Source organism: Budorcas taxicolor, chromosome 19, assembly GCF_023091745.1.
Source record: "Budorcas taxicolor isolate Tak-1 chromosome 19, Takin1.1, whole genome shotgun sequence".
Lineage (NCBI taxonomy): Eukaryota > Metazoa > Chordata > Mammalia > Artiodactyla > Bovidae > Budorcas > Budorcas taxicolor.
This window is the reverse complement of record NC_068928.1, coordinates 29443383-29514567: the sequence shown is the minus strand read 5'-3', so window position 1 is coordinate 29514567 and position 71185 is coordinate 29443383. Positions and strand designations below refer to the sequence as shown.

The 71185-nt window shown below is 44.9% G+C and overlaps 3 protein-coding genes across 3 annotated transcripts; 2 read left to right on the top strand and 1 right to left on the bottom strand.

Moving 5' to 3' along the window:
• Window positions 1-25699: 25699 nt before the first annotated feature.
• TMEM220 (transmembrane protein 220) lies at window positions 25700-41051 on the top strand. The gene is made up of 6 exons (XM_052658400.1): window positions 25700-25792; window positions 26458-26487; window positions 30624-30684; window positions 32771-32894; window positions 34223-34282; window positions 40682-41051. The coding sequence occupies exons 1-6, from the start codon at window positions 25700-25702 to the stop codon at window positions 40815-40817; spliced, it is 504 nt and encodes a 167-aa protein (XP_052514360.1). The 3' UTR covers window positions 40818-41051.
• A 2357-nt stretch (window positions 41052-43408) lies between these two features.
• On the bottom strand, window positions 43409-48663 carry ADPRM (ADP-ribose/CDP-alcohol diphosphatase, manganese dependent). The gene is made up of 3 exons (XM_052658585.1): window positions 48063-48663; window positions 47090-47206; window positions 43409-44058 (listed from the first exon to the last, which is right to left on the bottom strand). Exons 1-3 carry the CDS (start codon window positions 48661-48663, stop codon window positions 43766-43768), a joined length of 1011 nt encoding a protein of 336 aa, XP_052514545.1. The 3' UTR covers window positions 43409-43765.
• A 2121-nt stretch (window positions 48664-50784) lies between these two features.
• Window positions 50785-69003, top strand: LOC128064736 (protein SCO1 homolog, mitochondrial). Its single transcript, XM_052657659.1, has 6 exons — window positions 50785-51069; window positions 52288-52378; window positions 54941-55138; window positions 55845-55937; window positions 60885-61000; window positions 65853-69003. The coding sequence occupies exons 1-6, from the start codon at window positions 50785-50787 to the stop codon at window positions 65985-65987; spliced, it is 918 nt and encodes a 305-aa protein (XP_052513619.1). The 3' UTR covers window positions 65988-69003.
• The last annotated feature ends 2182 nt before the right edge of the window (window positions 69004-71185 follow it).

Genomic DNA, 71185 nt, shown 5'->3' with positions numbered 1-71185 from the left:
AATGGTAGGGACCTAACAGAAGTGAAAATATTAAGAAGAGGTGGCAAGAATACACAGAAGAACTGTACAAAAAAGATCTTCACAACCCAGATAATCACGATGGTGTGATCACTCACCTAGAGCCAGATATCCTGGAATGTGAAGTCAAGTGGGCCTTAGGAAGCATCATTATGAACAAACCTAGTGGAGGTGATGGAATATCAGTTGAGCTATTTCAAATCCTGAAAGATGACGCTGTGAAAGTGCTGCACTCAATATGCCAGCAAATTTGGAAAACTCAGCGGTGGCCGCAGGACTGGAAAATGTCAGTTTTCATTCCAATGCCAAAGAAAGGCAATGCCAAAGAAAGGCAATGCCAAAGAATGCTAAAACTACCACACAATTGCACTCATCTCACATGCTAGTAAAGTAATGCTGGAAATTCTCCAAGTTAGGCTTCAGCAATACGTGAACTCCCTGATGTTCAAGCTGGTTTTCGAAAAGGCAGAGAAACCAGAGATCAAATTGCCAACATCTGCTGGATCGTGGAAAAAGCAAGAGAGTTCCAGAAAAACATCTATTTCTGCTTTATTGACTATGCCAAAGCCTTTGACTGTGTGGATCACAATAAACTGTGGAAAATTCTGAAAGGGATGGGAATACCAGACCACCTGACCTGCCTCTTGAGAAACCTGTATGCAGGTCAGGAAGCAACAGTTAGAACTGGACATGGAACAACAGATTGGTTCCAAATAGGAAAAGGAGTGCGTCAAGGCTGTATATTGTCACCCTGCTTATCTAACTTCTATGCAGAGTACATCATGAGAAACACTGGGCTGGAAGAAGCACATGCTGGAATCAAGATTGCCGGGAGAAATATCAATAACCTCAGATATGCAGATGATATGACCCTTACGGCAGAAAGTGAAGAACTAAAGAGCCTCTTGATGAAAGTGAAAGTGGAGAGTGAAAAAGTTGGCTTAAAGCTTAACATTCAGAAAAGTAAGATAATGGCATCTGGTCCCATCACTCCATGGGAAATAGATGGGGAAACAGTGGAAACAGTGTCAGACTTTATTTTTCTGGGCTCCAAAACCACTGCAGATGGTGATTGCAGCCATGAAATTAAAAGACGCTTACCCCTTGGAAGGAAAGTTATGACCAACCTAGACAGCATATTCAAAAGCAGAGACATTATTTTGCCAACAAAGGTCTGTCTAGTCAAGGCTATGGTTTTTCCTGTGGTCATGTATGGATGTGAGAGTTGGACTGTGAAGAAAGCTGAGTGCTGAAGAATTGATGCTTTTGAGCTGTGGTGTTGGAGAAGACTCTTGAGAGTCAGGAGATCCAACCAGTCCATCCTAAAGGAGATCAGTCCTGGGTATTCATTGGAAGGACTGATGTTGAAGCTGAAACTCCAATACTTTGGCCACCTGATGTGAAGACTTGACTCATTTGAAAAGAACCTGATGCTGGGAAAGATTGAGGGCACGAGGAGAAGGGGACGACAGAGGATGAGATGGTTGGATGGCGTCACCAACTTGATGGACGTGAGTTTGGGTGAACTCCGGGAGTTGGTTATGGACAGGGAGGCCTGGTGTGCTGCAGTTCATGGGGTCACAAAGAGTCGGACACAACTGAGCGACTGAACTGAACTGAGGCCACATTATCTGACAGCCATCAAAAGGGCAATGAAATGGCCTAAAATTTTTCAAATCAGTGTGACCCTTGTCATGTCTGCCCTAGGAATACATAGCTACTGAGAGGAGTGTGTGTATGTGTGTTGCAAGGGATTAGGTGGTTGAAAGGGTCTGGGTCACAGTGTCCAGGGCTTTGCCGAGCTCTCCAGCCAAACTTTCTGAGAGGATGCATGTGTTTCCCATCTGTGCTGTCCAATGTGGTAACTACTGGCCACATGTGGGTAGTGAGTCTTTGAAATGTGGCTTATGGTACTTTGTGAATTTTTCATGTTATTTGAGTTCAACTAATTTGTATTTAAACAGCCGTGTGTAGCTACTGGCCACCTCACTGGACAACTCAATGTGGTGGTGAAGAATACAGAAGCCTGTTCAGATGGCCTGGGTTTGAGTTGCAGCTACTCCCACACTGACTTTGGCTAAATTATTTAGCCTCATTCTACTTATCTGTAAAATGGCGTGACCCTAGAATTTCTGAGAATTTCACGAGTTGCGTACAGGCAACATGAATTGCTGTGTATACTGTGTGCTCATAATGCTCATAGTAAGTGACATTGAAGTTCCCATGCTGGATTTCCTCCATCGGCTCCTCCTGACCCACTCTCCACTCTTTCTGCCCCACTCTGTCCTCCAGGAGTTTAGCCTTCGTGGACCACATCAATGGCTCCCTTGTCCTCAGGCTTCCAGTTCGCTTCAACCAATGAGAAGTGCTGACATGGAGCTGAAGGGTGGGAGCAGAGAGAGGGCAGGGTGTTTGGTGATCCCCCTCCATCATGCGTGGCCACCAAGCTGAGTACCCTCCACGTAAGGCCACAGCCCCTGTAGGCCTCTCCCACAATGCCCCTCTCCATCAATGCCCCTCTCCCACAATGCCCCTCTCCCACAATGCCCCTCTCCCACAATGCCCCTCTCCATCAATGTCCCTCTCCCACAATGCCCCTCTCCAGTTTCTCAGGCCCGGGGGTGGTAGGGATGTGCTCCTGGGTGCTTCACTGACTCTCCCCACTGACTTCTCTTAATGCTGCCCACACCGTGGGAACTAGTCCCTGTAACAAGCCCCGCAGGTGACGTAATCATTTCCAGTCAGACCTGCAGCTACCGTCTTGTTACTCCCATTGTCACCGTCGTCTCACTGTCCCCCCACCACTACCTCGGGGAGTCTTTCTCGACTGTTGGGCTCTCTCTCTCTGTTGGACCCCTAAGCGTTATTCACTGCTCTCAGCTGGTTGGGTTGTGATCTCTGCAAGTGGGAAGATGATCATCAGTGAGGAGAAAATGTGTTTTCTCTGCAAGAATCCCTGCCCCCAGAGGATAATCAGATCCACTTGGCTCACAAGCCAGAGCCAGAAAACACTCTAATTGCTGCTTTTCTGTGCTTTGCATGGGAATCTGAAAGCCGGAATCCATTATCCCCGTTCCAGGGGGAGGAGCACTCTCCCCACCCCACCAGCCTGCCGGCTTGTCACACCCTTAACCACAGCCATCACTGAGGACAGGCTGGGATGAGTCCTGTCTCCCCAGGAAAGACACACAAGCTCTGTCTCTGCCGACCTCAGGGCTCATTGGCTGGAAAGATGGCCAAGGTCAAGGGTTGGTCACTGAGTGCTCAGGGTGAGGACCAAGTATGGCCTTGAAAGAGACAAGGATTAAAGCTGGCATTAATCAGCAAATGTTTACTATTTGAGAGGCACTGGTGTGTCTGTGAGGATTTGTATACACAAGTGGCAAAAGAAGTCAATTCTGGTTGATTTAAGGAGAAAAGTAATTATTAAGGGGACATTGAGTGAGATGGCCATGAGCCCTGGAAACCAGGTTCTGGGAATGGGCAGCTGAGAGGGAGGCTGAAGCCAAAATCATGCCAAAGAGCAGGTCACGTGACTTCTGTCCCTGGAAGCCCGGGCTCCCCAGCTCACTCTGCTTCACTGCTGCCTCTACAGGTGCCACCACACAAATGCATCCCCCACTCCGGCCCCCATCCCTGCTTCTTCGGGTCACGGGCTTCCGATTCCAATTACCAGGAGTGTGACACTGCTTGGCTGAGTCCGCGTGCCCATGCCCCTGTGCCAGGGGGCTGGGAGGGCAGGACTTGGATCTTTCAAATTCTCTGGGGAAGTGGGCTTTGTCTTCTATCAGGACAAGATGGCCAGGAGTCCTCCAAACATAGGGAGGGGGAGGTGCTGGACGGCCATTTCCACAGGGTGAGCCGCAGAGCCTGCAGCCTGGAGGAACTGACAGTCCCCAGACCAGAAAGTGTTGTCAAACATTAACGCCAATATGCACAAGAATCAACCCGGGTAATTAGGAAACAGTGCAGACAGGCCACGCTGCTCTGATCCAATCAGCCTTTGACGGGGAACACGTGTGATGCTGAGGCAGGTGGTTCCCATGCGGGCACCATGACCTTGTACTCTGCAGGCGCAGAGCAGGTTCTGACTTAACAAACACACAGGGATGAGCTGAGGCTTGAATTACAAGGGCCGAGGGTAGGTGACGACAGGGAGGATGACGATACAGGCAGAGGGAATCGGGTGAGAAAAAGCCTCACTAGAGTGAGGTCTAGCATGGGATGGACAAAAGAACTCAAAGAAATGGAGACCGGAGACTGACAAGAACCTGCAGCAGGAGTGGGGAGAGGTGAGGCCCGGGAGTTGGGCAGGACCTGGGGCACTGCGGGGCCTTCTGGGCCATTCCCAGGGAGCTCCGCTTGTTTCTTCCAGCCCGTGAATTTCGAACAGATCACGACTCACTAGTGGGTGGTGAAATCAGTTCAGTGGGTCTTGGCCAGAAGTTTTAAAAGTGATATAGGATGGCAACTCAGGTAAGTAATGACTCTTGAAAACATTGCCTCAGTTATACAAATAAGTGCATTGTAAAATCAGTTGCATGTAAAATAAATGTCTTCCTGTAGTTCAAGGTCATGGAACTTTGAAAGCTGTGCTTATGGGCAGAAAGGCACTATGTGAAGCTTTATGAAGGAGAGGGTCTTCCCTGGTGGCTCATCAGTAAAGAATCCACCTGCAATACAGATGAGGGTCCGATCCGTGAGCTGGAAAGATTCTCTGGAGGAGGGAATGGCAACCCACTCCAGTATTCTTGCCTGGAGAATCCCATGGTGACCAACAGTCAGACACGAGTGAAACGACTGAGCACAGCATGGCAAGGACGGGGGTGATAGGATCAGATCTGCGATATACAAAGATGCCTCTGCTGCCGGCTGCATGTGGGAAAGACCTGAGGGCCGAGCCTGCGGGAGAAGGAAACACGCTGCGGGCCTGAACTTCAGCAGTGCTCGTAGGAATGGAGAGGAGGGTCATGGGCAAACGAGCTGAAGTTGGCACCCTGCTGGAGGCCTGGAGGAGAAGAGGGAGGGCTCCCCACTCCCAGTGTGAGCAGCCAGGAGGACAGAGGTACCAATACCTGGACTGGGGAAAGGCCGGGGGAAGATGCAGACCTGGCAAACTGGGGAAGCAGAGCAGGTGGAGAGAATGAGCCGAGGGCTGGACACTGTGAGTCAGCCATGCCTGTGGGCCTCATGGGGCCCTTTGTCCAGCACACGGCCTGAGACGTGGGGCACTTGCCCTCACTCAGCCCATCAGACACCATCCCTGGAGTTGGAGCCTTGAGTAGAGGACACAGGGCTGTTCAATCTATAGGGCTGCCCTCGAGAGAGCCCTGCTCCTGCTCCGAAGGGTCCTTCTGGAGGGCTGGTCCTTCAGTTTTCCACTAAGTCAGTGAGCTCCCCTATCCTGTCCTTTCTGAGTAAATGAGCCGACGCCCTTTTCCACTGCTTGAAGGCGAAGTGAAAGCAGCTCAGTCGTGTCTGACTCTATGCAACCCCATGGACTGTAGCCTATTAGGCTCCTCTGTCCACAGAATTCTCCAGGCAAGCATACTGGAGTGGGTTTCCATCTCCTACTCCAGGGGATCTTCCCAGCCCAGGGATAGAACCCAGGTCTCCTGCATTGCAGGCAGATTCTTTATCATCTGAGCCACTAGGAAAGGCCTCGCATTGCTTACCACCAAAGAATTCTGAGAAATAACACCCACTCTGCTGACCTCACAACATCTGGGGGATTAAAGAGGTAAGGTTTCAAAGTGCACTGCAAACTGTAAGGTGCCAGTCAGCTGTAAAGAACAAGAACTGGACAACACCTGCTTCCTCAGGCCCTTCACATCCATCGTGTTAGGAGCCCACTCATTCCTTCACTTCTGAGACTTGCTGAGAACCTCAGGGGAGGCACTGTGCAGGTGAGCCTGTAAAGAGTCCAGAGATGAAGGCTGCATGGTCCTGAAACTGCCCCCACATCAAACAGCCAACCAAAACTACTCCCAACCCATACTACCGACACCCTTTACAGGTGAGGAAGCGTTTGTGATGGCCTTGGGAAAGCTGATCTAGACTGAGGTGGGCCAGGAGAAAGGGAAGGAGGATCAGCCAGCAGGGGGCCTGGCATAGGTGACATCACAGAATCTGCAACCCTGCACCCACCCGACTCAGTCACTGCAAGCAGCCTCATGGTTTGTGCAACAGAAACAGAGGGAAGGCTGTGGGGACGTTACCAAACCAAACTTGGGTCCACTTGCTGGAAACGCGGCAAAACCAATGTACTGATACTGGGTTGCAATGAAGGAAAATGCAGCGTGTATTGCAAGGTGCCGAGCAGGGAGTACAGGCAGTCTGTGCTCAAAGATGGAACTACCCTGAGCGTTTTCAGGAAAGGGTTTCTCAAGGCAAGGTGAAGGAGAGGGTTGAGGGTGCCTGATCACTCATGGACATTCTCCTAAGTGACTGGTGGTGAGGTCACCACGGTGTATTTCAGGAGTCAACATGACCAACCTGGTTCCAACCATCCTGGGGTCTACATGCTGGTGGTCAGCTTGCAGTTAACTTCTTCTACCTGGTGTGGGTTTTAGTAGCTACAGAATAATTCAAGGGTATTAAGGTCCTTGGTTTTGTGTTTCAGCTAAACTATATGGTTTGGTTTGGTTTGACTGTTTCCCTTTGTTTCTGCATTTTCTCACTTCTCTGATTAAATTTGCTCTTTGGAACTTGGGGAAGGCCTAAGAGGCTAAAACTTTTCTACAAGAGGCAGGGGACACAGAGGGTGGTCTGTCTCGAGGAAGGCCCCACAGGTTCCTGATCAGTTTCAGGAGCAGAGGGCTTGGCTCATGGAGATATGAAGATCAGAGCATAGACTTGATGCCAGAGCATTTAGGGATGGATCTAAAGGTTTAAAGCACTTCTGTTAAAAGGAGAGGAACAGAGTAGATTCATGGTTTATGAACAGGGCTTAGTGTCTTTTATCTGACCCACCCCAGGACAGGTTAAGTGCCTCTTCCAGGTTCAAATCACCCCTATGCTTCCCCAGGGTGATCACTCCTTCCTTGAAAGTCACCCCAAAACTTGTCAGACTCAAGAGGGGAGGACAGTACCTTTACTGTGTCCTTTACGTGGGGCCAAGCACCCAGCAGGCACTCCACAAGTAAAGAATGCATGAATGAATGAGTGGGTGAATGAATGAATGAGGGGTCCTTCCTCCTGCCAAGTAGCTACAATGCCTCCCTTTCTACAGAAATATCAGAACTGAATGCTGTGTACACATGGCACTGTGTGACTTGCCAACCCCAGAACTGGCTATCTCAGCTCCTTCTTTAGGGGCTGTGTGCAGGGCTCTTATTTACCCGGGTAGATAAGCAGAGGCCACGGCTGGTCAAAAAGAGCTGAACACAGCTGGGTCATGAAAGAGGCAGCGGTGGAAAATACCCAGCCCCCCAGCCTGGATGCCCCAGTGGGCTTGGGAACTCGGATCTCATGCTCCTTGTGCAACAATATCCTGAGGGTGCTGGGTGGCAGGCAGTCCTCACCCAGGAACCCCTCTTTGCTCCCACTCCTCTTCTTTAATATGTGGTGATGGTGTGGAGGACACAGGTCTGGGACAGGCATAGGACAGTCCTTCATCACTGTCGACCAGAACCCTTCAGGCTCTGAAGAAGGGTTGGCAAAGCTTTTCTGTAAAGACGTGCTAAGTTGCTGCAGTCATGTTTGACTCTTTGTGATCCTACGGACCATAGCCTGCCAGGCTCTTCCATCCATGGACCAGATAGTAAATATTTAGACATCGCAAACTGGACAGTCTCTGGAAAAGGAAATGGCTCCAGTATTCTTGCCTGGGAAATCCCATGAACAGAGGAGCCTGGCGATCCCATAGGGTCACAGAAGAGCTGGACACGACTACAGAAAAACAACAATCCATCTTCTCCACAACCTCCCAAGCCTTGTTGCCTTTCTTCCTTCTGATAACAGCCATACTGACAGGTATGAGGTTCTGATTGGCATTTCTCTGATGATCAGTGAAAAATGTAGAGGAAAACAACAGAATAGGAAAGACTAGATATCTCCTCAAGAAAATTAGAGATCCCAAGGGAACATTTCATGCAAAGATGGGCACAGAAAGGACACAAATGGTATGAACCTAACAGAAGCAGAAGATATTAAGAAGAGGTGGCAAGAATACACAGAAGAACTATACAAAAAAGACCTTGATGACCCAGATAACCATGGTGGTGTAATCATTCACCTAGAGCCAGACATCCTGGAATGCGAAGTCAGGTGCGCCTTAAGCAGCATCACTATGAACAAAGCTAGTGGAGGTGATGGAATTCCAGTTGAGCTATTTCAAAGCTTAAAAGGTGATGCTGTGAAAGTGCTGCACTCAATATGCCAGCAAACTTGGAAAACTTAGCAGCAGCCACAGGACTGAAAAAGGTCAGTTTTCATTCCAATCCTAAAGAAAGGCAATGCCAAAGAATGTTCAAACTACTGCAAAATTGCGTTCATCTCACACGCTAGCAAAGTCATGTTCAAAATTCTCCAAGCGAAGCTTCAACAGTTACATGAATTGTGAAATTCCAGATGTTTAAGCTGGATTTAGAAAAGGCAGAGGAACCAGAAATCAAATTGCCAACATTTGTTGGATCATCGAAAAAGCAAGAGAGTTCCAGAAAAACATCTATTTCTGCTTTACTGACTATGCCCAAGCCTTTGACTGTGTGGATCACAACAAACTGGAAAATTCTGAAAGAGATGGGAATACCAGATCACCTGACCTGCCTCCTGAGAAATCTGTATGCAGGTCAAGAAGCAACAGTTGGAACTGGACATGGAACAACAGACTGGTTCCAAACAGGAAAAGGAGTACGTCAAGGCTGTATATTGTCACCCTGCATATTTAACTTATATGCAGAGTACATCATGAGAATCGCTGGGCTGGATGGAGCACAAGCTAGAATCAAGATTGCCAGGAAAAATATCAGTAACCTCAGATACGCAGATGACACCACCCTTATGGCAGAAAGCAAAGAAGAACTAAAAAGCCTCTTGATGAACATGAAAGAGGAGAGTAAAAAAGCTGGCTTAAAACTCAACATTCAGAAAAGTAAGATCATGGCATCCGGTCCCATCACTTCATGGCAAATAGATGGGGAAACAATGGAAACAGTGATAGACTTTATTTTTCTGGGCTCCAAAATCACTGCACATGGTGACTGCAGCCATGAAATTAAAAGATGCTTGCTCCTTAGAAGGAAAGTTATGACCAATCTAGAGAGCATATTAAGAAGCAGAGATATTACTTTGCCAACAAAGGTCCATCCAATCAAAGCTATGGTTTTTGTATGGATGGGAGAGTTGAACTTATTAAAGAAAGCTGAGTGCCAAAGAATTGATGCTTTTGAAGTGTGGTGTTGGAGAAGACTCTTGAGAGTCCCTTGGACTACAAGAAGATCCAACCAGTCCTTCCTAAAGGAAATCAGTCCTGAATATTCATTGGAAGGAATGATGCTGAAGTTGAAGCTCCAATACTTTGGCCACCTGATGCAAAGGACTGACTCACTGAAAAAGACCCTGATGCTGGAAAATATTGAAGGCAGGAGGAGAAGGGGACGACAGAGGATGAGATGGTTGGATGGCATCACCGACTTGATGGACATGAGTTTGAGCAAGCTCTGGGAGTTGGTGATGGACAGGGAAGCATGGCGTGCTGCAGTCCATGGGGTTACTAAGAGTCAGACATGACTGAGTGACTGAACTGAACTGATGATAAGTGAAGCTGAGCATGTTTTCATGTACCTGCTGACCATCTGTGTGTCTTGTTTGGAGGAATGTCTATTCAGGTCCTTCAGTTCAGTTCAGTTCAGTTCAGTTGCTCAGCCGTGTCCGACTCTTTGCGACCCCATGAATCGCAGCACGCCAGGCTTCCCTGTCCATCACCAACTCCCGGAGTTCACTCAGACTCACGTCCATCGAGTCAGTGATGCCATCCAGCCATCTCATCCTCTGTCGTCCCCTTCTCCTCCTGCCCCCATTCCCTCCCACCATCAAAGTCTTTTCCAATGAGTCAACTCTTCGCATGAGGTGGACAAAGTACTGGAGTTTCAGCTTTAGCATCCTTGGTCCATTTTAAAATCATGTTGTTTGCTGTCTTTGCTGTTGAAGTGTATGAGTTCCTTGTCTATTGTGGATGTCAACCCCTTAGCAATTCTGGAAAGCTAATATATAACATTGTGACTATAGTTAACAAAACTGCACTGTATGCTGGAAATTTGATAAGAGGGTGCATGGATGCTCAGTTGCTTCAGTAGTGTCTGACTCTTTGGGACCACAGGGACTTTACCTGCCAGGCTCCTGTGTTCCTGAGATTTGCAAGGATACTGGAGTGGATTGCCATTTCTTTCTCCAGGGGATCTTCCCAACCCAGGGATCAAACCTATGTCTCCATTGTCTCCTGCATTGCAGCCAGATTCTTTTCCCACTGAAGCTACCTGGGAAGCCCAATAAGAGGGTAGACCTTAAGTTTATTTTCACTACCAAAAGAACAAAGAAAAGGATGTGACTATATGAGGTGATGGGTAAATTTACTAGCTTGACTGTGTTGACTGAGGGTAATTTCACAATGTATACATATACCAAATCAGTAAATCATATACCTTTAAATGTATGCAATTTTTAATTGTCAGTTATATCCCAATAGAGCTCGTGAGGGAAACAACAGCAGACAGCTTTCCAGATGATTCTGACACACACGAAAATCTGAGAACCGCTGGGGGAAGGAGATCAAGAGAGGCTGGAGGAAAGGGAGGTGAGGAAGGGCAGGGTGGGCAGAGCTGGGAGCAGGGACATGCCAGGCTCTGTGCCGGGAGGGGTCTCAATGTGATGAGACAGAGGTCACATGACCCACAGAGACAAGGATCAAGATGGGAGCCCATGGAGGTGGGGGTGGCGGCATTGAGGATGCCAGTCCCGGAAGGAGGTGTGAGAGACAGGAACGTAGAGAAATCAACACTTTGAGCCAAGGATGGAGCAAGGCATAACCGAAGGGCATGGACAGACGAGGGAGGGGAGCAGAGTTCACCCATTCCCAGAAGCTGCTAGAGGAAGAGCAGAGCCCCTGATGGAAGAAGAGGATGAAGGGGAAGGGGGACATCGTGGACAGTCTTATTGCCTTCTCACAGCAACTCTGAAAGGTGCAGCTGATTATCGGCTCTGTTTAGTGGATGAGGCTCAGCAAGGTTCAGTAACCTACTCAAGGTCACACAGCAGGGACATGGCAAAGTTGAGACTCCACGTCCTCAGGAAGGAGCCCAGGCCCTCAGAGCACAGAAGTTTCTGGAAATCAGGAGGGGACTCAGAGACGGGCTCTCTCCACAGGGCTCTGCAGTGGAAGAGCTGACAGCCACCTACTTATCGCAGCAATAGTAAGATCTCCAGCACCCCCCTTCATTCAGGGCTTCCTCACCCCCTCCCCATCTTAATTCCTATAATTTCTCCTCCAGAGGAGGATCAGCCAACTGAGACAAACAGCTATTCAAAATTTCAAATAAACATAACCCTGGGAGGTGAGAATTCTTTTCTAGGCCATTTTTTGGTGAGAGGCTTGGCTGGGGCCGCAAAGATAACCACTCCCGTGCTTCTCCCCCACCTGCCCCTGCTGATGTTCTCAACCGCAAAACACGCCCCCCCTGGGATATTCTCCTTCCATAAAGTTCTTCCAGCCTATTTTCTGGTGGATTTCAAGAGTGAACCTGAGATTTTTATCTTTGTGATTTAATTAAAATGTGTTTGCTTGATGGTGAGGGAAGACAAGCTTCACCACTGCAGACACCTCTTCGAAAATGCCCTTTTCCAGCCCTTTGGTGGCTCCCCTGATGCTTGGGGCTGCCCCACCCAAGAGGGTAGGGGATGTGGGCTCTTTCAAAAAGGTACCCACCAGGGCACCCCCCCCACACACAGCCTGATTACGCATGCCCACCTTCCCCCTGGGGCAGCCTACGTGAATCAGAAGGGAGAACGCGCTGGGTGTATTAGACGAGCAAACCAGGCAAATGCCATTTGCCCTTTGGGTGTTAGGAAATTGGCTGAGTAGCAATGACCTCCTTAATTGTTGACTTTGAGCTCACGGGAGATGAAACGAGTGGGAAGAGTGAGCAGCCACTGCCTCCAGGGCCAGCCTCAAGGGAGACAAACTCAAACTCCTAGAAACAGGAGATGAGGGAGACAGGCGGTTGCTGAAAGAGAATCAGAAAGCTTACCAGGCAGTGTCCAAAATAGATAGCTCCTGGATTAATCTCTTTGTCCAGGGTGACTCACACATCCTCACTGAGCCCCACCCAGCCCCACCCAGCCCCACCCAGCCCCACCCGGCCACAGACCAGCTGGTCCCAGAGGTGGGGAGACACAGTGCAGCAACTGGCCTGAATGGTCATGGCCCAGCAAGTCCCAAGTCCTGGCTTCAGACATGACACTCGGGACAGCACATTGTCTGCAAAAGCCAAGGAGGGATTTCAAGGAGGTGCTGAGACCAGCAACTCAGACATGAGTCTCAGAGCACTTCAAGGCAGCCAACTGGGCTGTGATAGTAAAAGGGGACCAACTCTCAACCCATCAAAGCCCTCTTTGCCTTTAGCAGTAGAGATACACTTGGACACCTTCTTCGCTTTCCTGAGCCCCACTTTGAACATCCGAGCTCTTCACTGGACTGACCTGTGCTCAGGGTCTCCCACTCAGAAGCTCCCAACAGTAATGGTCCCCATACCCCACCCCCTCCATCACTCAGTAGCTCACCGTAAAGGTCCCCATACACCACCCCTCCATTGCTGACTGCCTGGCAACTCCTCCTGCCTGCTTATATTTTATGGGATATTTATATTGTTCTATAGCTTTCCTGGAAGTGTATGGTTTTTCCAAGCAGATAAAAAATCTCCTGGAGATCAAGGTCCATATCTTAAACTCCACACTGTGGCACAGCATATTAGACCCATGTCTCAACCAACTTAATACTTTCAGAGATGTAGACAGATTAGTAGCTCAATTGATATACATAGTAGAAGCAAAAAAAAAAAAAAATACATGTATTGAGTGAGTGAATGAATTTAGCCTCCATGCAGCTCTTCCTAAGAAGGCCCAGGACATCTTCTCCCCAAGTCCTTTCTCAGGGCCTGCGTGGCTCAGAGCTCTGATTAATGGCCCTGCTGAGGAGGGCAGAGGCCAGTCTGCTGTTCCCCAGCAAGCAGAGCCCACAGGCGGCCAGGAGCTCCCAGAGCAGATGCTTACACAATGCCCCACAACCCCACAATGAGCACACAAGACCCTTTGTGTCCCATGCTCTGTGTCCACACCCTGTGCTCCCCTGGGCTGCCAGGCCTGTGCCGTTGCTAGGCAACCACCTCACTGAGCTTCCAGGTGATGGAGGACCTGCGGGTTGTTGGGATGAGAAGCCCCTGCCTGCTCCCAGGTCCAGACACTTGTGATGGGAGCAGATTGTCCTCATCTGGACCATCACCTGTGCAGAGGGCTTCCTCCAGGGCCTGTCAAGGTATGGATCAGGTCCTCCTGGAAAGACACAGTAGATGATGGGCCCTCCCCTGTGAGGACAGCAGGCAGCCACCATTCTGTCCTGTCTAGCAAGGAAAGATAACGGTGGAGGGGTGAGGATGAGACCACATCTTGGGGATGCTGGGAGGTATTGGGTGGTGTCTGTTCCTTGGTGTGAAATCCCCAAGAAAGTGAAAGTGAAGTGAAGTGAATTCGCTCAGTCATGTCCGACTCTTTGCGACCCCATGGACTGTAGCCTATCAGGCTCCTCCATCCATGGGATTTTTCCAGGCAAGAGTGCTGGAGTGGATTGCCATTTCCTTCTCCAGAGGATCTTCCCGACCCAGGAATCAAACCCAAGTCTCCCGCATTGCAGGCAGACACTTTCCTGTCTGAACCACTTTGCTTTTCCCTCTCTACTTTCAGAATCATGGAAATCACTGGACCCCAACCCAGAATAATTTTGTCTCTCTGCCCCCTGCAGAAACATTTGGCCGAATCTGGAGATCTTTAGACTGTGCTGACTGGGGTCTCTGTGAGCTCCTGTTCATTCTTCAGATCTCTCCTCCCCTGCAAGGTTTTCTGACCCCGCTGCCCTGGCCAGGTCATTTCCCACCTCATTCTCTTTTACCCTCTCAAAGCACCTTGTGCTCACACATCATAAAAGCACTCTTGTAGCTAAAGCAGTCGATGTGCAATTGCTGATTCAAGGTCCCTCTCATTAGAATATAAGCTCCTCACAGCAGAACCGGAGCTTTCCCATCCACAGTGCATCCCCCAACACCAGGATCAGGATAGAAAACTGAACCAGGAGTACCGTTGCTACCCTACTGAGCCCTTCTCCAACTCGTTCATTTCCTAGCACAGCTGAACTCACCTTAGACAAATGCCTAACGACTCAAAGGCACTTAGTGAGATTTAATAAACATCGGTCCCTCCTCCACCTTGTTCCCATCCCCTCCCGTTCTCACCCTTCAGCCCCCAATCTGAAGTCAAGCACAAGAGGGGAACCTCAACAACCAGTCTGCTGATTGACTGATGCCTGCCGGCACCTGAGCCCCCAAAATTCCCCTTCCAGGCAGAGGGGTGAAAGATGCTCATGCTTCCGCAGAGACTGAAGGCAGGAGCCGGGACATCTCTGGACTGGGCCCCCAGGCAGCAGGGAGGGAATTAGCTCAAATCACATTAACATGCTTCTCAGGAAACACTGCTGAATTAGAGGTTACAGTCACAGCCACTGCCTCTTTTTAATAGGATGCTAATGCTCATTCTGAGCAATTACTCTATTTGCAATGGTTTCTTAATGTTCAGCTTCTGGAGCTCTGAGAGGAAAGGGCCTTGTGTTTCCAGTAACCCCGCCCGCGCCCCCCACCCAGCCCCCCCCCCCCCCCCCCCCCCCCCCGTCCTGGCAATGCAGAAGGATGAGCTGCTGAAATGCACCTCATGGCCAGACCAGGGACCTGCTCCAGTGAGCCTGGGGAAGGGGCCGGCAGCTGGCTCCCCTGACTGGGAACCAGGCCAAGGGTGAGCCCCTACAGGCTGAGGCAGGACGGTCTCCCTGAACCTCCTTCTCAGTTTCTTGAACAGCTGTGCAGCTGCTGAGCACTCTTAAAGCATCCTGTCCTTCTCCCAGCATAACACTTACCATGCTTATTTTGATTTTAACATTTCCCCCTTTTGGTTATTAGAAAAATGGAGGTTCATTGCAAAAATAAAGCAAACTGTAAGAGAAGAAAACAGATCACACTGCATGGTGCCCAGAGATCAGAGCATGCTACCAGATTTTATTCTACATACAGGCACACATAAAAATCTGTAAATACCTTAAAAAAAAAATGGGCCCATTGTACTCTCCACCCTGCTTTTTAACAGTAGGATGAACATATTTCATTGTCATCGCTTATGCAATTGTCTGTCTTTCCCAGTGAGTTTTCCCCACAGTGTGGGCGGCTCCCAAAACTTCACTAGGTTCTCTGTGCCTGCTGGGCACAGACCCTAGCACATGGCAGTCATCCCTTAAATGTTAACTAGAGATGACATGTCAGTCAGGATTCTTTGGGGCTACAAGTCGCCCAGTTAAGTACCCAATTAAAGCTAGCTAAAGCAAAACAGGAGTGTATTGGCTAAAAATATCTGGGATGTTCAGAAATAGTTCTAGCTTCAAATGAAACTTGATCAGTAATTCAAACCATGGCATCCAGGACCTAATCAATCTCTGCTCAGCGTCTCTGTCTTGTCTCTGTCTCTCTCATCTTGTGTGGTGTGTCATCGTTAGGCTCCTCCTGGTGGCCCAGATCTCCCAGACCATGTCCTCACACCACAAGGTCCAGGAGAAGAGAGCAGGTCACTTTCGATAACAGCAGCATGTGTTCTAGGAGTGGTGGTGGGGTGGAAAGGAGGGGTCACCCTCTCTTTAGCCTAAATTGGGGCACAGGCCTTTCTCTGAACCCATCCCTGTGGCCAAGGGGATGCTAGAGCTGGGGGTGGGGTCAACCCCAGCCAAGTCCCAAGCGTGAAGATAGAGAGTAGATGGATTCACAGAGGAAGACAACAAGCACCCACTAGAAATGAATGATCACCCAGGCAGGTAGGAGAATGAGTCGAGTATTGAGGAAGGTGGGCAAATTATCTTCTGCCCAGATAGTTTAGAATCTAAGAAAGGAAAATGCAAGGAAGGAAGGAGCATGGCTCACTCGGCCCCGAGTCCCCAGCTCACCAACAAGGTGCAGAAGCAAAAACAGTGACACCCACATCAGTCACGAACCCTTGGGCTTGTGCTCATCAGGTGTGAAGGGTTTCCTTCTGCTTCTCTCTCGCCTCTATCCTCCTCCCTCCCTTTCTCTGTCGGCATGCAGGTGTGTTTTTCCCCATCTCCTTCTCTCTGTTTTGCTGCTATCAGGTATTTGAACTTGATCAAACAGTTACTATATTATCAACCAAGTAGGCACTCAATATTTGTAGTATGATTCTGGAACTTCAAATCTCCTTTCTGATAAGTGAATCCTGTTTATTTCCATAGACTATGAAGCCTTAAAACACACTTAGAATGTAATTTGATTTTTAAGAGCCATGACATGGGTCTCCTCACAGAGATCAAAAGGCCCCACTTCCTGCAGGTGGTACAATGGGCCGTACCTGTATGCTGGCAGAGATAAGAAGGGCAGTGCCCAAGCTGAACTAATTTCAGAGCACGCCTGGCAGACTTCTGGTCAGACTTTTAACCGGCTCTGCTGAAATGTCCAACAGCACTGCCTTGCAGCGACCGGAAAGCTCTGGGCTCTGACTGGTGGTATGTTAGGGTCATTTCAAAGAAATGCTTCCCACGTAGAATCAGGCAATCAAATGAAGGGCTTTAGGCAGGAGGGCAGACTACTGACCAGGAAGTGGTGGCAGCCATTTCTGGATCATGTGACATTCTAGCTTCCACTTCACCAAAGCAATGTCTGATCCACACCCATAATGAACATGACCAAGGGACTAAGGATATTTTCCACTCAGCTCCCAACTTTGGGACCACAGTTGAGACCTCCCCCACAAATTTTGTCCTTTTTCTCCATAAAGGACCATCATTATGGTAATGAAAAATCATTCTGTGGGTGCACTTTCCAGGCCAGCGCCGAGCTAGGCAACTCTTCACCTCTTCATTCATCCTATACTTCTTCATTGACCAACTACTGAGTGCCAGGCTGTTTTGGGTGTTGGGGCGACCGTGAGGGATAAAATACACGAAGCCTGGGTTCTCAGTGGGAAGAGACAGGTCATTTAAAACGAGTATATAAATACAGAATATCGAGCAATGAGAAGTGCTCAGAAGAAACCCAGAGCTGAGTCAAGGGATAGCACATGAAGAGGAATGCCATTTCTGACAGAGTAGCACAGTCTTTAGGACGGGGTGCCATTTGAGAGAGCCGTAAAGGAAGTGAGAGATCAAGCCACAGGAGAGGGAAGGATGGTCTGAGTGGAGGAAATCGTGTCTGGAAAGGCGACAGACTGCTTGGTTTGCTGGAGGAAGAGCTGGGAAGTCATCAGAAACGGTGCAGAATGAGCAAAGGGGAGACAGTAAGACGCAGGACCAGGGAGGTCATGGGCCATGTGGGAAGGATCCAGATTTGGGACTTTATTCCAGTGCCATTGGAGAGTTGTGAGATGGGGAGAATCTTGTTTTTTTTGTTGTTTTTTAAAAATGGCTCTGGCTTCTGAGGGGAAAGGAGGGTCTGGGACAAGAGTGGAAGTGGAGGCACAGTGAGGCAGCAAATGCAATCGTCGAGGTGAGAGATTTTAGGGTGGGGAGGAGGGGCTGCTGTGCATGGATTTTAGAAGCAGAAGCAACAGGTTTTGTCGCTGAATTAAGTACAGAGGAGAAGCATACGTGGAGGATAACTGCAAGGATTTTAGCTTGAATACCTGGGAGAACCAGTGGTGCCATTGACACACTAAAGACTCAAGGGCGGAGCTCATGAGGGGGTGGGGGCGGACCCAGGATTTGACTTCAGGTGGGTTATCACTGTTGGGGCTGGGCGCAGGGAGACCAAAAGGCTGAGGAATTAACCCCAGGGGAGTCCATTGTGTGATTGAGAAAGTGAGGATGGGGCAAAGGAGGCTGAGAAAGAGTGGCAGGGAGGCTGGGAGGGACCCAGGAGAGACAGGTGACCCCTGCCTGAGGGCAGCAAGTATTCCATGGAGAACCAGATCAGCCGTGTCAAAAGTTGCTGGTAAATGGAGCAACGGAAAACCAGGGATTGACCTTGGAACTGAGCAGACAGGCCAGGGAGGCTCAGTGGTGCCCCCGAGGCCACGTCAGCAGTGAGAGGGTTGCAGTGTGGGTGTATCTGTGCCCCCATCAAGGTCATCACACCCCAGCCATCCAGGCTCCTCACTCCTGTGGCCTCTGAGAAGACAGACCTGACTTTACTGCTAAGGGGTTGGTGTCAGCAGGCAGTCCTTTTAGAAAGCAGCTTGACATGGTTCAAAACACGAGCCTGACATTTTGTTTTCATTGTTTTGACTCCTAAAACTTACTAGGTTTTTTCTCGGCCTGGCTTTGAGATGATATCTTAAAAACGTTATCGTTTGTAACTGGACAATTTTTGGCGAGCTAGTTTTGAGGGCTAACTCTGCCCACTTGATGACCAGGGGAGCGGGTGGCCGCTGTCTCCCTTCTCTGTGCCTATCACCTCCTTGAAACTAACGCGAAACGACAATGAGTGATTTTCTTTTCCTGTATCTTTGGACTGTCTTATGGATTACAGCGAACATTAGATACCTTTGAAATACAATTTTTTTCAGATTATGTCATTTTTATTAAACAGCTCGTGACGGAAATTTTCAAACACAAAGTTGAAAGTATTGTGCTGTGACTGCCTATATACCGCCACCTAGCGTCTACATGTAACATTTTTTTCTACTTGCCTTACCCCATCTACCTATTCATCCTGCTGTCTGTTATCCATTGATTTTACTTTTTGAGGCATTTTGAAATAAGAGGTAGATGTTAGCACACTTCACCTCTGAACACTTTGGCGTATATATCATTAACTAGAGTTCAATATTTACTTAAGAAGGTTTTTTTTTAGATAAATTTTGCAAAAACAGAGAAATCAACACCTATCATGCATACATATGCTAAACTTGGACAAACACATTCACACCTGGGTAACTGAAACCTCTGTTGAGATGCAGAGGTTTCCTTATCACCCCGGAAAGTTCCCTCACACTCTTGCCCAGTGCGTTCCCACCTCCACCCCAGAGACAACTGCTGATCTGATGTTTTTCACTGTAGATGCCTTTGCCTTTGCCAGGGTTTTGCATAAATAGAATCCTAGAGTGTGTACACCCTGTGTCTGCCTTGTTTAGCTCAGCATAATGTTTCTGCAGTTGGTGCTTGCAATAGCGGGTTACGGGTAGTCCATTTCCCTTCCCTGCTACTCGTGTCCACTAAGGACTGTATCACAGGTGGTTCATCCATCCTGCTGCTGATCGCAGTGATTATCTTAATAAAAGAAATTACTCTTTGATGAACTTCTGGTTAAGATGCTTCTGCCTTCCTGTTAAGCATCTGCTCATTGTCTGAAGCAAACCGGACCTGAGTTGTGGCTGCGAATCTGAGCTGTGGCTGTGCGTTGTCTGTGATATCAGAAAGCTCTGGATTCCGAGTCCAGCTCCAGCTGTGATAACCAGGAGCCCTTGGGCCAGTTACAGACATGCATGTGCCCAGCGTCTCACATCTGAACATTGGAAGCAGAAGAATCTAAATGATGTGAGATGCGTACTAGGATCAGAGCCATGTATTCGATCCCAGGCTCACTCACGAACTACAGTTAACAAGTGTCTGCTATTCTAACTTCCCTAAGCACTGGGAAAACGATGGGAAACAAAAGTGGGCCCAGACCTCATGGGCTTTTAGTCCAGTGGGCAACATGAACACCAAACAACTGACTGCACAATTAATTAATTGCCACTGATCTCGGTGCTGCTTGGGGAGCTGTGACAGCTGCTGAGGGCATCAGACAGAGGTGCTCAAGGTGCTGAGAGTGTCGTATGGGCCAGAGTGAGGCAGGCCCCGGGGAGCCTTCCAGGCGGGAGCCATCCATTGGAGGAGCCGATGAGCGCTGTGTACAGACGGTCCTGCACATGGCCAGTGGTGGGGAGGGAGGGGGACGGGGCATACGTGGAGGCTGACGGGCCAGGCTCCGTGGACAGTGTTCAAAATGTGGGAGTTTATCCGCAGAGCCACGGGCAGCCAGGGCAGCATCACACAAGACTGTCCTGTTTCATCCTTTCTGCTCAGAGCTGTACCTGCATTGATTTCAGGAGGGGCGAGGGGGCCAGAGGCCAGCAAGCAGAGGTTTGAGATGCATATCTTTCATGGAGCCTTGGTGTGGGGGACGCGGGGGGAAGCTCAGAGATGCTGGGGCTGCTCGGGCTGCTGTGCCAAAACACCACAGGCTGGGGCTGGAGTGGCACAAACGCCATCTTCTCAGGGCCCTGGAGATGGGAGCCCAAGATGGAGGTGCCACCAGGTCTCCCTTCCCAGCTCACAGACGGCCAGCCTTACGGTGGCGTCTCACAGCCTTTTCACGGTGCATGTGTGGACAGAGGGATCACTTGTGTCTCTTCCTCTTCTTAAAGGGACCACAGTCCCCTCAGACTAGGGCCCCAACCTTACAACCTCTTTTAACTTTAATTAGGGCTTCTCAGGTGGTTCAGTGGTAAAGAATCCACCTGCCAATGCAGGAGAAGCAGGTTCAACCCTGGGTCAGGAAGATCCCCTGGAGGTCTGGCAACTCACTCCAGTAGTCTTGCGTGGAGAATCCCATGGACAGAGGAGCCTGGCAGGCTACAGTCCACAGGGTCGCAGAGAGTCAGACACGACTGAGTGATTAAACAGCAGTATCTCCTTAAAGTCCCTTTGCCCAATGCAGTCATGGTGGGGGTTAGAGCTTCAACACACGGATGGGGGCAGCAGGAGCACAGTTCAGTCCACAGCAGGGTGGGCGTGTGGATTCCAGTCAGGAGATTAGGGCGGAAGTGCCGACAGCGTGGGCTAGGTATTGGCAGTGATGGTGAAGGGACACTGGGCAGAAGAATCTACCGGAATCAGTGGAGGACATCACGAGGCGGGAGGGGAAAGGAGGCGTCAATTCCTAGGTTTGTTGTCAAGGGCAAATCCTAGGTTCCTAAAGTACAGTGAGCTGAATGATGGCCCCTGAAAAGGCACGTGCATGTCCCAACTTCTGGAATCTGTGAATGTGACCTTACTTAAAAAGAGGGTCCTGCAGACACAACTGAGATGACACGATCCTGTGTTACCCCTGGAGAAGGCACTGGCACCCACGCCAGTGCTCTTGCCTGGAAAATCCCATGGGTGGAGGAGCCTGGTGGGCTGCAGTCCATGGGGTCGCGAAGAGTCGGACATGACTGAGTGACTTCACTTTCACGTTTCACTTTCATGCATTGGAGAAGGAAATGGCAACCCACTCCAGTGTTCTTGCCTGGAGAATCCCAGGGACGGGGGAGCCTGGTGGGCTGCCGTCTATGGGGTCACACAGGGTCGGACACGACTGAAGCGACTTAGCAGCAGTAGCAGCAGCAGGGTGTTACCCGGGTGGACCCACACTAAAGGACAAGCTTCCTTATAAGAGACAGAGGGGAGAAGACACAGACACCCCAAAGGCGGAGACTGGCCTGGTGTGGCCACAAGGTCCCCAAAGCTGGAAGAGACAGAAAGGACACGCTCCCCGCTGACACCTTGAATTTGAGTTCCTGGTCTCCAGAACTCTGAGGGAGTACGTGTCTGTGGTTTGCAGCCACTGGTTTGGCGATCTATCCTTTGCTAAGGCAGCCCCAGGCAACCAACGCAAAGAGTCCCAGAGTGGGGGGGGGGGGGGGGGGGGGTGGATCACTAGGGGGCAGGTCCTGTGGGATGGGAGGAAGAATTTAGGTTTAGAAATATAGAATTTGTGACTCTAAGATGCCAAGGAGCTGAAAGGATAGCAGCCGGGCTCACAGAAAATACTCAATAAATGATAGCTATTCTCCTTATTATTTAGTTTTGGAATGCTCCGATATTAGAAGGAATGGCTCCCCTTAAGCACATTTGGTTTTGCTGGAATCTTGGGAGGGCAAACAGTTTGAAGCTCTGCCAGGACACAGGGCAAAGTGCAGCTCTGTGTCAGCAACACCCCAGAGGGGACCAGCACTTCCTGGTACAAAGTTCTGTTTGTCCCTCTTCACCTCAGGCTGATACCAACCTCATACCCACCTGGAAAGGCTACATCACAGCCACATAGGACAGGTAGCCCAGGGGAGCACCGCCGGCCCTATGCCCTCCCTTCCCTCCTCCCGGCAGGGCTGTTGGCGGCAGAAGCTCGCCACCTTGTGGACACCCACAGTTCTCGGCCTGGTCTGAAATCAGAATCAGGATTGGAGAGAAGGGGCTGCAAAGACCTACCTACCTACCTCCATATAAAGCCTCATTTAATCAGGCTCTGCAAGTCAAGGTCTGGGCAGAAAATCTCTCTGATCTTGAAAATATCTAAGAAATAAGGAAGATGGCTCCAAGCAGGCCCTGAGGGACGGCCCCTTCTGCCTGTGTCTCAAGGTCTCCTCCCCAGGCTATTCGGCAGGAGCAGCTACTTCTCTCTCATGGGTGGGAGAGCCTTGGGCCCACCCAGACCACGGCTTCCACAAACCCAGAGGAAGCCTCCCCACTGACTTGGAGACATCACTTGGCTTTATGACTCAAAGCGCAGAGAGCTGGGGTCTTTCTCAACCAGTGTATTCAAAAGCTAGTCTATGCCTCAGTTTCTTCATCCATTCAATGGGGGTAATAACAGTGTCTATGTAATTGATCTGTTGTGGACATGAAATGAGTTAACCTAAATAAGGTGCTCAGATGACTGCTTGAGCAAGCTGGCCCAATACCTGTTAACCAGTATGTGCCCCTCTCCCCACCCACCCCGAACCACCATCATCAAACCCAGCTTTCAGCAATATCCTTACATCTCAAGGCATCCCCACTCACTGTCGGATACCAGTGGTATCCAGGTATGCCAGGTACTGTGGGAGGAGAATAAAAATAGGTAAGTTATAGTCCTTTCCTCCAGCAGTTGCGGGACAGTCCAGGAGCAAGGACGACACACGTACACACCAGTGCCCCGCCTGCTCTCAGATGCCCTCACTGACCTGGTAGACTGAGGCAGCCCAGCGGTGTGAAGGCCCGCTGCCAGCCTTTCTGCAGAGGGAAGCCAGCACTGACAGGCCGCTGCTCCCTTCCAAACCTCGTCCTCCCCGTGGTAGGTAACACCGCTGATGAGAAGGGGAAAAATGGAGTGACTTCTCAAGCAGAGCTCTCTGGGAAACTGGAGTCACTTAAACTTATTTCTCATGACTTCTCAGGCTAAGCTTTCTCTTCCCTGTGTTTGCAAAAGTTGGACAAACATACAGCAGGAGGATTTAGAGGATTTCAAGCATTGGCATAACTGTCGAATTGTGATTTTAAAGTCATCATTCTGTGCTGTGAGTGGTAAAAAAAGAAAAAAAAAACCCCACCCACACAGGCTTACATAGAAGAAGGGACTGTGTTGACTCACAAAGCTGAAGGGTGGTGAGATGTTCCCAGTGGGGCTCGACCCAGAGCCTTACGTGATGTTACCAGGTACCTGCCTTCTTTATCACTGAGCTCTGCTTCCCCCACCTGGACTCAACCTCAGAAAAGCTTTCTCCCAGCAGCTCCACCTTACACAGTACCAGCTTAACCCACTTCTTTTTAATGCTCCAGCTAGGGTTACTGGATTTAGCAAATATTTGGGACACACTTAAAAAAAAAACTATTTCTTGTTGATCTGAAATTCAAATGCAACTAAACATCCTGTATGCTATCTGGCAATCCCTCCTCCAGTACAGGCCCGAGGACTGCATCTGGGCTATCTGAATCACACACCACCTCAGACCCAGTTGCTATGGTCAGGAGGATGGGCTGTGCCAGCTGGCAGACAAGGGTCACCTGCCTGTCTCATGTCAGCCCTCCTAGTACACGTGCCCTGATGTTAGGAGGCAGGGTCCCTCCCCAATAACTGGGATGCTGACCCTAGAGGCAGGGTGATAAACCCTGCACCAGCAAAAACAACAGATGTCCACACAATGGCCATGAATGTCCTGGTCAACACTGAGAATAGAAAACTCTGGGTGGTTGTACAGCACACGACGGTTTATAAGGCCTTTGCCACCACTCTTTCTTGCCTCCCTTACCTCTGTTTGGCTGGCAGTGATCACTTCCTGTATTTCTTTGTAAGACCATCACAACAAAGTGCCACAGACTGGGGCGGTGAAGCAGCAAACACCTATCATCTAACTATAATTCTGGAGGCTGGGAGGGCAAGATCAGGGTATCAACAGGCTTGTTTTCTCCCGAGGCCTCTCTCCTTGGTCTGCAGATGGCTGTCTTATCGGTATGTCCTCAGTATATGTCTGTGTATATATCTCTTCCTGGCTACTGGTCATACTGGATAAGGGTTCACCCATGTGACCTCATTTGACCGTAATTTTCTCTTTGAAGACCCAATCTTCGAACCTTCCTGGAATGCGCACAGCAAGCCCCCTTTGTGGTCCCTACACCAAATAAGGGGGCCAGCCAGCCAGTGTTTCTGAAATAAGCATTCTTTGAAAGGAATGAAACAGAGAAAGAAAGAAAAAAAAAAAACCTAAAAGAGTTTTAGGAGATTTAGCAGAAAGGAGAGGAGCACAGGAGTACACGCTCATGATTTGAAGGGATTAAGACTTTTTAGAACAGCAAAAATGATGAGGCCTATGGATGTGTAAATGAGCCCCACGAAGAACTAAATCAGGAAGAAAAAAAAAAAAAACACAGAAAAAGGCCCGTAAAACAAGCGAGGGGAGAACAGTGAATATTTCAAGTGTCCTTAGTTCATAAGAAATTCATGAGCAAAACGTGTGGAGATCTTGTTGGTTTTGGTGGTGGGAAAGAATTGTAAATATGTATAATATGTAAATACCTCTGATAATAAAAGTCCATGAAGATAAACGAGGCTGTCTTCAGAAAAGCTGTGAGCTGTATGAGATGCTAATATCACTGTCGTCACTCTAAGAAATTACCATAATGCTTACAGCGCTTTGAAAGTTTCCGAGCTTTGAAAAGAAATGCATAAATACTAACCAGAAGGCGTGCACTCACACGCATACGCACACACACACCTTTTTTCCTCGTTCCTTCGCTCCTCTCTCCTTCCCTTCTAATCTCCTCTAATTTTTTTAAATATGAGGAAGACAGCCTTAGTGAAAACTGATGTTGGAGTTGCACCTTTCTGGGTTCAAGGGCAAATTCCTATCCCCACGGACCAGCTGTGAGATGCTGGGACGGCCACGCGGACGCCCTGGGACTCACTCTCCGCGTCTGTGAAATGGGCAGACCCCCGCACCTCCCCAAGTTTGGGGAGGAGCGAATGGGGGCACACAAGGAAGCCCGCTCGGCGCCCCACCCGCCCCGGCGCGCGCCGGCCCGCGGCCCCGGACCTTCCGGCGAGCGAGCAAGCGGGCGGGGCGGGAGGAGGGGCCAGAGGTGGACCGCACTGCCCGGTGGACCTGCGCTCCGCCCGGGCCGGTCTGTCCTGGCCCGTCCCGTCCCGACCGCCCGACCATGGCGCCGGCGGCGGGGCGCAGGGTGCGGGGCCTGTGGCGCGCCTGCAACTGGCTTATGGGCGCCTTCTTCGCGCTGGCGGCCTTTGTGCAGGTTAGCGCCCCGGGCCGGGCGGGGGCGGCGGGAGGGGAGCCCGGGCTCGGACTCCAGGCCGGTTGCGGTGTAGACCGACCGACCAGCGGGGTCGCAGAAGCCGGCCCGGTAGGGTAGGGCGGGAGTTAGGGTTGATGCTTGGGGAACCCCCACCCAGTCTGGGCTGAGACACAGATGCGGTCACATGACCCCGTTTGCTCACTGGCTGGAAGGAGCTGGTTTGGCGCGTGTCACTTTGCGGGGGACCTTTATAAAAAGGCAGCCCAGGGGCAAGGCTGTGCACAGCTCGGAGAGCAAGCAGAACAAAACCCCTCACAGCTACTTATCCTTTCAAGTAAGATCTGGGGCCCCCTCGCGATAGCTTTCCTCATTTCTTGAGACTGGAGGGCCGTTTAAACACCCATTCTGGCCTTGGCCCACACTTTGCAGAGCTTCTGTGCACTTCTTTACAAATAAGTGTGGCTGTGTGTTCAAACCAGGTGCTGGGGTCAGCCAGAAACACCCCCTACACACCTACACACACAACCCCATCAACTAGACTGTCTTACTCCTATTTGTATCCTCCTGTTGGGCTTAGCAAATGGCTGACATGAATGAAGACCAGACCTAATACTGGAATAGAACTGTGACAGCCTGGGGCTAACGCTGCCGTTCTGGCCTTCCAGGTGAACGATCCGGATGCAGAGCTGTGGGTGGTGAGTATGGACTGCTCTCCCATACCTAAAAGAATCAGGGCACTGCAGGAAGCATGCAGTGTGGCTGTTTGCCTTCCTCCCTGCTTCATGTACTTAAGAGCTTAGAAATCCAATCCTTAGTAAACGCCTTTTCCTAAAATATTAGGAGGAAAAGTGAAAGTATTTGTTACTCAAGCATATCTCTTTGCCACCCTATAGACTGTAGGCCGCCAGTCTGGAATGGGTAGCCAGTGCCTTCTCCAGGGGATCTTCCTGACCCAGGGATCGAACCTGGGTCTCCTGCATTGAAGGCAGATTCTTTACCATCTGAGCCACCAGGGAAATGTGAAAACATTAGGAGGAGAAGGATCAAATTGAGAATTTTACAGAGATACATGGGCCTTTCAGCTGTATTCCCTTTGAATAAAACAGGCCAACTGAGAACACTTTTCTGAAGACAGAGTAGACCTCTCAAGGCCATGTGAACCAATCCTCATGAATTTCTACCCAGAAACTCCAACAAACGTTGGACCAGAAAATGGCAGGCTTAAGGTTTGTGGTTCTGCTAATTCAGTGAGTTATATTCACAAAAAGTAATTAAAGCCCATTAAAACCTACAGTATATACTGAACTGATGCTCTGACTAAACCATTTAGAGGAGGGGGGATTTGTTCCACACATTTTCTGAAATATCTGGATTTTTTTTCTTTTAATAGAGGCACCTAAGACTATACAATATCACAGATGAGATGATCTTAAGCTTTGGAATAATGTTGACTTTGTACAAGTAGCAACAAGTGAAAGCATTTGGAATGACAGTACATACAATATCACGTATAAATATAACCACATTCTTATATTCTTATTGTCCAGATTCTCAGGCCCCTGCATCAAATCAAACTGCCTCTTCCTCAGCACTCTGGTCCATGTCCTTAATTCCAAATGTTATTTCTCCCGCAGTTCCAACTATCCAGCTTAATGGTGAATTTCCAAAAGACTCCTATATCCGTCCACCAGTACGTCACACTGGCTCCTCTAATACGCACAAGGTCCTTTTCAGCATCTTTCCTTCCAAAACCCACTCTTCCTCCTGACTCACCATTTCTGTTATCTGCAGAGTCATTCTGAGTCATCCTTGCTCAAAACCTCAGCTATCTCTAATATCTCTTGTTTTCTTACCACTGTCTTTGAGATCCCCTCAAAAAACAAAATGAAGAACAATCCACCAAAAAGCAGTGTAGGTCTAATTGCTTATCTGTACAGTATCTGTACATTTTACCCTTTACATCATGCTTGGATGATGAAATATAAGCATCAACACCAGACCCCCACAGACATCCTCACTCACCTCCAGTTTTACCCCCCATTACCTCCCATGTGGACCCTTATGGGTCCTTTCTAATTCTTTGAGCTGCCTCTAATCTCTTCCATTCCTATAATTTCCCATATATTGCTTCCTGATTCAGAAACTTTTGTCATTTCCCAAGGTGTCTCAGTTGGCCCTCCACAGTATGGCCCTAACCTACCTTCCCAACTTGGTTTTGGAAGCCTAGTCCACCTATACTACTTCTGGGACTTGCCCTGAGAATTCCTGTGTCAGACTCTTATTCAGGTGTCCAGGTCTATCTCAAATGCCATCTCACCACAAAATCTCTCCACCTCTTTCCCATAAGTTCCAAGCATCCTTCCTTTGAACCTTCACCGTAGCACTGACTCATTCTGCTTTGCATTAGAGTTGGCTCTGTATATGCCATCTCCCAGGGGTTAGGGGCCAGTTCCCTCTTCTTCCTTGGCAACCTAGCATAGAGCTTTCCTATGGCAGTCCTTCCAAGACTGACTCTTAGAGTGAAGAATGAACACACAAATGAACTGATACTAGGTTACTGGGTCCTGGGGGCTTGTACTGTACCTGACTGTGATGTCCATGTTCCCTACCACAAATTGTTCATGGAGTATACTTGTATCAGGATGCATACAGGAGCAAATAACTGAATATCTGACTAGCATCAGGTTATAAACATACAGACCATCTCATGAGAAGAAGTCTAGAGGCAGCTGCTTAATGGTCAAGATTCATCAAGGACCTGGGCTTGCTTTCTTGTTTCTCTGCCAATCCTCAATGGGTAGGTGATATATCCTCTCATGTTTACAAAATGGCTGCTGCAGCTCCAGACATCTCATCCCTAGACAAAAGCATCACAAGTAGGAAGAAACAAGGCAGGAGGCAAAACCAGTTTTCCTCCTGTGCTTTTTGTTCCTTTCATCAAGGAGCAAATGTTTCCCAAGAAGCTCCCCAGACAGGCTGCTATCCAGTTAGTACATATTACTACTGATAAGCTTATGGTCTAGGATCCATCCTGCTTGGTCAGTACCCATGAATATTGAGTGTTAAGGGCTCTGCATATCAGCCTTGTCTCCAGAAGACTTTTCCATACATTTCATTGCTGGGACGTGATGGCCCCTCACTGCTAAAAAGGGTAAGAAAACCAATTGGCTTTTTTAGTTTTTATAGTGGCAGGGAGACAGGGAGAGCGTTGTTAGAAATGACTGTCGTGGGTCTCAGTGGCTATATGTTCAATTAAACTAAATACAGTAAATAAATATTATAAAACCCTTTAGTTTAAAAAATCCACCAACAAAAAGATAAAAGACCATTATATTTGGATTCTACTGAGTTCATTACTGAGTGCTTATACTATGCATTGTTTTTACTTGTGTACTAAAAACAATTACTTTCAGTCTCTCTGCATGTAAAAAAAAAATCCTTAATCTCCTTCAAAACAGAGATAAGCATTTAAATAAGGATTAACATGGCACAGCTACCATGGGAAACTATTACTTAAAGATTTGTCCTGTTCCTGTATTTACAATACACTGAAATAAGAAGATCTTAGACCCTTTAATCACAGATATCTGTTATACTTAAATGCACATTTAAAAATCTCTGCCAAACACTTCTTATGGAGAGCACAGTTAAATATTGAATGATGTGTATGTGTTTAATTTCTGTCTGCCTGTCTGTCTCTGTCTCTCCCTCAGTTGCTAAGTCATGTAGTTTTTTACTGGGGAAACTAACTAATCCCTTACTGCTCTAAGTGTGGTCCTTGGAACAACAGCAGCAGTGTCCCCTGGGTGCTTATTAGAAAAGCAGAATCTTGGGCCCTACCCTAGACCTCTGGAATCAGATCTGCATTTTAATCAGACCTCCAGATAATTCATATGCGCACTAATGTCTGGTCTAACCCTCAGCAGCATGGCTGTCCTTGCAAATGTTGGTACCGGCTGATATTCCAGTCATCACTGGGGACCCTTTGGGAAGGATGAGCATGGTTAGTAATACAGATACCATCTCTCCCCACGGTCAAGACAGGTGTTTTCACAGTGACAGCAAATAACTTAAAATGTTGAGCCCCAACAATGTCCAGATAAACTAATGGTTTCTAACTAGGCATCACGATTGATGTGACTCACAGCTATGTTTCTGGGGAGGCCCCCATGCTTCTTATAAACCTCCCACCTCTGCTTGGCCTCTGCCCACGACACACAAGCAATAGGTTTTTCTAGAATCTGCCTGCTTGCTGTGAATGAGGCCTCTTCAGGGCCAGTCTTCATAACTCCAAACCAAGTTATCAGTTTCAGAAATGAAGAACCTGATCTTATTGGGCACATGTGATCCATACACGGTTAGTAAACTTTCTGTGGTCTCACTTGCAGAGATGGAGTATGGGGCTGGATGGCCCATGGGTCTAGACCCAGCAGGGCCACGTAGCTAATTATGGCTTCTCAAGCCCTACTTTTCATAGAGCAATTTTTGAAAAGTAGGGGAAGGCCATTTAGGCATGGATGTCGCTTGGGAGAGATTAGGAGGTCACTGTGTCTTGAGATCAAAGCTCTGCTCACTGCTAGAGCTTGAAAATGAATAAGTCTTTCCTGGAAAAGCCTATGGTCTAGGAAGAAGGCAGGTAAAATGACACCCTGACACGGTAAGTGCTGTAAAAGCAGAGGTTACCACTTCCTTGGTTGTTACTAAAAGCTTGAGGTAAATCATGGCACATGGAACCACCACTGGGGTCGTCTTTCTTTACTCCCTAAACGTCTTGGAACATCTCCTATATTGGGCATCCTTCTTACCCCTGTAATTTCCTTTCTGCTTACAGGTTGTGTATACGATTCCTGCCACTCTGACACTGCTTGTTGGACTTAACCCTCTCGTCACAGGTTTGAACCTTGAATTCTCAATGGTGATAGGGAACATCAGATTTCCTTTTAATAACGAGTCTGTCTGCCCAACCCCCACTAAAAAAACTGGAGCCCTCCATGTCTTTCTTCTCCCTTCTGATCCTAAGAGGAGGCGAATTCCAATCTAGATCATCCCCTTCCATCTTCAGGAAAACTTGATGTGGACGTGCCATATTAAGACAGGCTTTATGCAGTCGGTCCCAGCATCTCTGATGCTGATGTGGAACAGCAGTTAGGCCGTGTAGCCGGAGAGAGAGGGGCTTCAGTCACTGCGCTTATTTCTTAAGCCACTAAGCTAATGGAAAATCAGCAACAATCAAACTGCTAACTTTGTTTCCATATTCAGTGGGGATCAATGTCTCTTATGTATCTACTCTATACAAATCATTCTCGCAGTACTACTCTGGTTCATCATTTTCTGATTTTCAATTCATCCAAAATGAGTGAACTGCTATGTGTCAGATACCTGTGTATCTGAATTGCTACTGTTATATAGAAACTGTCTATAATGTCTGTAGCAAATCTCTGGATTTCTCATTAATACATATTGCCCTTTCTAGTCTCCCCGTGTACCTTCAGTGAAAGTGAAAATGAAGTCGCTCAGTAGTGTCCAGCTCTTTGTGACCCCATGGAATGTAGCCTGCCAGGCTCCTCCCTTTATGGGATTTTCTAGGCAAGAATACTGGAGTGGGTGGCCATTTCCTTCTCCAGGGGATCTTCCCAACCCAGGGATCGAACCTGGGTCTTCTGCATTGCAGGTAGATTCTTTACCGTCTGAGCTACCAGGGAATCCATCACAGTAACTCCCGCAATTTCCTGCACACTTTTATATATGTTTACTCTATCTAGACTATAGGCCCCTTAAAAGCAGAATCATGTCTAACTCATGCACCCAACACTTGTTGAGTCAGTGAATGGCTGTATAACACAGAGGCTTTATCATGTATTTGTTTCATAACTTATTCCTTGGATTCCTTACACATATATATCCCAAGTGAGAATACATATAAAACATTCACTTAAAATAGCTGGCTTGTATGGGCCACAGGTCACCAACCTCAGGCAGGGGCAAAACATAGCTGCTTCACCTTTTATGGCCCTAAAAATTCATTAAACCTAAGTTGGACAGTTTTATTCTATAAAAGTGTCTTATAGCAGAAAAAAATAATTTTTTTTTTACACTGTTTACTAACATTTTCTTATTAGTGGGGAATATCAGTCCTGCAGGTTATTCTTCACTTTCTTTAAATCAGCTTCTGCTAGTGGGGCTGGAAATTTCTCAGGGCCTTAGAATAAAGACGAATGATTCCCGCCCGGGTGGGGAAAACTCCGTCGTCCAGATGTACAGGCTCCTTGTACAGGCCCGTAGAACTCTGTTTACATCTTTAAGGTGTATCCATTAGGGCTCCGTTAGTTCCAAGCAAGGAAAAAATACTCAACTCAAACGGCCTATAAGCTGAAGCGAGATGTACTGGGGTCCTTTACTGAAAAGACTGGAGCGGTGCTGGCTTCAGGCGCCGGTGGTGGCTCAGAACTTAAACTTCTCTGCAATCTTAGTTGCACACCAGCGGCACTTCAGCCCTGGGCTCCACGTGGTGGCCCTGCCGCTCAAAGGTCACAGCTTCACCGTGCTAGGTCCAACAGAATCTAGAATCCACTTCCCTGATCGCAAAAGCTCAGGATGGAGCTGCTGCTCCTGATTGGTTATCTGTTCATCCTGAAACAAATCACTGTCACCAAAGGGATGGAATACATTGACCTTGTTAGTGTCCAGTCGTCTGGGACACCGGGACATGTGTGGGAGCATGTGGGAAGGGTGGTTCCCCAGAGAAAAGACGGGTCGTCAGCATCCGAATGGGAGACAACCAAAATAATACATGTCCACTTAAGTTTATAAATATCGTTTTCACTTGTTTTAACCTTCTAAGGACAAATCAACAACAGAAAAAACACCCAGCCTTTGCTGTATGCTTTCCCTGAAGGCAGATGAAAAGCCAATACAAAGAAATCTTGTTTCTCTGGGGCGTGGTTCCATGATTAACAGCACCAGGATATCTGTTTTTAGGTAACTTTATTTGGAAGAGTGTGTCTGCAGTTCACATATGCCTTTGTGTCCTGTGGGCTATCAGCTTGGCATACAACCTCTTGCTTCATAAAAAACAGAACCTCTTGCATGAGGAGGAAGGCAGGTGAGTGGGTGAGGAAGAACTGAGAAATCTGTGTCTTCACAACACCTTATCTTGGTGATTTAACTCCCCCAATACCTCGAGGGGCAGGGAAGATATCTCCTTTACAAGCTAAAGAAACTGAGGCAGTGATGGAGCTGGAGCCAGGATTTAAACCCAGCACTGCCTACCACACTCTGTGATCATTGCTACACATCACCTTATATTACCATCAGGCACTTGGACCTTGGCCCCCCTTGTGATGAGCAGTGATGCCATAGAGTGATGTTCAGTCCAGTCTAATGAGGTGAAAACTCCATCAGCATCCGGGTTCAGTCCTGGTGCAAGACAAACTCTTTACTTACAAGTGTGATTGGCCTCCTCCGGGGGACCTCTGCCAGCCTTGCCCTTGTACATCTCCTGTCCTCTGCACCCTGTCCCCATCACTGGCTCTTGTTTTATCACCTCTCCCACTGCTTCCCACCCCTCGCCCCCCCACCACCGGCTTTTATCACCTTTTCCTCTGCTTCCCCCCACCCTTGATTCCCTGGCCTCACAAAGAGGCCTTTCCTTTCCTTTCTGTCCCACTGCTAACATCTGCCAACACCCAGATTGAGAGTCCTGTAGATTAAGTCCCACTGGTTTTGTGCTGCTGTTACAGGCCCTAATCTTTGGAAACTAGATCAGGTTGGGGATGGGAATGCAGACCAGATGGTTTGAATCAACCTCCACCTACTTGAAGCCCACAAGATTCAGTGAAATCAAAGAGGGGTTTCCAAGTGGTGCTTGGCCAAATACGATTATCTTCTACTCTGTGTAGAAGATATGACCTTTTAACAAATATTTCTAGAAGCATATACCCACCCCCAAATCATTAGACTGACTCATTCGACAAATCATTCTTCTCCTCTAAGACATGACCTGATCTCCTACAGTGTGTACTTGAATTACTGATTTGAGCTCAACCTGCCTAACACTGACCCCTCTAAAACAATATGAAGAGAGTGCCTGATCAAATCTGGGATTATGATCTTGACTGTAGTATTCTTCCCCATGAAGTAAGTGATTTATCTGTGGTTTTGTTTTGGTGGTTTCTCTATTCATCTATAAATTGGGAAACAATCATGAAGTTCACATCTGCCTCATAAGATGAAATTTATTTTCATATAGGGCTTTAAAGGGTCTGACAAAAGTAATTTATGACTCATGGCCAGACTTGAAAGTATTTTGTAGATGCTTGTATCTTGGAGCAAGTCATCAGACAATCAGCAGAATCAAGTGTCAGGGAGAAAATGGAATGATATGCATCTAACAGCCTCTTCAGAAAAAATGAAATCTCTGCTATTTTTTAGGGAGCTGTTTGGTCTCGTGATCATCACAGCATGGCTGGGCCTGTGCCACAGCTCTTCAAAGTAAGTTTTCGACCCATCAGTTAAAATCAGATGTGCTCAAGTAGGTGAATGAGAATGTTGACACAAATATAAACAGGAATCTTTTGAGAGAAATCTTCCCTTTCTGTAGGGGAAGCTAAGAGTAGCTGGCTGTGTTTCACGATCACTCATACTTTTGTGAAAACGACAATACACAGTTTTCTGTGTCATCTCAGGGAGTTGCCTGTCTGAGAGGGTGTCCTTCAGGGAGAAAGTGATCTCAAAAGGGAGCTCGGAGATAGAGGAAAAGTGAGTAGCAAATAAAATATAAAACTGGAGGTATATATAAGTGCATATTAACTTTGTAAAACAGTAATAGAAAAATAAAAATACATGACAACTGAGCATCTAAGTTGGAAGGGGGAAAAAAATGGAGCTAAAGCAGTCTGCGGTCCTTGAATTACCTGGGAAGGGTAAAGTACTAACTTATATCAGGCTTTGATAAGTCAAGGATTCATGTGGTAATAATCTAACAGAAAACCTTAGATTATCAGAAAAATAGTTAAGAAAGATAATATTTTAAGAATCTTAGAAAAATAAGAGGAAACCACTAAGAGAAAAGCAGTACAGAGGGCAGGAAAGGAGAAGAGAAAGACACAGAACAGGTGGGGAAATAGGAAGCAGATGTTAAGATAGAGAATTACATTAAAATATATGAGAAATTACATTAAATGTAAACAGTCCAATAAAGATTCAAACATTTTCAAGATGGATAAAAAGATTAAAAACCGAACCAAACACTGCTGACAAAAGAGAACTCTTAAGTACACAGAATCAGAGAGATTGAAAGTCAAAAGATGGAAAAATCACAGTATACAAACAGCAACCAAATGAAAGCCTGTATAGACATTTCAATTTTTAAAAGTAGACTTTAAAATCAGCATTAGAGTAGAGGACTTTTTTTGGTAATGAAAAAATTTTTGTTTTTTTATTTTGAAATATCCAAACATGTTCGAAAGCAGAGAGACTAATATAATGAATCAGATGTACTCATCACCCATTTTCAACATTTATTATAGATCCAGCCTTATATCATCTATCACTATCCTGATTATTTTGAAATAAATCTCAAACATCATATTGTTTTATGTTTTATGTGTTTCAGTATGTATCTCTAAAAGGTAAGCACTTAAAAAATAACCACTCTACCACCATCACACACACAAAAATAAAACAGTAATTATTCAGTCTTGAGTTGTCCAGCCAATGTTTACATTTCCACAACTGTACGACAAATGCTTGTTCCTCTGTGCTCCATATTTCCTATAAACTGGTGGTAAGATCACAGGCTTAGACACAGGCTGGTCATTGTTGTTGCCTTCTTCTCTTCTCATCATCACCACCACCACCATCACCACCGCCAAGCAAGACCACTTCATGGGTGGTGGTATGTACTTCCATCAAAATGTACATCACACCTAGATGTTTCTCTGTAACGTTAGTATACAATCTTGGTGACCATTGCCTAAATCCACTAATTCGAGTTGCAGAATGCTGATACTCTAATTATATCATTTCTTTTCCTGGAAAACTTCTAAAACTTCTACTTATCAATTCTTTGACTACTCAGATACAAATCGTTAAGAGGAAAAAGAGTTGATTCTCTTAATTTCCCGTTTTTCAGAATAATGAGTTTTTCTTGCCTGGGCATCTTCCAAAAGCGACCAGTGAGTTTTGTTTTTTTTAATAGTACCATTATAAAGTCATAGATCTCAACATACTTGATGTTTTTTCAGTCCACGGCAGTTGCTTAAACTGTTCCATCTTTGATCAGTGGCACTTATTTACGTTGGCTCCAGAATTCTGTTTAACATGATCCTAGTAAACTTTTAGTTTTTTTGGTCTTAGTAAATTTTGATTGCTTCCTTGCTTTCTGGTATGACAAAATGTTCCATGCTAAGGTGTACATTTCATGCCACAGACCTGGAATCAACCATTTCCTCCAAAAGCCTTCATTATTTTTGGTAGCTAACAGTATTTAGAGGTCACATTCTGGGTATAAATGGTGCTCACTGCTACTGGGTTGAGTTCATTCTTTTTAGTGGTTAGAACTAGGAAATTCACATATATGTACATATGTGTATACACACACATATATATGTATCATGTCATAAATGTATGTGCACACATGAGTATATAAAATATATATAAAGTATCTATATGTATATATATATTTACATAGATACCTCAACATAACTCATCTGACTTATCCGACCATACAAACACAATCTCAGAATAACAATATAATTATGGAAAATAGGTACTTTGTGTTGTTGTTGTTAGGGAATATCTCTTTAAGGGATGTGCATTCAAATTACATGGAATAGTTACTCTATATGCTAATCTCACCAAGTGAATACATAGTTTATTTCATTTTGCTTTAAATTTCTAGGGATACTTTATTTAAAATATATTGTTTTATAATTACATAAAATATCTATATGGTTCTACATATAGATCTGCAAAACAGAGGACATTCAAAGGGCTCTAACTTCTCTATCCCCCAAACCTAACTTCCCCCTTTTCTCTATAGGTAAAACTTTTTTCTACTTTGTGGTTTATCCTTCCGTGCTTTCTTAATGGAGCAAATACATGCATTCACTGGTGTTCCTGCTTGTCTTAGATAAAGTGGAAGCACATTATACACAACTGAATTCTTCATTTTACCCTTACCACATCCTGGAGATCATTCTGTGGTATATGAAGACTTTCCTTATGTTGATATGTCCACAGTATATGCATCCAGCCCTCTACTGTTCAGACTGTATCCAATCGTTTGATATTAAAAACAGTACCAACAGAATGTATTGTCAAATTTCTGAAGTCTTACTAATTGGATAGTTGAGAAACGTATAGTAGCTTTCACCTGCATTTCTCTTATCAGGAGTAAACGTGAGCATATTTTCATATGATTAAGAGCCATTTGCAGTTCTTTTTCTATACCTGTTAGTTCATCTCTGAGAGATGCAGGTTTAACCAGTTTCTAAGGCAGTTGGTCATCTCTACTTTTAGAAGCTCTTTCGGGCTATTAACCCTCCGTCTGTGATATAAGATGAACATTCTTTTTTGCCTTTATTGTCCTTTTACTCTACTCATGCAAAGTATGCTTTGCCATGAAAAAATACTTTAATGTATCCAAATTGATCAATCCATTCCCTTACTGCTTCTGGATCTGGAGTCACAGGTAGGAAAACTTTCCGTCCTCTCAGGTTTTAAGTAACTTACCTAAGTTTTCTCCTAATACGTGTATGGTTTCATTTCTACATTAAAGTCTTTGACCTGTTTAGAATTTATCCTAGTATAATGGCAAAAAGAATGGATGCAGTATTATCTTCTTCCCCTTTGGCGCTCTGGTGATCTCAACACCACTTAGTAATAAAAGGCATATATAATTAACATAGCCTCAAAATAGATAAAATAAATACTGACAAGCCAAAAAAGAAAAACTGAAAAATTAACAATCATTTTTGGAGACTTTAATACACTTTTTTCAGTTACTAACAGAACAAGATTTAAAAAATCAAGAAAGATATAGAAGACTAGCTACACAATAAAAAAAATTGACCTAATGGACATGTATAGCACACTAGCACCAGGAAGGGCAGAATTCACATTCTTTTCAAGTAAACATTGAACATTTACAAAAAGACTTCATGTTGAGCATGAAATAAGTCCCAACAGATTTCAAGAACTGTAACATGGAGCATGTTCTCTGACCACAGTGCAGTTAAGCTAGAAATCATTAACAAAAATAATAATTACATAACCACTGTATGTTTGGAAATCAGGAAATATACTTCCAAAGAACATCTGGAAGAAATCACAATGAAAATTAGAAAATATTTTGAACTAAATGATAAAGAGAACACTACATATTAAAATTTGTGGGATGGTGGCTAAAAAGCATGCTTATGGGGTAATTTATAGCCTTAAATAGCTGTATTAGAAAAAAAAAAAAAGGCTGAAAAATCAATGAGCTAAGTTTCTAAAAAGTTAAGGATTCTCCAATTAAAGAATTAAGGAAAATAACAGTAAAATAAGCCCAAAGAAATAATGAGAAAATAAACACAAGAGCAGAAACCAATGAAATTTTAAAAAAAAATCAACATTTCATTCTCTGAAATGATGAATAATATTGATAAACCCTGGCAAGACTAAAAAGGTAAAAATAATTAGAGCAAGGAAAAGAAGGCACAAAACATCAATAATCAGGAATGAAAAAGAAAGTTATTACCCATGCAACAGACACTGCAAAAATCATAAGAGGAGATTATTAACAACTTTTTCCCAATAAATATCAAAATGTAGATGAAATGCACAAATTCACTGAAAAATACAATTTGTCAGAACTGACACAGCAAGAAATACTCAGAATGGTCTCATAACTGTTAAAGAAATTGAGTAGGTAACTTTTCCTAAAAGAAAACTCTAAATGGCATAATTGCAGAATTCTACCTAATATTTAAAGAAGAAATAATGCCAACCTTCAACAAACTTCTTTCAGAGAACAGAGAAAAAAGAAGGAATATTTTCCAGTTTATTTGTTGAGGGCAGAATAATCTGGATACCAAAACTTGACAAGAATGTTACTCCTACAACCCAAAAAAAGGAAAGAAAAAAAGAAATTATACAGTGATCTCATTCACAACCACAGACGGAAAAACCCTTAACAAATTAGCAAATCAAGTCCTGCAATTCACGACCCAACCACCAAGTTGGTTTTTTTTTCTAGGAATACAGTTAGCTTAACATTTGAAAACCAACCAATGTTTTTCACCAGATTAATAGAAAGAAAAATATATCTATACAAAAAGAACATTTGATAAAATCCAATAACCACTTATAATAAAAACTCATGGAAAACAGACTTACCCTGACAAAGGGTTGTTGTTTAGTCACTAAGTCGTGTCTGGCACTTTGTGAACCCATGGACTGTAGTCTGCCAGGCTCCTCTGTCCATGGAACTTCCCAGGCAAGAATATTGGAGTGGGTTGCCATTTCCTTCTCCAGGGGATCTTCTGGACCCAGGGATCAAACTCATGTCTCCTGCATTGCAGGCAGATTATTTAGCACTGAGCTCCCTGCCACTGCTGCCACTTCTCACCGTCGTTCTAGCTCTTGTCCTTGCCAGTACAATAAGGCAAGAAAAAGAAAGAAAAGGCCCAAGGATTGGAAGGGAAAAATTAAAATTTCCTTATTCACAGATGACATTAATTGCATATGTAGAAAAATTTTTTAAAAATCTAAAAAGTTCTTCAAATAGGTGAGTTTGGCATGATTGCTGGACACTATGTCAATTTACTAAAATCTTATTTTTAATCAGCAATAACAAAATGATAAAAAGTTACCATTTATAATATCAAAATATCAACACCCCAGGACTAAATATAGCAGCTGCTGCTGCTGCTAAGTCGCTTCAGTCATGTCCGACTCTGTGCGACTCCATAGACGGCAGCCCACCAGGCTCCCCCATCCCTGGGATTCTCCAGGCAAGAACACTGGAGTGGGTTGCCATTTCCTTCTCCAGTGCATGAAAGTGAAAAGTGAAAGTGAAGTCGCTCAGTCGTGTCCGACCCTCAGCAACCCCATGGACTGCAGCCTTCCAGGCTGCTCTGTCCGTGGGATTTTCCAGGCAAGAGTACTGGAGTGGGGTGCCATTGCCTCCTCCAAAATAAAGCAGAGATATGCGAAATTCCTACAAGCAAAACTATAAAACTATAAAACATTATGGGAGAAATGAAAGATCTCAATATTAAAATAAAGAACACCTAAATGATTCTTTGGCAGTGTATGATAAACCCATACTGGCAAAAGGATAAATGAATGAAAAAGAGAGTCTAGAAACAGTTCCATGTACATACAGACCCTTGACTGAGGACAACGGTAGCACTCTGGGGTAATCTTTTCAATAAATAGTGATGGACCAATTGAACATCAATATGGAAGGAGAAACAACCCCTACAACTTTCATAAAAATCTATTCCATGTAGATTACAGATCTAATGTAAAAATCAAAACGATGGAACTTTTAGAAAAGATAATTTAGGATCTTCAAAACCTTGAGAAAAAGTTTTCCTCAACAGGACACTAAAATCATTAGGTGAGGATCCATTTTAACATTGCTTAATCAATGATCTCAGTTCCTCACAACACATTATTAAGTGAGCGGGAAAAGCTATGTAGAATACATATTAAAAAAACAAGGATGTGTAGTACAAACATATAAAGAACTACAAGTAAGAATTATATTTCAATTTAAAAAATTAAAGACTGTACAAAAATGCAGTGATGTTGTATTAAATTCAGTCTTCATATTTGTTACCAAACCAAATCGTAATTTTCACTGGATTTTTGTTTCTGATCATTTTTGTGTGTCTGTAGGGCTCCAGGTGGTGGAAGAATTCAGCTGGCCATTGCTACCACGGTCGCTCTTCTCCCGTTTATCTCCTGGGTCTACATATATATAAACAAGGAGATGCGCTCTTCCTGGCCAGCTCATTGCAAGACGGTGATTTAAATGAAGAATCCTGTTCCTAAAATGAGAGTTCTTGATTTTGTATAAACATGGTTGTAACAAGCTGACTTCCTAGGAATTTATTTCAGTTGAGTTACTACTAGAGATGAATTTTTCTTTTTTTTTATCCTAAGAACTTTGTATGCCTGCCTACAACACAGGACTGGATGGGACTAGTAAGAGAAGGGTCTGACGTTGTTTTACCATAGTGTAGTAGCAAAGTTAAGAAAGAGGAATTCCAACTCTGTTTCATCACTATCCATGTAACTTGGACAAATATATAAATCTACTTTAATTCTTTGGAATTAAAGAATTCCAAAGATAATTGAAATTCTCTCTTGGATAATTCTTTATAAATACCAGCCCGCATACTTATTTATGTAACTGGGAAGATTAAAGTAGATAATATAAGAGCATTCCAAACATAAAGTCCTCTGCACAGGGTAACAGAGGGAAGCAGGGTTTGGATGATAGACAGGAGTTTAGGAGAGGGCTATGCCCTTGAACTAACACCATTAGACTGGATGGGTACCATGAATTAAATGAGGTGCCGTGAATTAAATGAGGACTTCAGGTGAACAAAGTGAACACCTATGTCTTGGAAAGAAAGGAAAGTTAGTTAAAGGAATTTGGGACCAAAAAGAAGCAGATAGGGAATATTAATTACCATGTGATTGAAAAGTAAGACCAAAATCTATACACATATCCTTAACGAATGTCAAAAGTAGCCCTGGAGAGATCATTTCAGAGCTGCACCATCTGGCAACCACAAGCCACGTGCTGTATTGAGCACCTGAAATGTACTTAAACTGAAGTTTTAATTTTTTGTTTTAATTTACAAACATCAATTATGACGAAACTGATACATGTATTTGGAACACTTGGTTTAAGCTTGTTTGGAACAACTGAAATATGTGAATCCACTTCTTCAACTGTAAATTTTGTACCTAAATACAGACCAAGTTTCCAATGAAAAGTTATTGTCCAAATGGATGGATTATAAGCATAAAACACACATGACGTTTTAAACTTAGTATAAAAAGTGTAAAATATTTTTATATTGATTACATGTTGAAATAACATTAGATGTATTGGAATAAACAGAATTATGAAAATTAATTTTATGTTTCTGTGTACTTTTAAAAATGTGACTGCTAAAATATTTCAAATTACCAAGGTGGCTCACATGTTGTTTCTGTTGGCCAGTGCTGTTTTAAAGCACCTGGATGCAACTCTTAGTTGATGGCATCAAATTCTGCAGTTTGATGATACGCAGGCATCAAACTCTCTGTAGTCAAGACAGTTTCCTGAGATTTAGGGAATATTTGGCTCAAAAAGTATTAGCACCAACTATATGTCAGGAGAGTGAAAAGAGTCTGGTAGTTTGTCTCTTTATATAAAGGATTTTAGTGTTCTAGTGTACATTTACGGTGCATATTTATGGTTTTTGTATATATAACTATTAGTCAAGAAATGAAGAAACAGACTCATTTTCAAATTCCATAAGGACCTACCCAGCCTCCAAGCAATGCTTGACACTGTGCAGAAAGCACATTATAGCCAAGTGTATAAAGTGAATAGAGGGCTTCAAACATAACCAGATCCAAATTCTTATGAATGTTACCTTACACCACAATATGTACTTCCCAGATGTGATTAAGGATCTTGAGATGGGGATCATCTGGGTGAGCCCTCAATGCCTTCACTGTTCTAAGAAGGGGGCAAGGGGAGACCTGGCCCCACAGACAGAAGAGAAAGGCACGTGGCAATAGAGCAGCAAGAGCCTGGAGAAGCCGCAAGGCTGGGCAGAGGGTGGGGCCGTGAGCCGAGGACAGCAAGCCACGCAGCTCTGGAGACCAGAACTGGCCAGGAAGCAGTCTCCCCCAGAGCCCTGGCCCTGACAACATGGTGCTCGCAGCCCAGTGAAGATGTTCTCACACTTATGACCTCTGGAACTGTCAGAGCACACACACACAGTTTATGCCACCGAGTCTGGGGAAGTTTGCCACAGCAGCCGGTGGAAACGCATATGCTGTACTCCACAGTGCCTTGGTACTCAGCAGGCACACAACGCTGACTAGCCCTGGCTTTTGCCGTCCCCTTCTTTAGGCCCTGAATCAAACTTTCTCTACACTCGGAACAGTCCTCATTTGCCACTGAGTAAATGTTTTTGCAAATAAGCCTCAGAATATATGACAACTCACTTAAACACGCCCCACTTGTCTATGAAGGGAGTCAGGGGTAAATTCATTTACCCACTGCAGTCTCACACAGCACCGGCTGGGGGCCCAGACAGGCAGGATGGCAGGCACAGTTGCACTGGCGCTCGGTCCTGCTTTGGCTGAAGTCACAGGAGGTGTGCAAGGAGGCCACACGTCTACCCGTGTGAACGGAGGAGCCATCTGTTCACCTGTGAGGCAACTGGTGATCTTTCTGGCTTACAAAAAAGGAGCATAAACCCATAAAAGTACAAATACGATGGGTACTATAAGCAAAAAGTGTCCACAGCTCATTCACACAGCTGGGTAAACGGAAAAAGTTTACCTGGGCTTATTTTACTTTTTTATTGTGAATTTTAAGTTACATGGCTAACAGTGAATGAATACATTCTCCTTGTAAAAAGTAAAAAACATCTCAGGTAAGGCTAAATAGTGTCTGTTTTGAGGATTATATCCACCTTCCCACCTCAGTCTCCTCCCTGGTTTACTCACGCTACTTTCATTCATCTTCTTTCCAATTTTCAGCATGGCATATATTTCCCAAAAATAACACTAGTATCTTATGAGCTAACACACACTGAAGCCATTTATGGCTATCTGTTATGCAAACAGAATCCTAAATAACGAGACTGAGGCTTGGGTAATGGGGGCAAACAAAGCCACAAAGCCAAGTCAGTCTCTTTCTATAAAAGTAAACAAATAAAATCAGACAAAAAATGGAAGGAAGGCTTATTACTTCCTGTAATTCATAATTCTGTCTGGAACTCTGCCCCTCCCTTCCAACATCATTTTGTCAGGATAGACGTGAACGGTGCCAAAGGCCTGGCTGTCTGGAGCTGTTTCGATAACCCCTTCTATGTTGACATGGTGCACACCATAAGGGTCCTCAGAGTAGCCGCCATCGTGAGTGTGGCCGGCGAAGAAGCACACCACACACTTGTGAGACCAAATGACTGCCAGGGCGTCTCTGTAATTCCAGGCCAGGCACACAGTGTCAGAGGCTTCAGGGTAAATGGGAAGATGGCCTGTTCAAGAGAAGAAGAGTTATGAACCAATCAAGAAATACCTCTTTCACAAAAAATAGGCTAGCAACGAGTACTCAGGAAAAAGAGAACGTGCACTGCTACTCATCCTGCAGTGAGAACAGAGGGACTCAACGTACGCAAAACACCAGACACTCTACAGCCACATCTCTGGAGCACAGAGAAGGGGGAGACGGTTCATACCCGGGGGGGAGCAGCCGCTGTACACGCAGAAATCCGAGATCTACGGCCTCAGGGTCTCAAGATGCACAAACACCAGGGCAGACGGAGGGCGACCTGGGCAGGGCGGTCAGCAAAGGCAGCCACCGGTCAGGCAGGTGCCATGCTGCAATCCAGCCTTGCCAACTTTCCTACGTGTATATGAGTGTTACACACAAAGAACGAGCTACTCATAAGTAACACAACAGTCTAGGGAGGCGCCCATGGATTATATGTCATTTGTTTAAATGCTCGATGTTTTATAAAGAACTGACTTGTGCCACTTTAAACACTTCGAGGAAGTCAAGATGGTCACGGCCATTGTACACGAGAAAACTAAGTTAGAGCAGAGAAGAGTCACGCTAGCTTCCCCGGGAGACAGAGGCAGAACTTCAGGTTCCTGATGCCAAGACACGTGTGAGGCCCCGTCACATGGCAGGTGCGGTTTCATGCCCAAGTATGGGCGCTATAGCTCACTGGTCTTTACTTCTTCCCAGTAAATCACTTTCCTTTTTTCTGTTACCATTTATTTTTATTCTGAATATTTTTATTCTGCTTAAAAAGTGTTAGTTGTTTTTCTTTTTTAAAAGGGAGGCAGTAACAGAGGCTTAGCACACAGACATACACAGACACACACACATCCCATCACCACCACCACTCTCCAAGCTGTGGTAAGGGCTGAGAGTCCAAGGAGGCCATGTGACTTTCTAGACCCAGTATTATGCTGGACACATCTATCAAGTCCCAGTGGTGTCTCACACGGTCAGTTGTTCGCTTCTTCTTGAAATACTTGGCTCCAGAACACCACCATGCCCCTTCTCTTCTCCCAACCTTGACGGCTTCTGATACTCGCCCTCCTTTATTGCATTCTCACTTCTCTGGGTCCTATCCGGGCTGCCTGAATGCTTGGTCCTCGAGATACACTACACTATCTACCCCTAACAGCATAGTGACCTCTTAGTAATTCATGATTTTATTTATTTATTTTAATTTACAATTTTAAATATCAGGTCTATTCTTTCAACTTCCACATTTAGATAGCCAGCCCAAACTTCGATTCCAAGTTTCTGACAAGTATGTCCACAATGCTCACTCAATCTCTCTCCTGATGTCTAAGAGGCATCTGACGCTTGAAAAATATTTTCAAACCTGAACTCCTGAATTCTTCACCCGAAACCCCTCCTACTGCCATGGTTCTATATCTCAGCTAATAGCAATGCCATCCTTCCAACTGAATGGCCAAAACCTGAGTAGGCCAAATACCACTGAGTAGCCAAAATCAAAGTGAAGAAACAAAATAAAATGTCTATTAGCCATTTTAAACTTTGCTAAAGAAAACCCAAGGCACTCAGTTATTACAGGTTTGTTTACCTGGCCTCTGAGCTGAGAGCAAAATGGAAGAAACCTATCAGAAGCTAATGCAGACAGGTGCGCTGAGAGAAGCGCAGAGAAACGGGAATACAGAAGGAGAGATGACAAAGGGGGCTGTCTCAGGAGCTGCACGCGGGAGCTACGCGGTTCAATCTCTGCGTTCAAAGACATCAGAGTATTCAGTACAGGTATGTTTTGTACATTCAGTACAGGTAAAATTAACAGGTACATTTTGGCAGTAAAAACCAAGAAGCAGAGACAAGAAGTATCCTATTCTGGAGACCACTTATCACAGAGCCAAACAGTGTCACACCAGAGCTATCACCCCTGAGGGCACCTTATTTAATGTTATTTAATTTTCCAAGCCTTAATGACATTTGATATTCTAGAAAAACTTTATTCTGAATAAAATTTAAGAATAAAACACCATCTCATGCACCATCTTATCACATCAGTGAAAGACAGAAATAAAAACTGATTTACAGAAATGTAATTTATTTTTTGGCTGCCCCACGCGGCGTGCAGAATTTTAGTTCCCCAACTAGGGGTCACAGAACCCAGGCCTCAGTAGTGAAAAGCGCTAAGTCCTAACCATTGAACCACCAGGGAATTCCTTGGATATAATTTTATATTACGGGCTATCTGAAAAGCTTGTCACTTTCAAAAGGACTTCATGTTCATAATTTCATTTGATACAACGTAAGAAAACTGCAGTGTGTACACTGAGCATTTGTCCAGAGTCACATGGATCACAGGAACAAGAGCCAGAAAGGCATGTCATCCCCGTGCCCTAGTCCAATCTTCAGGCCACATCAATTTTAGACAGCAGAACTAACCTCAGCCCCCACACCACGTACACCAGACATACCGCAACCCACATGCAGTTCATGTGTGTGTGTGCATAAGCACCCACAAACATCGACATCTGAGTGTACTTTAAGCACCTCCAGGTTCCTATGATCTCTGATGGCAGTATGCCGTGAAAAATGACTCTAAGTGAAAACCACACACTTATTTCCTTGCAACCGCACGGAGGATTTACAGTCCTGCCAGACGGTCCTCTCACACTGACCTCCTGGGACTCCAGCGTCGCTTCCAGTGGGCAGCAGAGGCCACTGCACCCACAGTAGGACTCCTGAGGCTGAGATGTGGGCCGGGGCCTGACTGGAGTTTTCCACTTACACACACTGGTACACAAATTGATCCTGTCTGGGGAAATTCTACTTTGAAACCTAAAAGGCCAAATCACAATCTCTAATATATGTTTTTCTCCTTTTTATTTTACAATTCTTAAACATTAATTTTATATTGATTGTTTCTCAACAGTTTTAAAGTTAGCTTTTATTTTATAAAAAAGAGACATCTCTATATTAAATACTGTTACTATGCTTTAACTAAACCCATTCTCTAAATGCTAGAGTAACGGAATCATTTAAATACTTACTCACAATCACCACCTTCTCTTGGTTTCTGTCCGAGAATGTAAGAACTTCGTTCAGCCAGTTCAGCTGTTCTTGGCTAAATCCACCATTAAACTGGACAAACTGGGGCTCACGAAGTCCTGAAACAAATCCAGTCATTTACACCCGTCAAATGTCAACACTTCTCTCACTTGGGCATCCAAACTTAGCTACCATGGGGGAGACTCGTGCTTTTTTCTTCAGGAATACTGGCAGCAGTTGACTTAAAATAGGGAACTAAAAGAATTTAGAGCAACGTAAATCATGCTGTGTCTTACTCCTGATCTCAATACTCCTCTGCTTACCTCCCTTGCTCCCCGTTACACAGAATACAAAATAGACTGTTTTCATGTCCACTGAGTCACTATAAAGTCACTTGCACCCCCAGACCCTTGCACATTCTTCACTAACAAGGTCTCACTCTGCTTTGCATCTCTGTGTTTGTTTGTCTTCAACACTGTGCACCACCCACTTTTCCAAAGGATGATGACTCCTTCTCACTCAGGTTTCAGCTGAAATGCTTTTCTCCTTAGAGAAGCTATTTCTGGCCAACTAACTACAATGGTACCTCTAGTCCTTTTCTGTAATATTATACTATATTTTCTCGGTGGCATTTATCACTTCTCTTTCATTTATTATCTGTCCTGCACACCTTCTTCTCTTGCTTCCTCCACTCTGTCCACAAAAAAGTGGTGCTGTCAATACTGCCTATAGCTCTGAATCGGTGCCCTAGTGAAAGCGCCTGGCCAGAATATTAGGCCCTCAGACATCTGCTACATAAATGAATCTTGAACCAACTGCCACCACTCCATGTGCCTTGAGGTGAATGAGAAATCCTGACCCTGAACAACAGGACAGTATACTTTTACCTTAATCGTCCATCTTCCTGCTGAATAAAAGGTAGCTGAAGAATTTAAAGACAATGTATAAGATTCTCAGCTCAAAGGAATAATTCACCTTGAGGACTATTCAGTTCCGTATTTGGGTTGTGCTCCCTCAGTATCTTCAGACACTGCTGGTATTTTGGAGAAGACTGATCCACGCCCAAGACACTCATGTCATAAGCATCGAGTAAAATGAAGCGGAATTTAGGGAATGGTACAAAATGATACGCGTAATAATCCTCCGAGGGCACAGTCTCAGGATGGTGGGCAATCTGGTCTTCCAGGAACTTTGTGTTAAGTTTGGAGTTTGTTAAATAGTCTCTGCTGAAATTATAGAATTCGTGGTTTCCCCACGTGTGATGAACAGGGACTTTCAGCATTTGGAATGTGTTCATGACGCGCTCCAGTGACCTTTCTGATGCTTTGTACTGAGCATTGTATCCATCGATGATGTCTCCAAGCTGAAGCACACAACGGGGAGGGCTGCTTTCTTGATTCCAGTGTTCGATAGCACCCTGTAAGTGAAGAAGACTGTGTCTGTAGTACCTCCGTCTGTTTCCCTGGAAATTATAGCCATCTTCCAAATCAGCATATTGAATATCTGCTATCACTCCAAAGGAGAAGAGACGTTCTGAGCTCTCACTGAGGGGTTCAGGTTCGGGCTTATAATCCATAACCTCCAAATAGCTTTCTAAATGAAGAAGATGAAAAAGGTTAACTATGTTATAAATGTCTTAATTTCCTACTGGACTGAAGAAAATGGTAAGATGAATATTAAACTTAATGGTCAATCCACTAGGTAGCTAGATAGAAAAAAGTGCATGGGCTTTAAAGACTGTTGGTTTAAGTCCAAATTATCAAATCCTCAAAATGCTTCTGCTTCCTCACCTGTAAAATAGATAACCTCTATTCTGCAGAAGAACAGCAATTAACAAAAGGGTATTAACATATTAATGAACAGGCATTCTAGTTCCTGTGAAATCAAATTCAAGTCTGGTATAATTTGTAATTTTTAATACACTAATTTTAAACACACACACATGCCCTTCTTCCACAGACACCAAATATTCTATCAAAAGCTCAGGACACCTACTTTCAGTCAGGAACTGTTTTAGAACTTACTATTTAACATCGTAAATTTAATAGGAAGAAGTTGTATAAAAATACTTTAGTAAACAAACACAGGAACAAGCTATTAGAAGAATCGCTCTGGCAAATAAGAGTTAACAGACCAGCTGAAAAAACATTGAATTCAATTTTAATGTATCTGACGGCTGTCTGATCAGTTAACCTACAACTGAGCAAAGAGGTGAACAACCTTTTATATGCTCACTGCCTGAATAAGCAAGGAACTTTTGTGTCTTTTTGTCGATTTGACAAAAACAGAGACATGGAGGGGGGCAGACCTTAACCACAGGCAAGTTCAAGACAGAAAAATTTGTTCAATTAAAAACGATTTGATGTGCTAAGTAAATATTTACTTCCAGCATATATTCTAGAGAATTCCAGCATAATTCAGGAATCAAGAAACATGGGTAATAGCAGACCACCAACTTCCTGGTTAGCGAGCAGAGGTGCACACTAGCTAAAGATGCCAGTTCATAGACAAGATCATGTCCAGGGGTCACCATAGCCAGATGCTTCTGCTCAGTAGAAACCTTGGGGAAAAGAAAATCCCCCGCAGGAGTGGGATCCAAAGTTAAGGAAGTTAGAAGGCTGATTTCTCCTGGGTTTTTTTCCTATATTTTGCAAATCCACCTCAGAGATGGAGAAGGGTAAGATTAAGACAGCAGATGTTGAAGCAAAGGCAAGACAGAATGAACGCGAGTTAAATTTTCGCAAGGAATGAAAAATAAACCTGTGAGTGCTCTCCCCCTCATTAGTGTCAGTCGCTCAGTCATATCTGACTCTTTGTGACCCCATGGACTGTAGCCCACCAGGCTCCTCTGTCCATGGGATTCTCCAGGCAAGAGTACTGGAGATGTCCAGGGGATCTTCCCAACACAGGGATCCAACCCCAGTCTCCTGCATAGCTGGCAGATTCTTTACCGTCTGAGCTACCAAAGAAGACACCCCTCATTAGTAGTGGGCTTAAATAAACGTAGGCTTGCATCAATCACAGAGCCCAGGGGGACCAAGTCCAGGGCTGGGATATAACACAGAACAAACACTGCTCCGTACAGTGCCGTTATTTGTAGTTCGGTTCCTTATAACTTGGGAATATAAATTCCAGGGAGTTCGGCCATACTTGACTAGTCCTTGTCACCCTGCACTACTCAAACATCCTAATCATTTTTTTTTTTTCTCTTTAAAGTCAAGCAGTATTTCAAGTGCAATGGGTGCAAAGCGGTCAACGACCGGCCTCCTGGCTGGGCTGGCCGAGGGCGTTTTCTCTTTTCCAAGGCTGGAGGCGCCGGGGGAGGAGCAGCTGCTGCGGGCGCCGAAGCCTGGGGTCCCTGAGCTGTACTCAGGCCTCTCGGCCCAGGACCCGCCGCGAAGCCCAGCCCCGGAGGCTGCCCCCTCCTCCGGCACCTGCCCCATCCCGCGAGCCCGGCCGTCTACCTGGTCGGACCGGCCCGCGAAACCCCCGCCCAGCCCGGTCCGCCCCGCCTCTGGCCGCGAGGAACCACCTACCGCGCGCCAGCTCCTCGGCGAAATGCTCCCTGGCTACCGGATGGGCTACCGCGTCACCATCGAGCGCAGCGGAAAGAGCGGCTCTCCCTCACTTCCGGAGGCGGCGGAAACGGCGCCGGAAGTCGAGGGGCGGGTCAAAGGAGGCGCGGTCTCTCGAGCTCATGGCGGGGCTGTTGCTCGTGCCCGGCTGGATAATGCGGCTTCCGGGCCGCCAAGTTTGGCGTCTCTTGCCTCGCGGTTTCGGGGTTTGCGGCTCAAGGAAGGAGACTGCTAGCGTCTTGCTAGGGCGGCTCTGCGCGAGGCCAGAGGAGGCATGGCGGGCCTCGGGGTTCGCTGCCTGCTGCCTGGGGAGCCGCCCCCTCAGCACTGCAATGCCGCCCCCGCCCGGGTCGTCAGGACCCGAGCGAAAGGGCAGCGGAGACCCCATGCGCCCCTCGAAGCCCGGGGTGAGTACATACCAGAGCCTTGCCTTTGCTAGTCTCGGCTGTCGGTCAGCCCTGCGCCCTTCCCATACCACTTGGTCATGACCTCAGAATCCACGCTACCTGGCTTCAGGTTGACCTCCACTCAGCCTGCTCACCTGAGTCACAGATTCTCACCCCGCGTTCCCCTCCGTTTTGCACGTACCCTCGTCATTAAAGGGGCTTCCCTTGTGGCTCAGCTGGTAAAGAATCCCACCTGATAAAGAATCCGCCTGCAATGCGGGAGATCTGGGTTCGATCCTGGGTTGGGAAGATCCCCTGGAGAAGGGAAAGGCTACCCACTCCAGTATTCTGGCCTGCAGAATTCCATGGACTGTATAGTCCATGGGGTCGCAAAGAGTCGGACACGACTGAGCGACTTTCACTTCCAACATTAAAGAAAGATACCGGACTTGGATTTTAGTTAGCTATTGCGCGAAGAAAATAAGTTTCAGGTTTTTTCAGGGGTTCTCAACCGTAAGTTTGCCATAATTAAAGAGTTAACGTTTTTATAATTTGTCACTCGACTCTCCCTTAAGAGGCTTGGTGTGTTGTATGCTGATACTGAGCAAATGTGCGTCATGGTTGCGTGCTGGGTATGCCTTTTTCCCTTTGGTTTTTCCAGGATTCTAGGACCCCAAAGGAACTTAGGAGCCACTAGGCTGTAGTGATAAGTCAGAGAAGTGGTTATTGGAGCTGGAGGAAGATTAATGAGTTATTTTACTTATCGCGGGACTTGGAAGAAAGTACAAAGAAATAACGATGCCATTTGCAAGAAGTTCCACTTTTAAGTCTCTTCTACTTTGGCTTTGTTACTTCTGGAAACCAGATTTAGGTTCACCTCCCAGATTTATTTGGTTTATTTCTCAGTATCTGCACAAGCAGGTGATTAACTGATTTTTAAATCAGCAGTTGGGATCTCAGTCACACGGGGTAACACTCATGGTGCTTGAACCTTGGATGCTTTTTTCAGGTGAACAGAAATTGATTTAGGGAACGTTCCCTTGGAAAGAAGTGCCTTAGTAATTGTGTTAGGAGCTCAGATGCAACTGTGTTTTTTCATCCCAAGGTACTGTGAAACATCCTGTCTGTTTAACAAGATTGAGGCCTCTGTGTATGTATTTTAGAAACTACTGCAATAAATTTAGTGTAATTAAATGAAGTTTACTAATACTTTTAATTTTGAAATCTCTGCCCTAGTAGCCTGTTTCCTGGAAGTCTTTAGCCATCACATTTGCTATTGGAGGAGCTTTATTGGCTGGAATGAAGTACTTCAAGAAAGAGAAGACGGAGAGTAAGTAGATGCCATCCAGTGAGCTCTTACTATAACCCTTCCTGGCTATGGACTAGCATCTTGGTGGTGGTGGTGTTAAGCTTTGTATCTTGAAATAATTTTATGTTTATGGTAGAGTTGTAAAAATGACAGAGTTCCCACGTATCTTTCACGTTATCCTCAGCTAATGTTAACATCTTGTATAACCGTGGCTATTCACTATACTACAAACTTTATTTGGGTTTCATCCGTTTTCCCACTGTCCTCTCTGTTCAGGGCACACTGTCCAGCTGTGTGGAAAGACTTACGGTGGACAGATTAGGATGCAGATGGTAAGAAGTCCAGAGGGTACAAAGATGACTAAGGTGCAGTCCAGCCATCGAGGCGTGCATTGAGTGAAGCAGACACAGAAGCAAAGGACTTCACTCGATGAGGTTCTGCCCAGCCAGGGGACGTTATGAGAACCTGGGATGGATTAACTCTTGGAGTTTAGAAATTGTTTACAAGAACTTTATATTTTAGTGAGTATTTCAGGACTTTTAAGGTTTGTTTTAGAAGTTTCTAGGAAATCCCTAAAGTATCACTCTGTTTTGATTCTTTAGAGAGTCTCTTTTGAAGCCATTATACAAAGGATAATGTTTATATCTGGGAGTGAGAATATGTAGGCTTTAGAACCTTAGGAATATTAGCACCATACTGATACACAGATATATTTCTTTCATGTAGCAAGCAGTGTTTTACTAATTACAATTTTCATATTTTACTATGCACTTAAGTTGCTTCAGTTTCAAAATGAAACAAACTTGACAAACTAGGAAAGTAATAGTAGAGACAGTTCTAGAAAACCCAAGCTTCTTTTGACTTTAGTTTGGAATTTTCACCTTCTGTTAATAGTCTTGTTTTGTAAAAACTTGTATTATGAAACAGTATTAAAAGTGAGAGTATTTTTGAGATGATGCTGACATGGTCATTTCCAAATACTTTATTGTGTATTTTCTACAAACAAGGACATTCTTCAACGTGACCACAATACAGTCAACAAAATCAGAAAATTACTGCTGTTCAGTCTTCAGATCTTGTTCAAGTTTTGCAAATGATACCCTCCTTTTATTTTTTAAAAATCTTTTGGCCGTTCCTCATAGGATCTTTGTTCCCCTACTAGGGATTGAACCCTCACTCCCTGTAGTGGAAGCGCACAGTCTTAACCTTTGGACTGCCAGGGAAGTCACAACTGTTGCCCTCCTTTTACAGCAGAAAGATCCAGTGTTGAACCACACCTCATAGCTAGTTCTCTCTTTGTTCTCCTTCAGTCTCTAACAGTTTTGCAGCCTTTACCTGACTGTCATGACCTTGACAGCTTGGAAGATTACAGGCCAGTTATTTTTCAGACTGTCCCTTAGTTTGGGTTTTTCTGGTATTTCTCCTGATTAGATTGAGGATGCTGTGTTCTTGTTGCATTTAATCAGGTATCACATGATTTCAATTTGTCCCATTACTGATAAAGTTCAGTCTGATCACTTGATTAAGGTGGTGTCTGTCACTCTTCTCTACTGAAGGTGTAATTGTGTGTTTTGTGATGTCCATTTATGTATGTAAATATGCTGTATTTATGCATGTAAATATTCTGTTCTCCATCAGATTCATTTCATGTATTTATGTCAGTGTGGGCTTTAGTTTGACGCTCCCATTGTCCCAGATTGGTCAATGGGAGTTCCTGCGAACAGACTGTTGTTTCCTTCCAACAGTCCTCCAATATTCTTTTGAGTTCATCCTTAATTCTAGTGTGGTAGAATGTTCTGGGATCGTGTACTTTCTCTGCTTAACCCTGGTACCAGCCATTTCTCTAAAGAGCCTCATTTCCCTTTAGTGGAAGATGATGATATTTGGAAGTCAGGATATGAGCTCATTGCTGTTGGGGTGTGTCCACTCCTGCGTCCTTTTAGTGGACAGAGCTAGGAAAGAGATATACATGTTTATAGCTATATTTACTTCTGTATCTATATGTATTGAAACCGAGAGTTCATATGCTACCTCCCATTTCTTTCCAACATTTCAAGGTTTGTTCTGCTGTCTGTTTCCATCGTCCTAACTCCTTTTCCATTTGTTTTAACTCTTACATTTAACATATTTACTTATTTGATCAGGCTCCTGTATGTAACTAAGGTCACATTGCTTCTGTCCTCTCCCCATGCAGCTGCCCTCCTGCCCTCTCAGGCTCCAACATCACTGCCAGGCCCCCACCTCTCCCACTTGGTCTCAGACATTCTGTTCTGCTGTGACCCTCCTCCACCCCATCATGGCCACACCTAATGGCTAAGGATTGAATTGTTCTGAAAGAGGAAGAAAATTTTTTTTACTGCCTTTTTTTTTATAGTCCTTATTATGTACAATAGCATTTCATTTCATTTTATTTTATGCTTATTTCTCTTAAAATATATATTTTTAAGCTTCTTGGAAACAGGCTCTTTCTTCCACATTTTATGCCCACAGTCATTAATATAGGGTGAACCATAGATCAGGCATTTGAGTGCCTGTGGTTAGATTGACTTTTTTTCCCTCTCCTTCTGTTTGTGTTTTTTTAAGAACTGGAGAAGGAACGGCAGCGGAGCATTGGAAAGCCTTTACTTGGGGGCCCATTTTCCCTCACAACTCATACTGGCGAGCCCAAAACTGATAAGGACTACCTGGGTCAATGGGTATTGATTTATTTTGGTTTTACTCATTGTCCTGATATCTGTCCAGAAGAACTAGAAAAAATGATTCAAGTCGTGGATGAAATAGGTAAGAAAGCTGTCTCATTCTGTAAAAAGTACATGTTTACTTGATACCCTTAAAGTTACTATGTTTTTCATATTCTTATGTTACTGATAGGTGGAGGGTTGTAATTATTCAGTTTGTGAGAACATAATAATCTCAGTGTTAGACTTGTTAGTTGCTGTGATTCCTGTGACCTTATTCTCCACCAAAGAGGAAGTTTGTTTTGATGCTAAACGTTAGATTGCTTAAAAATGTCGGTGTGGTCTGGGTCTCCCTTAACTCTGCCTTGTGTCCTCTGGTTTTTGTAGCCTTTCATCACAGACCGTGCCATTGTCTTTACCCCGGTGACTGCTGGTTAGACTAGGAAATGAATTGTTCCAGGATATTCAGACCTTATTAATAGTTTCCTGGCACTTGAGAAATGGTTGTGGGGGGAGTTGGGGGCGGGAATCCTACAAACACTGGATTGGATTAGAAGTCAGGATGTCCATACGATGTGATTCTGAGTAACAGCATGTCCGCACTGGTGCGGGTGTTTACTAGGATTTGTATCTGATTGCACCACAGACGTGTGTGTACCTGCACTTCCTGAGGCTCATCTCCCCTCCCCTGTTGGTGTTAGCTGTCCCTTTGTGTTGCCTGACCGCCTTGCTGTGCTGCACAATGCTGTGACTGCTACTTGTCTTCTCCCTTAGAACGTAAATAATGACTAACGAGAACTTTATTTCAGACAGAATTCCAACTCTGCCAAATTTAACTCCACTTTTCATCACTATTGACCCAGAGAGGGACACAAAAGAAGCCATCGCCAATTATGTAAAAGGTATTTTTTATTTCCCACACTTCATGTCTGTTTAGTGGTTAGAGCTTTTGAAAGATCAGCTCACTCGAACCTTGCAGTGCCTTATGAGATACAGGACAGGTGGTACCATCACTCGTTGTACAGGTGAATAGAAAGTGGCTCAGAACTGTGACTCTGGCTGGTAAGTAAATTATTTTGTCACAGGGGAAGGGTTGAACTTAGCCTTCATATATCAAAAAGGAAAGAGAGAGCCTTGAGTTGAGAGACCGTAATTGCTTCTGAGCAATTCATCTGGAGCCTCTTGATGAAATGAAAGAAGAGAGTGAAAAAGTTGGCTTAAAATTCAACATTCAGAAAACTAAGATCATGGCATCTGGTCCCATCACTTCATGGCAAATAGATGGGGAAACAATGGAAACAGTGACAGACTTTATTTTCTTGGCTTCCAAAATCACTGCACATGGTGACTGCAGCCATGAAATTAAGACACTTACTCCTTGCAAGAAAAGTTGTGACCAGCCTAGACTGCGTATTAAAAAGCCGAGACATTACTTTGGCAACAAATGTCCATCTAGTCAAAGCTATGGTTTTTCCAGTAGTCATGTATGGATGTGAGAGTTGGACTATAAAGAAAGCTGAGTGCTGAAGAATTGATGCTTTTGAACTGTGGTGTTGGAGAAGACTCTTGACAGTCCCTTGGACAGCAAGGAGATCCAACCAGTCAATCCTAAAGGAAATCAGTCCTGAATATTCATTGGAAGGACTGATGCTGAAGTTGAAACTCCAATACTTTGGCCACCTGATGCGAAGAACTGACTCATTGGAAAAGACCCTGATGCTAGGAAAGATTGAAGGCAGGAAGAGAAAGGGATTGCAGAGGATGAGATGGTTGGAAGGCATCACTGACTCGATGGACATAAATTTGAGTGAACTCTGGGAGTTGGTGATGGACAGGAAAGCCTGGTGTGCTGTAGTCCATAGGGTCGCGAAGAGTCGGACATGACTGAGCTATTGAACTGAACTGAAGTTCAGTTGCTTTGATTCCAGCTCAGAACCTCATTCTCCATTTTGTAAAATTAGGGCAAACATGCATTCTTGGAGTATGTTCATTGGGAGATTAAAGAAAAATAACTAAATATAAACCCATTTTTGAACTCAGTGCATATTTTACAAATCTAAAGTATAAATGATAAACACATAGCTGTTTTAAGGAAGAATTTCAGTTCAAACATCTCAACTTGTACTTAAAGCCTATTAGAAGGTACTTTTAAAGGCTGGAAATTATGGTAGATTTAAGGGTGAAAATTTAGATTCTTATGAGTTTGGGTAATTTCTCTGAATTCAAATTTTTTCAGCTAAAAAAAGTGATGAGAACACAGTATTGTAAATCTGCCGTAATTAAATATAATTCAAGTGAGAAAATATGTAAAAGGAAAGAAGAGAATGACTTGTTAAAATTTGTGTGATTAAACACTGGAAGCAAAAAAATAATAATGAGTAAAAATCTGATCAGACAGGTTTTGTGGTTATACTAGTGTGTGGAACATGGGTGCTTAAAAATCAGGAATTTCGATTTTAATTATGGTGAAATTGATTTAAGCTATTGGTCAGAAGGACTAATGAATTGTTTTCTAATTACTTTTATTATATGACACCTAATACATATCCTTGAGAACTTTGAGTCATTTTCAGATGTGTTTTATGAAAGACCTGCTGTATGTTTTGTTATTTAACACATGTAATGAGAGATGGTTGATATATAAAAAGAGTACTTAAAGTACAGCATGCTGCTGCTGCTGCTAAGTCGCTTCAGTCGTGTCCAACTCTGTGTGACCCCATAGACGGCAGCCCACCAGGCTTCCCTGTCCCTGGGATTCTCCAGGCAAGAACACTGGAGTGGGTTGCCATTTCCTTCTCCAGTGCATGAAAAGTGAAAGTGAAGTCGCTCAGTAATGTCTGACTCTTAGCAACCCCATGGACTGCAGCCTACCAGGCTCTTCCATCCGTGGGATTTTCCAGGCAAGAGTACTGGAGTGGGGTGCCATTGCCTTCTCTGAAAGTACAGCATAGTGTGTTCCTTTTGACACATGGAACTCGGGACATCATCACCACAGTCCGAGTGAACGTATCCATCATCCCCGTCAGCTTCCATGTGTCCTTGCTGTTGATGTCTCTCCCCTGCACCTACCTTCTATCTCCAGGCAGCCACTTATCTGCTTTCTGTCGATACAGATTAGTTTTCTAATCAGATTTATAAGTTTATGTAAATGGGATTATACAGTATATGCTGTTTTTTTTTTAATGACTTCCTTCAGTATAATTATGTTGAGATTCATCCATGTTGGCTCAGACAGCAAAGAGCCAGCCTGCAGTGCAGGAGACCTGGGTTCGATCCCTGAATCAGGAAGATCCCCTGAAGAAGAAAATGGCAACCCACTCCAGTATTCTTGCTGGAAAATCCCATGGATGGAGGGGCCTGGTGGGCTACACCCCATGGGGTCACAAAGAGTCAGACATTACTGAGCGACTGACACACATACACAGACACACACCTTCAGTATAATTGTGTTGGGATTCATCCATGTTATGGTGTGCATCAATAGTTTATTCATTGTTATTGTTCAGTAGTATCCCATTGATGCACACTGGAGTTATTTCCAGTCTCTGATCCTTACAAATAAAGCTGTTGAGAGCACTCGTGTGCACCTCTTTGTGTGGGCGCATGCCTTCATTGCCCTTGAGTAAATACCTCGGAGTGGAGTGGCTAGGTCAAGTAATAGGTGAGTGCTTAACTTTTTAAGAAGCTGGCAGACTTTTTCCCAAAGTGGTTGTGCATTTTTACACTCCCACTGGCACCATATGAGAGCTCCAGCTCCTCCACACCCTTTCCCCACTTGGTAGGGTCAGTCTTTTTAATTTTAGCTGCTTCAGTAGGTGTTCTGGTGGTGTCTCATTGTGGTTTTAATAATGCATTTCCCTTAATAACTTTTAATATTAAGCATCTTTTCATGCTGTTGCTTGCCATCTATATATCTTTGGTAAAGTGTCTCCACATCTCTTTTTCATTTTTATGGAGCTGTTTGTTTTATTTTACTTAAGTATTTGCTTATTATTTATATTCCTGATTAAAGTCTTTTATTAGGTGCATGATTTGCTGATATTTCCTTTTAGCCTGTGGCTTGTCATGTCAGCCGTGTATTTTGAAGAGCAGTTTCCATTTTGGAGGGCTTCCCTTGTGAGTCAGCTGGTAAAGAATCTGCCTGCAGTGCAAGAGACCTGGGTTCGGTCCTTGGGTTGGGAAGATCCCCTGGAGAAGGGAAAGGCTACCCACTCCAGTATTCTGGCCTGGAGAATTCCATGGACTGTATATTCATAAACCCAACTGAGTGACTTTAACTTTTCACTTCATACTTCCATTTTGGAGAAGTTCCATCTATTAGTTTGTTCTTTTATATTAATGGATAATTTTTTTGGTTTCATCTGTGAGAAATACTTGTCTAACCCAAGGTTACAAAGGATTATTTTCTTACTGAAGTTTTAGAATTTTTATTATAAGCAAAATTTATATCCACAGCTTACAGGTTTGTCAGAAATTGGAGCAATAGCATTGTTATTTTTTAAAAGCAGGTGTAACTCATTGGGTAATAAATGATCTCAAATTTAAATATGATGATAAAAATGATCTCAAATTTAAAAGTCATACTGACTTTTACTTACCATCACATACTAACCAAACTTAGGTATCCCCAAATGAGTAGATGTTTGAGTTGCTGTACCTAATGGAAATACCAAGACCCTATGGTAATATTCTTCATTAGTCAGTACAGTGGTTGATGATGATACCATTTCTAGTTGCATTTGGGGAGAATTCTAAGTATTTAAATTGATATTTAGAAAATTACTGGAGTTTCAGCAATTGTTTTAAAAGGTTTGGATGTGCAGCTAGTTCAGGCTTCACTTAGCTTCTCTTCATTTACTCAGAGGATGGGGAAGTAAGACAGACCACCTTGCTTTTTTAGTTTCTGAGCAGTTTTTCAGTTTAGAATGAGTTAGACCAGAGGATGATAATGAGCTTCTCCCTTTGAAAGAAAGTGCTGCTGTTAAATGCTGGACTCAGCTCAATGGTCAGATGAATCCAAGTGTTGTAAGTGACTTCCCCAGCTTACTTACGCAAATTCCAAAAACTTAATCGCAAATGCATGCTGTGAGATTATGTGCTGGAAAATGAGGCACAGTTATTTTGACTTGGCATGAACTAATCATCAGCCAAGTTTTTTCTCATGATGCAATGGAAAACTGTCATGCTTAATTCATAAGAATATCTTTAAATTCCAGCATATCTCAGAACTTTACCTAAATGTTTAAAAACAACTAAATTAACAAAAGTTAAGACACATAATTAAAACACATTGCTTCCAGCTTTATCAGATAATCATGAAAGGATTTGACATACATTATCAAGAACTTTTGGTTTCATTGCTCTTCTCTATTAATACCCTGTTTTAAGTTTCATTGATTTCCGCTCTAATTCTCTTTTGCATACTTTGGATTTAATTTGCTCTTTTTCTAGATCCTAAGGTAGGAACTTACAGGTTTTATGTCTTCTTTTCTACTATATGCATTCAATAAGTTGTGTTTCCTTTTTGATTTTTAAGTTTCTCTTGAGATTTCTTCTTTGGCCCATGTGTTGTTTAGAAGTGTGTTTAATTTCCATGTGTTTTGGGGATTTTCCAGATATCTTTCTGCTACTGATTTCTGGTTTAATTCCAGTGTGGTCTGTCTTGGTGAGTGTGACACATATCACAGGAAATTTTTCATTTGTTTTAGATGAATTTCTTCTTTGAAACATGAAAAACCGTTTAGGGACTCGCAGGAAGAAAGTGGCAGTACCTTTATAACTGTTCTTTGAAGTAGGGATGGTTGTTTTCTGCCTCTTCTTTTTCACTGTCTTTCTCATTTTTTATTTAGAATTTTCTCCCAAACTGATTGGCTTGACTGGCACAAAAGAAGAGATCGATCAAGTGGCCAGAGCATTCAGAGTGTACTACAGCCCTGGCCCCAAGGACGAAGATGAGGACTACATAGTAAGTAAATGCTCAGTTTCAGTACCTGGACGGGCTCCCAGGCCTCAGACATTTACAAGCTTTCCATGGCGACTGGCTTTAAAAGCAAAATGAAAGCGGTAAATAATCTGAGATGATAGCAAATTCCTTAATAACTAGGGATGCTTGAGAGGATAGAAGAGTATATGTAGTTTTTGAAGGATGATTAATTTATATTTTTTGTTCTAATAGTTTATTTAATTGCCTGCTTTTCTCATGGCACATAAAATTGTAGAGCAGTATATTAAAATCTGGGATATCTTAAATTCACTAGAGATAAAATAATCATTTTGGGCAAAGCACATTTTTAGTTTATAAACACTATCGGTTCTCTCTGCCCTCTAATGAAGAGGTTTAAGAAATATACTCCTTTTGAGAAGTATTAGGCCTTAGGGACCTGCATTTTTGGGTTGAGTGAGTAAGAATTCTGAAAACCAAGAGAAAAGAAAGCCATAGACAGTTACTTTTTCTAAGATTTCTTTTCATACCAACTTTATACACTTGCATAATTTTGTATTTAGTTGCGTTTGCAACTGTTATGCTCTGCGTAATTAGGTCTTCAATATGCTATTTAAAAATGAAGAACAAATTCTATTAGGTGGTTCTTCTGCAGCCCTTACGTTAGAGAGCTGTCTTCACATTCATCAGCAGACCCAGGAGTCTCAGTCATCTTGTTCCTCTTCTTGTCAGTGGTTTCTCAGTGCAGCGTAAGCACCACCCCTACCCACCCAGTCTCCTTTCCAACGTGGACATACTTCCCTATCACATGAAGGGCTTAATTGTGTTTTAATATTTCAAGATTTTTTCTCAGTTGTCATGCTCTATTTTCTCTGTAATATTCTTGTGACAAAGTGATGAATCATAAGAGACGTTCCAGCTGCAGAGCTGGTCTTGTAGAAAGACAGTCAGGACCCTGAATCCCTGGTGTGCCAGCAGCGCCATGGCCAGCTTCCAGGAGGATGTGCAGAGGGAGCGTCTCACTGCAGTGCTGCCTCTACAGCCCACTGCGATTTCCCCACCACCTTTGGACCCGGAGCATATGGGCGCCCCATGCTTTGGCCTAAATTGAAGGTGTGTTTCTGGTCCCTTTGCCTTAAACTCACATAGTAATCTTATTTTTAGTTCTGGTGCCTCATAGACTTAGGGAAACTTGAGTTCATGGGAGAAAAAGAGAAAAACCAGCATTTTTTCTTACACTCTAAGTTTAAGCAAAGTATGAGGACTTAGTGTGGTTTTCTCTTGTCACACTAACAGCATGAGAAGAAGCCAAGGAGAAAGGAGAGCTTTTCAGACTTCTATATCTTTCTGTAAAATAGAGTTGTACTCACTGGTTTTGAGCTTAACTTATGATAATAGTGGGAGCATTTGAGATAGTCAGTCAGACTTCCAGGGTTGAACAGCTTTATTAAACATACACACAGTTGTCAACTAGTTAACACTCTTTAGTCTTATGCTTATAGCTCATAATCCTAAAGTTAAATTTTACAGATGAGACCAAACAACCTAAAATACTCAGTTAAAGCATTCAGCTAATGTTAAGAGATACTTTGCTGAACCCAGAGCACTGCTTACCACAAGAATGATTTGGGTCACGCTGCTGTCAGACACCCACCTCTATCGTCAACTGACCCTCATCGTTTTTTATTTAAAATACCTTGAGGGAATTCCCTGGTGGTCCAGTGGACTGACCCTCATTGTTTTTTATTTAAAATACCTTGAGGGAATTCCCTGGTGGTCCAGTGGTTAGTACTCCATGGTTTCATTACAAGGGCCAGAGTTCAGTCCCTGGTTGGGGAACTAAGATCCCACAGGTTGAGCAGTGTGGTAGATGGTAGATAGGCAGACAGACAGATAAAAATACTTGGAAAGCTTTGAGCTGGTTGGTCTTCACATAGTAAGAGTGCATCTTTCCTTGTCTGACCATAACCAGCAGTGAAAGGCAAGGTGCCAGTGAGCTCATAAACATAAACCAAACACAGGTGCTGAGATTTGTACCCTAAGATAGCCATGCAGATAATCCAGAATATGGGTATTAATCTTTTGATCTTTAAAATGTGAATATTTAAATCTTGTGGAGATTTCTTAAGCCCTCTAGAACCCGTCTGAGACCCATTTTGAGAAATAAATACTGATCTACTACCATAGAATGGGATGTTTTGATAAGAATCAGCGAGTTCACTGCTATACACTTGCAAAATCAGCCAGTAGGAGGAGACATTCTCCAGCATCTTGGTTTCTTTCATACTAGTGTTATTCTGTTCCTTGAGATGGTAGGGGAACTTAAGATTTAAGGACATGCAGGGAGTGAGGGAGTAGTTTAAGATGGAGAGGTAAAGGAATGAGATTTTCTTAATCTCAGTAGCAACAGAGATGAGCTTCTGGCTTTGAATGCTTGTGGCATCCTTAGACCCATAGTGTGCATACCCTGAACATGCTACACATTCCTGACAGCTAAGTGTGCAAGCCATCGTATGATATGTGTAATGTTGTATTATTTTCTAAGTGTTAGTTAGAAAATACTTTTGGAAAAGAATACACGTGGCTTCAAACCTGAGATGTTTAGTCTTAAAAAAAGAAGTGTGAGTTGTATAATGTGATGTCATCTTTCACCTGTTGGATCAGAAAGGCCAAATATATTGTCATGATCTTATTTACGGAAAGAGAAAATAAAGTGAAATTGGACCCACTGGCACTTCCATGCCTTGTTGATGGGATTCAACTGATACGCCCTCTTCGGAAGGCCATTTGTATTATCATCAGCATTTAAAGCATTTAAATACTTTTTAGGTTAGAGACCCTATTTTTTGGAATCTGCCCTACAGATAAAACCTACAGTGTTGTTTGTAAATGGACTGAAAACCAAGCAACCATCTTTTAGAAGGCTTCTCTACATGTACTGATACAGAACAACATCCAGTATATTGCCAAGTGGGGGAACAAGTATAGTGTGGTGGTGGTTACTCAGTTGTGTCTGACTGTTTGCAACCCCAAGGACTATGGGCCGCCAGGCTCCTCTGTCCCTAGGCTTTCCCAGTTAGGAATACTGGCGTAGGTTGCCGTTTCCCTCTCCAGGGGCTCTTCCCAACCCAGTGATCAAACCTGCATCTCCTGCATTAGCAAGTGGGTTCTTTGCCACTAAGCCACAAGGGAAGCCCCATAATGTGTTGTCACATTTGCATAAAAAGAAATAGGTGGGTATTGACACACTGATAAATGCAAAAGGCTTGTCTGGAAGAATCCAGCAGGACCTGGTGGCAGTGGTGCCCCCGAGGAGAACTTAGGGAGTCTGAAGGAGTGTGTATGTATGTGTACAAACTTGCATGTTAGAATCACTGCGTGGTTGCTCCCCAGCATTCCTACAGAGACGGTGGTGAGACAGTCCAAAGATTTTGGACTTTGGAATGGGGTAGATCTAGGTTCTAAGCTTGCTCTGGCACTTACTAATTATCTCACTTACCCCCCTGGAGCCTGTTTGTCGAGTGCAGAGCAGATAATACCTGTCTCCTGGGTTAAGATGACACGTGGAAGTGCTTGTCAGCAGATGGTAGTGTCCTTTCTCTGCACTAGAAACTACTCAAACTTTACAGTGGAAACATGATAATTTGCTCTGCCCACAACCCCAGTGAACACTGAGATGTGGCCACTGACAAGTCTGACAGTTTGGGTGGGACAGTATTTTTACTGTGTGTAAGAAAATAATTTATATGAGGGATACTCGTAAAATTAAGCCAACGCACGCTGAAATTCTGGTTTTTTAAGGAGAGAGAACAGAATAGAAAGAGTAGGAATAAGGAAGAAATGGGGTGAAAAAAGAAGAGGTGTGAGCTGTGGAGTAGGGCGTCAGGAGACGCCTGGAGGCCTCGATCTGACTCTGTCAGCTGTTTGGAGAAATGCAGGCCCCTGTCCTCCTGAGGCGAGTTACCCCCAGACCCCTGAGAGCAGCAGCTGTCTGAGCCCCTAGGTCTGCATTCTTTCCGATGTGAGTAGGCTAGGACTCTTTCCATTTGCTCTCTCTTTACGAATGTGAGTGTGTGAAAGCATGACAACTTCACAGACATAGCCTGTGTGTCGGGTATATTTGGGGTGTCTCCAGTCTGGTATGTGTGATCACATTCCTGTGTTTGTCTTGCCGAATAGCAGTCAAGCCTGGAATAAACACCAAGGATTCCAAGGGCCAAGTCTTCTGCTCATTTTCATGTTTCCTTTTGAATCGCTAATATCCGAACTAAATACTGTGTTGGAATTTATATATATTATGTGTTTAGTGGTTAGTGTTCTGGGTTTTTTCTCATAAAACATGGCAAGTAGAATTAAGGATGTGATGAATGATAACTAGTTCTTCCAAAAACATAAAAGAACATACCCAAGAACTTAATAAAGGAAGTAATTTCTCACCAACACTTTTAATCCCATGTGATATCTCTTTATGATATGGTTAAGGGGTCAGATAAAATACTTTACTCGTCAACATGGACTCTTTCCAAGCCGGCATCGGTGATCCACAGCTTTGGCTGCTCTGTGAAGGCCAGCAGCAGCCATTTCTTAGAAGTGTGTTCTTTCCTCAGAATTGTGTAGGTGAGTGTGTTAAGGATTGAACTGAAAGAATCCCAAGTTCTCGCTTGATGTGTCAAGCAATAGTTAGGGCAAGTTTCTGAAACAAAAGATTTTAGATAATTTGTAGTTGTGAATTGACTGTAGTAGACTTAGGCCCATTCCATAAATGATGGAAATAATAGATGATGCAGGGGTTAGGACCTTACCTGCAGGATTTACTCAGTACAGTAAGAAGCTTATTTTGGTGAACTTTTTGTCATCTTTCCCCTTTTCTCTGCAGGTGGATCATACAATCATAATGTACTTGATTGGACCAGATGGTGAATTTCTAGATTATTTTGGCCAGAACAAGAAGAATGCAGAAATAGCTGGTTCAATTGCTGCACACATGAGGACACACAGGAAAAAGAGCTAATAACTAACACAGCATGGCCATGCTGTATTCTCCTGCCAAAGAGGAAGGACTTTATCTCCCGTAGGAGCCAATACATACATGTACACACTGCAGCCTGCAGAAAGGCCTTCACACCAGGAGAAAATCTAAATTTTAGACAGGGCATATTACGCTTGGGTTCATCAAGGATGAATTCTTGGAACTGTATAGAGTACAACCCAAAGTCTCCCAAATTGTGGCCTTGAGACCAGAGAACCCAGTTGTCTTGAAACCAATGGAATGGACCTCAAGGAAGGATACAGCTGGAAAAGACACATCCAAGGCATCTCCCCACATGAATGGGGCCCTCTGGTCACGTGGCTGCCTCTCCAGAGTCTTGAGGCCTTGCTCAGACAGGTTGTACTGAATTCCAGGAGGAGTGTTGCTTGCTTTCCTCTTTGAGGTGGCTGATGCAATCAGACCAGGCTCTCTGACATTCATAATTGATCTTTACGCTTGAAAGCATTAGCACAGTCTTCCTTGTGAGTGAGAATCATTGTCATTGTTCGCGGTGTGATCCCCTGTCGGCGGGTGCTGATTTTACTCACAGCGAGGGAATCTGTTGTTGGGGACAAACTATTAGATCGGGTTCCCCAGGGGTCTGTCTTGTGATTTTTAGCAGTATGATGTGTGGGGCTTCCAGGGACCTCCCGGAGGGCATGAGGATATGGACCATGAGTGTGTACGGAGTACCTGCCTGCCTGTGCTAGACTGCACTTGTCTGAGATAAAGGTGTGCTCAGCTTTGCAGCTTGGACAAGCATGGCCTTTCTCATGGGTGCAGAGATGACAGCTTACAGCTCTTGGGGCTGGTAGGTAGGTGCTTGTTAAAGTGCAGGCGCCCGGGCCCAGGGCTGGGTTCACACCTGCCTCCCAGGTTCCTCTGATGCAATGGCTGGGGACTGGGGCCTCGAGAGGCTGTTTTAAGGGTCAGGGGGATGTGGGGAAGGCAGGTTTGGATCTGGGTGAGGACTCTGCTCATCTTTGGCGTATCCATCCACAAAGTGCTGGAGTCACAGCCATTAAGGGAAATGCTGGCTTTTGTTTCAGAATTTAACTTCCCTGGAGTCTGGACTTGACTGTCTTATCACTGTTCTCCACCTGAAGCTGCTGCAGAGCCTTTGCCAGCCTCCACACACTCTGACAGGTGTGGTGCCTCGTCAGACATGGACTTTCCCTTCACATCAGTTCTGTGCATGTGACATGGCTCTATCTTTTGGTTTTTAAATCCTCTTCTCAATACTTAAGTTAAACCTACTACAGATATTTACATGAAGGGGTGTGAAGAAAGTCAAACTCTGGAGCTGTTCTGGGCTGAACTGTATCCCCTGGATTCGTATGTTCGTTGAAGTTCTAACCCCAGTCCCTCAGAATGAGACTCTGAGGAGACAGGGTCTCTCAGAAGTTAAAATGAGGCCTTTCAGGTGGGCCCTCATCCAACATTCTTGTTGTTCTTACAAGAAGAGATTGGGACACAAGCCGAGAGAAGACCACGTGAAGACACGGAGAGAGGCCTTCAGAAACAAGCCCTGCCCATCCCTTGATCAGGGGCTTCTGGCCACCAGAGCTGTGAGACAGCATCTCTTCAAGAGCTGGGGCAGTCATGCTTTGTGACAGCACCTAGTGGGCTGCCACAGTGCCATTCTCCCTTTGGCGCCTTCATACAAAACTACCCAGATTTAGTTTATATAAACTTAGCTGCAGGCAGAAGTCAATTGGTTTGGGATGACTTTCCTAGGAACCTTGTCAAGAAAGCGAGAAACTTAAAAGAACCTGGTCTCCTGCATTGCAGGCAGATTCTTTACACTTTGAACCACAGTGGAAGCCCCAGTAAAAGCCTAGTCTCACATAACAAAGAAGATCTTAAGTATCTGAAATGCCAGACATTTAAAAAGATGGTCTGTTTTAAGCCACAGAGCATTTGTGCAGATCGCTTTGCAGCAGCTTATGCCAGAGAAAATTCAGTCTTCATTCTCAGCTGTTGTAGGTTAGAGCCTGTGTCATGATCCAGAAAAGGAACAGAAGCTTTTGAAAAAGGCCGTTTATTTTCTGTTCATTCCAGTGTCAAGTTTAAAGGCTTAGAAGTTGGACAGAGGACCTCAGAGATGACGTCCAAATGTCTCTATGCAGGAGGGGGCGCTCCCAGAGATGAAGTGCTGGCCTCACTCCTAAATCTGCATTAGAAGTTGGGTCCCAGTTTGTGGTCAGGTCCCTGCCTGTCCCAGGGCTGTGGGGTGCCTATGAAAGTGAAAGCTGCTCCGTTGTGTCCAACTCTTTACAACCCCGTGGACTATACAGTCCATGGAATTCTCCAGGCCAGAATACTGGAGTGGGTAGCCTTTTCCTTCTCCAGGGGATCTTCCCAACCCAGGGATCGATCCCAGTTCTGCATTGCAGGCAGATTCTTTACCAGCTGAGCCGCAAGGGAAGCACGGGGTGCTCATAGGGGCTAGACAAAAGCTGATGCAGGGAGGGGGTACACTGCCCATGGGGCACCTGTTCATTGTAAGCCTCAGGAAATTAAAGTCAAGGCTGCCTCTCAATACAGTACCACTTGGCAAACCTTGACCTGGGTGGGTTGTGTTTTTGCTGGACTTCAGTGGAATTACTATTTTAAGAAATGGGATTTATTTGAAAATTATAAGAATCCTGTCCATGCAGCAGGCCTGAAAGTACTGTGTGCACCTGGCTGTCGGTGAGACAGCTGATACGTCAGGTGTCAAAGCTGAGACTCGCTGATACCAGTAAAAACGCTGTGCGGGCTGACAGCTGATGTGAACCCAGTAAATGGTGTGAATTTGTGAATGTCTGCTTAAGAGATTATGAAATGTCTTACGTTGTTTTAAATATAAGGTTAAAAGAAATTGAAATTTTCAGATCACCAGTACTGCTCTAAATAATGTCTTTTTTTGCAGATGGCACAGTTTAAGTTGTATGAGTGTGTGTATGTTGCAAGAACTACCCTTTCAAAGACCAGTCACACAAGCATTCTTCATCCATTGGGCTAATAGATTTTACCTGTGGTTCTTAGTTACATTACTCTATAGAGATATGGGTGGTTATTCCTATTAATGAGGTGCAATTAATAACCTCTTTAGCCATATGTTCCCCTTTAGAACCTACAGGTTGTTTTCTATTCATTTTAAGACTGTATTTTAAAGTTGATTAATCTTTCCATGATTGTAACATAAACATCTGTAATATTCAGAAAAGTTGGAATGTTTAAGTCAGCATTGTTCCCCCACCAGGAAACTTTAGATGCATTTCCTTTGAATCTTCAACTTTAGTCTTTGTACTGGAAATCCACCAACATGTCCCTTTAAAAATTAAACATTAATGGATCAAGGTCAAGCTCAAGACTAGACAGCACTTCCCCACCATCGTCACTGCCGTTAAATGCTGGCTGGGTATCATTTCGAAATACTTAGGACCCACTCGGGTTGTGTTCTCAGGCTCCAGTTATGAACACTTAAATTAGCACATGTGCCACTCGAGTCTTTTACATAGCTGTTATTTTTGTTATATTTTTTCTATAGTTATTGAATTTGGTAAATATTGAAAGTAGCCCAAAATAGCCCCCTCGTGCCCAGGTTATGTAGTGGACTAACTGGAGATCAAAAACGTTTTCTGGGTGAGCTTCAGTTGTTCCCTCACCTGTCACTATTGCTGAATGATGCCATCGTTTCAGGTGTGTTGGAGAAACTTCATTCTCAGGACAACATGGAACTGGGAACCACAGGACAGGGACCTTCAGAGCTGGCCAGACTGGCTTCCCCTGTGCAGGTGCGGTTGCTGTGCAGCACTTGCACACAGCCTGGCTCCCCAGCTTGTATAGCTTCTCGTGTGCTGAAGCCAGTCTGGTTTCAACCCTGGCGATGCTAAGGTAACCGAGGCCTCCCTTTCCTTACCTGTAACCTGGGAACGTACGAGCACGGGTGGTGCAGGGTTGGTGTGAGGGTAAGAGAAGCAGTGTGGGACACCAGCACGTGCTCAGGGGGTGATGGTTCATGTTGTTTTTGGTCCTGATAAGGGTGGTGGTTTGGGTCTTGCTTAACAGGTGGTGTCAACAGTGGGTTTGTGTGTGTGTCTACCCTCCCTCCACCCCTACCCAACTCGAGCCTGCCTGTACCCTAATGCCTGGAACCCCCACCTCTTGCTGTTTCCCCACCCTCATACACATAGCTGAGCCTAAAGCTGTTTGGTTACCTCGGCTTACTGAACTGTTCACACCTGCTTTCTTAAATGGTGTCCAGATTTAGAAGAGTTGTGGAAAAAGCCATCAGGTTGAAGCCAGGACCTTGGAGGCATTTGGCCCCGACAGGAACAGCAGGGCATGAGCACGTGGTCATGGCCAGAGCAGGTTCTGCTTCAGGAGCGGGTGGGCGCTGGGGCCCCGTGAAGCAGTTGGACTTCCAGCACCTCTGAGTCTGCTAAGGAGGAGGCAGTTCTCCAAGTTCTAGAATGTGATGCTCAGGACAAGGGGTGGTGGGAGTGGTCCTGACTTCGCGAGGGCTTTGGCCACAGGTGTAGCTGCTCTACCAGACCATGACTGTTTCTGTCAAGTGTTTCTGGTTTTAGCAGTGGTGTGTCACTCCCACTTCGACCTCAGGAACCAGTCGCTGTGTCTCACTGCCCAGATTGTCCCAAGGCCTGGTTCCTCCCATTGAGGGCAAAGTTGGTTTGATTCTGTGCCATTTCTGCCTACACTCGGTTCACAAGGTGGTACCTTCTTGCCTTTGAGGGTCCATCAACAGGTCATGAGCGAGTGTGTCTTCATGTCTGGCTCCAAGACACCCTTCTGGAGGCACTGTGCTCAGCAGCCTGTGAGTCTGTCTCTTCGGTGTTGATCATGCATCTGCTCCCCATCTGTGCAGGCCTGACCTCTGTGCTGGAGACAGAAGGGGGCTGAGCACCTCCCTGCCAAGTGGAGGCCTGACCTCTGTGCTGGAGACAGAAGGGGGCTGAGCACCTCCCTGCTGAGTCCTGGCCTGTCCTCTGCTGGAGACAGAAGGGGGCTGAGCACCTCCCTGCTGAGTGCAGGCCTGTCCTCTGCTGGAGACAAGAGGGGGCTTAGCATCTCCCTGCTGAGTCCTGGCCTGAGCTCTGTGCTGGAAACCGAAGGGGGCTGACTACCTCCCTGCTGAGTCCTGGCCTGTCCTCTGTGCTGCAGACGGGAGGGGG

Coding starts and splice junctions, on each gene's coding strand:
- LOC128064736 (XM_052657659.1), top strand. CDS start 50,785: ATGGCGGGGCTGTTGCTCGTGCCCGGCTGGATAATGCGGCTTCCGGGC. Junction 52,379..54,940: donor CAAGAAAGAGAAGACGGAGA/GTAAGTAGATGC, acceptor TGTTTTTTTAAG/AACTGGAGAAGGAACGGCAG. Junction 55,938..60,884: donor CATCGCCAATTATGTAAAAG/GTATTTTTTATT, acceptor TTTTTTATTTAG/AATTTTCTCCCAAACTGATT.
- ADPRM (XM_052658585.1), bottom strand. CDS start 48,663: ATGGATTATAAGCCCGAACCTGAACCCCTCAGTGAGAGCTCAGAACGT. Junction 47,207..48,062: donor GGAACTGAATAGTCCTCAAG/GTGAATTATTCC, acceptor GATTTGTTTCAG/GACTTCGTGAGCCCCAGTTT. Junction 44,059..47,089: donor AGAGAAGGTGGTGATTGTGA/GTAAGTATTTAA, acceptor TCTCTTGAACAG/GCCATCTTCCCATTTACCCT.
- TMEM220 (XM_052658400.1), top strand. CDS start 25,700: ATGGCGCCGGCGGCGGGGCGCAGGGTGCGGGGCCTGTGGCGCGCCTGC. Junction 25,793..26,457: donor CGCTGGCGGCCTTTGTGCAG/GTTAGCGCCCCG, acceptor CTGGCCTTCCAG/GTGAACGATCCGGATGCAGA. Junction 26,488..30,623: donor CGGATGCAGAGCTGTGGGTG/GTGAGTATGGAC, acceptor TTCTGCTTACAG/GTTGTGTATACGATTCCTGC.